Here is a 68,621-nt window from a genome sequence, read left to right as displayed (position 1 = left end):
CGCGTATAAGATGAACTTTTAACCCAGGAAAATCTTCTCAAAAATCTTCTCTTATACGCCGGAAAATACGGTAACCCACCCATCATTTGGCAATAACTCACTTTAATTCTAAATTGTAAATACCGTATTTTCCGGCGTATAAGACCCCCGACTTTTGAGAAGATTTTCCTGGGTTAAAAGGTCGTCTTATATGCCGGAAAGTGTGGTATCTCTCTTGCCAGTGCCCAGCATAGTACTTCATAATTATGAGGCCTTAAAAGTCTGTCTTGAATGAAGGAATTTCATTGATTTCTTAATTGGATGATGATTCCTGCAGTATGTGTTCTGTTCTGAGGGGAAAGTTTGGGAAGCTTGAGAGCTCTGAGAAGGCTTCCTGTAAGAGGTGGAATAATGTTACTGTTAATAATTATGACCATTTGTTGAACACCTACTATGTGCCAATCCCTCTGCCACATGCACGCATCAGAAATGTCACTTCTTGCCTGCCATCCTTACACCTGCTCTGGGGTAATCTGTTCTACTTACAGCTTCTGCCGAATGGTCAAGTGAGGCCTAACTATGGGTACAGCCAATTGCACCTGATCCAAGGCCAGCCCCACAACCGGTGAGTTTTATGACCCACTTGAAAAGATGAGGTGGACCAATCAGATTGTTCTTTTGGGATTGTGAAATAAGAGCTCCAGAGGGAAGTTGCCAGTTAGTTGTGGAGAGTTGAGCCAACAGGTCCAGTAGACCAGGGTGCTGATGAGAAGTGGGCATTATGGACCAGGTGAAGTGCAAGCTGACATTCTGAGTTGAGTGAGGAGCATGGGGGAAATGTGCAGAGAGAAGCAGACATTGTAGTGTAGATGAGCCATATTAATGGCAAAGCTCTAGAGCAGAGGTCCATGCCTCATCCAGAATTTTCTTGCAGCTCCAGGCTTAATGAGCTCTTACATACTTGACTTCCTGTCCTTGCATTTCTGACTTTGTTGTTGTTTTTTAAATATATTTTTATTGATTTCAGAGAGGAAGCGAGAAGGACAGAGAGATAGAAACACCAATGATGAGAGAGAATCATTGATTGGCTGCCTCCTGCACGCCCCCCACTGGGGATCAAACCCGAAACCTGGGCATGTGCCCTTGGCCAGAATCGAACCTTGGACCCTTCAGTTCACAGGCCAACGCTCTATCCACTGAGCCAAGCCAGCTAGGGCACATTTCTGACTTTTGATCTAGCTCTATTAGGTTTCTGTTCCTTGAACCCAAAAGAGCCCTGATCCAAACAACCCATTACATAGGTTTGTTCTTTGGCTCTCTGAGGTGAATATACTTTTCCTCATTTTACAAATGAAGAAACTGAGGCCTAGTGAGATTAACTTGACTAAGGTTACACAACCAGTAGGTGATGGACCTAGTCTATCGATTCTCTTACTGTCTTTTAAGACATTCATATGTTATTTTTAAAAAATTACCATAAACTTGTTATAAAAAAGATAAAAGAAAAATAATCAATTACAGACATGATGTATTTGACCCTCAGTCAGCTCCTCTGACTCTGCTCTAAATGTACTAAGCTCCAGCCTGGCCAGTGTGGCTCAGTGGATAGAGCATCAGCCTGCAGACTGAAGAGTCCCGGGTTCAAGTCCGGTCAGGGGCACATGCCCAGGTTGCAGGCTCTATCTCCAGGGTGGGGTGTACAGGAGGCAGTCGATCAATGCAACCTTCCAAGATTGGACCAGGCAGAAACAGAGAACCTAAACAGATAGATTACTAGCAACAAAATTGAAGCAGTAATAAAACAAAAGCTCCCAACAAACAAAAGTGCAGAATCAGATGGCTTCAGAGTTGAATTCGACCATTTAAAGAAGAATTAATACCTATTCTTCTCAAAATATTCTAAAATATTAAAACGGCAGGAATGCTTCCAAACTCATTCTATAAGGCCAGCATTACCTTGATACCAAAATCAGATATAGACACTACAAAAAAAGAAAATTACAACTCAATATGATTGATGAACATAGATGCAAAAATTCTCAACAAAATATGAGCAAACTGAATTCAACAATACATTAAGAAGAGTATATACCATGATCAAGTAGGATTTACCTCAGAGATGCAAGGATGTTTTAGTATCCACAAATCAATAAATGTGATACACCACATAAACAAAACCAGGGACAAATTTCATGTGATTATTTAAATAGATGCAGAAAAAGCATTTGGCAAAATTCAAAGTTCATTTGTAATAAAAACTCTCAACAAAGTGGGTACAGAGAAAACTTACTTCAACATAATATGTGAAACCCACACTTAACATTGTACTCAGTGGTGAAAACCTGAAAGCTTTTCCTCTAAAATCAGGAGCAAGAAAAAGTTGCCCACTCCCATCACTCTTATTCAATACATTCCGACAAGAAAAAGCAATAAGAAGCATTCAAATTGGAAAGCAAGCTGTAAAACTGCCACTCTATGTAGATGACATATACTATATATAGAAAACCCTAAAAACTGCACCAAAAATTATAAGAATAAGTGAATTCAGCAAAGTAGCAGAATACAAAATTAATATACAGAAATCTGTCACATTTTTATCCACTTATAACAAGGAGAAATTCAGACTACATTTATAATCACATCAAAAAGAATAAAGTACCTAGGAATACACTTACCAAAGGAGGTGAAAGGCCTTTGCTCTGAAAACGATAGGTCACTAAAGAAAGAATTTGAAGAGGACATAAATAAATGGATGGATATATTGTGCTCCTGGATAGGAAAGATAAATATCATTTAAATATACTACCCAAAGCAATCTACAGTCAATACAATCCCTAAAAAATACCAATGGCATTCTTCTCAGAACTAGAAAATACAATCCTAAAATTTATATGGAACCACAAAGTCCATGACTAGCCAAAGCAATCTTGAGAAAGAAGAAAGTTGGAACTATCATGCTCCTGGATTTAAAGCTACATTACAAAGCTATAATAATCAAATCAGTATGGTACTGGAAGGAAAAATAGACACATAAATCAATGGAACAGAATGGAGAACCCAGAAATACATGCAAAAAATGAAACTGGATCACGGTCTTACACCATTTACAATAATAAACTAAATGGATTTAAAGACGTATGACCTGAAACCACGAAACTCCTAGAAGAAAATAAAGGAAGTAAACTCTTTGACATCAATCTTAGTATTATCTTTCTAGATATGTCCCCTCAAGCAAAGGCAACAAAAACAAAAACAAATGGGACTACATCAAACTAGAATTCTTCTGCATGGTGAAGGAAACCATCAACAAGATGAAAATAACCCCACAACTTACTGAATGGGAGAATATATTTGCCAATGATATATCTGATAAGGGGTTGGTAACCAAAATATATAAGGGACTCATGTATTCCAATAACCATAAAATAAACAATCTGGTAAAAAAATGGGCAGAGGACATGAAGAGCCATTTCTCCAAAGAAGATATACAGATGGCAAATAGACATATGAAAAGATGCTTAACAGCACTAATTATCAGTGAAATGCAAGTCAAAACCACAATGAGATGCCACCTCGTACCAGTCAGAATAGCCATTATCAAAAAGTCAAGAACTAACAAGTGTTGGTGAGGATGTGGAGAAAAGGGAACCCTTGTATTGTTGGTGGGAATGCATATTGCTATAGCCACTATGAAAAACAGTATGTAGATTCCTTCAAAAAACTCAACTAGAACTACCATTTGACCCAGCAATTCCACTTCTGGGTGTTTATCCAAAGAAAACAAAAACACTAATTCAAAAGATATATGCACTCCCATGTTCATTGCAGCGTTATTTACAATATAGATGAATAGATAATGAAGATGTAGTGTATATACAATGGAATATTACTCTGTAATAAAAAGAACAAAATGTTGCCATTTGCAATAACATGGATGATCTAGAGGGTATTATGCTAAGTGAAATAAGTCAGGCAGAGAAAGACAAATACCACATGATTTCATTTATATGTGGAATCTAAAAACAAAAGAAACAAAAAGACAGACTCATAGAAACTTATGGTTGCCAGAAGAGAGTGAGGTGAGAGAGATGGGTGAAAAAAGTGAAGGGAAATATAGTTCATCTTGTGATAACTTTTCAAAGTGACAGATGATTACTAGACTTAGTATGGTGATCATAACATATATATGGAAGATAAAATGTTAAATCACTTTTTGTATACCTGAAATGAATGTGATATTGTATATCAACTTAAATAAAAAATGTCTAATACCATGATTTTTAATGAATTTACAGAATTGTGGTTTCATTACCTCAATCCATTTTTAGAACAGTTACATTATTCTCCCTCAAATCCTTTATGCCCATGAACTCCTAATCCCAATTCCCATCCTGAACTCCAAGCCACCATTAACCTAGTTTCTGCCTCTAATATATTTGCCTTTTCTAAACATTTCATATAAATAAAATCATATTATATGGAGTCTTTTGCCTTTGGGCTCTCTCAGCATAATGTTTTTGAGTTTACTCCATAAAGTTGCATATTTCAGTAGTCCTTTCCTTTTAATGTGGAATAATGCTCCATTTTAGGGCCCTATGACATTTTATTTATTCAGTCACTGGATGATGTATACTTGAATTTTTTCCATAGCGTGTCTATTGTGATGTTGCTATAAACATTTATGCCCAAAATTTGAGTGAACATATGTTTCTATTTTCCATGCTTTGCTACTAAGAGTGGAGTTGCTGCATAATATAATAAAATTGTTTAACTTGTTAGGAAATAGCCAAGCCATTTTCCAGTGGCTGCATTATTTTACATTTCCACCAGCAATGAATGAAAGTTTCTTCAAATTCTATTAAACTTTTGTTATTGTCTGTTTTTTAAAAAATATATTTCTTTATTGATTTCAGAGAGGAAGGAAGAGGGAGAGAGAGAAACATCAATGATGAGAGAGAATTCATTGGTCAGCTGCCTCCTGCACACCCCCCACTGGGGATCAAGCCCACAACTCGGGTATGTGCCCTTGGCTGGAATCGAACCCGGGACCCTTCAGTCCGCAGGCCGACACTCTATCCACTGAGCCAAACCAGCTAGGGCTATTGTCTGTTTTTAAAAAATATATATTTTTATTGATTTCAGAGAGGAAGGGAAAGAGAGAGAGATAGAAACATCAATGATGAGAGAGAATCATTGATCGGCTGCCTCCTGCTCACCCACTACTGGGAATCAAGCCTGCAACTGGGCATGTGCCCTGACTGGGAATTGAACCATAATAGGTCGATGCTCAACCACTGAGCGACCACAGCCAGGCTCTATTTTTTAGTATTATAGCAATTCTAGCAGCTGTGCAGTAGCATCTCATTGTGGTTTAATTTGCATTACCCTTATGACTAATTATGTTGAGAATTTTCACATGTGCTTATTAGCCATTCTTGGCTTGTCTTTGGTGTAATGTCTACACAAATTGTTTGTTTGTTTATCTAGTGGGGTTGTTTGTCTTCATATTGTTGAATTGTAAGCATTATTTATATATTGCAGATGTAAGTCCTTTATATGAAATATGATTTGCGAGTATTTTATCCTAGTCAATGGCTTGTCTTTTTATTTCCTTAATTGTATCTTCTGAAGTGCAATCATTTTAAATTTTAAAGAAATCCAATTTAACAATTTTTTGAATCATGCTTTTGTTGTCATATTTAAGAGCACTTTGCTTAACTCAAGTCCATAAAGGTTTTTCCCTATGTTTTCTTCTAAAATTTTATAGTTTTATCTCTTACATTTAGGTCTGTGATCCATTTTAGTTCATTTTTGTATAGGTATGAGGCCAGAGTCTGTTTATGTATATACAATTCTTTTTAAAAAATACCCTCACTTGAGGATATATTTATTGATTTTGTGTGTGTGTGAGAGAAATATCAATGTGAGAGAGACACATTGATTGGTTGCCTCCTACACACATCCCCTCAGTGTGCTGGACGATGCTCTAACCACCTGCCAGGGCATTCATAGTATTCTTTAATAATCCTTTATATTGCTGTGGTATCAGTTTTAACTTCTCTTTCATTTCTGATTTTATATATTTTGGGCACTTTCTCTTTTTTTCTTGATGATTCTGGCTAAAGGTTTGTCAAATTTTCTTATTTTTTTTTAAAGAACCAGCTCTTTGTTTCATTGATTTTTTTCTTTTGTTTTCATTTCTATTTTGTTTATTTCTGCTCTGATCTTTACTATTTCCTTCCTTCTACTTACTTTGGCTTTTTTTTCCTAGTTCTTTTAGGCATAATGTTAGGTTGTTTATTTTGGATTTTCTTGTTTGTTGAGGTAGGCTTGTATAGCTACGAACTTCCTCTTAGAAATGCTTTCTCTGCATCCCATAAATTTTGGGGAGTTGTGTTTTCATTTTCATTTGTCTCAAGGTATTTTGGGATTTCCTGTTTGATTTACTCTTTGATGCTTTGGTTCTTTAGTGGCATGTTGTTTAGTCTTCAAGGGCATTTGTTTTTTCCCAGTTTTCTTCTTGTAATTGATTTCTCGTTTCATAGCATTGTGGTTGTAAAAGATGCATGACGTGATTTCAGTTTTTTAAAAAATTTTATTGAGATTTGAAAAGAATGTGTATTCCGCAGTTTTTGGAAGACATGTTCTATAAATATCTATTCAGTCAATTTGGTCTAATGTGAGGGTAAAGGGCATTGTTTCCTTGATTTTCTGTCCAGATGGTTTGTCCATTGATTTAAATGGGTTCAAGTCCCCTACTATTATTGTAGATTGTCAACTTCTCCCTTTATGGCTGTTAATTTTTGTTTTATATATTTAAGTGTTTCCATTTGGGTATACTGTATAGATGTTTGCCTTTATTATATCCTCTTCTTTCATTGACCCGTTTATCATTATGCAATGACCTCCTTTGTCTCTCCTTTTTTTAAAAAAAGTATTTTTATTGATTTCAGAGAGGAAGGGAGAGAAGAGATAGGAACATCAGTGATGAGAGAGAATCATTGATCAACTGCCTCCTGCATGCCCCCTACTGGGGATTGAACCCACAACCCAGACATGTACCCTGACTAGGAATTGAACCATAACCTCCTGGTTCATAGGTTGATGCTCAACCACTGTGGAAGGCAGAGGTACCGAGGCGTGCGCGTGGAAAGGGCAGGCAACTGAGTGTGCGGCTTGCTTTCTCAAGTGGGAGGGAGATAAAAGCTCCCAACTGCACTGAACTCCAGTTCCGGGAGAGACTCTGGGGACCCAGACTCATTCGGGGAGAAACTGGACTGTCTGGCAGTGGGCAGAACTCGTGGGTGGCTTTCTTTCAAAGGTGCTTGCAGTGATTACCATGGGACACTGAGACACAGGGGCCTATTAGGGCAGGGCTGATGGGAAACCAATGCTGTCTGCTCTGCCCTGAGACTCCGCCCCATCCAAGCTGAGCACAGAGGCTTTTACAAATCTTGTCTCATAAGGGTGTCTCCAGCACAGCAGTTCTCCCAGCGTAGACACAGCTGATCCTCACAGCCAATTGGCCTGGAGGTCAGTTCCTCCCAGTGATACCAACAACAATCAAAGCTTAACTACAACAAGACTGTGCATATAGCCCACAAAGGGGTGCACCAAGAGTGTCCACCTCAGGTAACTGGGGAGGCTGAGCCACTGGGCCCTATAGGATACCTAGCACACAAAGCTACTCTATTAACTCAGGGAAGCAGCCAAAATGCAGAGACAAAGAAACAGATTACAAATGAAAGAAATGGAGGAAAGCAAACTATTGGATATAGAGTTCAAAACCATGGTTATAAGGTTTTTCAAGAATTTTCTAGAAAAGGCCGATAAATTTAGCGAGACCCTCGAGGATATGAAAAAGGACCAACTAGAAATTAAGCATACACTGACTGAAATAAAAAAATATTATACAGAGATCTAACAGCAGACTAGAGGATCGCAAGAATCAAGTCAAAGATTTGAAATACAAAGAAGCAAAAAACACTCAACTGGAAAAGCAAAAAGAAAAAAGAATCCCAAAATATGAAGATAGTGTAAGGAGCCTCTGGGACAACTTCAAGCGTACCAACATCAGAATTATGGGGGTGCCAGAAGAAGAGAGAGAGCAAGATACTGAAAACTTATTTGAAGAAATAATGACTGAAAACTTCCCCCACCTGGTGAAAGAAATAGACTTACAAGTCCAGGAAGCGCAGAGAACCCCAAACAAAAGGAATCCAAAGAGGACCACACCAAGACACATCATAATTAAAATGCCAAGAGCAAAATACAAAGAGAGAATCTTACAAGCAGCAAGAGAAAAACAGTTACTTACAAGGGAGCACCCATACGATTGTCAGCCGATTTCTCAACAGAAACTATGCAGGCCAGAAGGGAGTTGCAAGAAATATTCAAAGTGATGAACAGCAAGAACCTACAACCAAGATTACTCTACCCAGCAAAGCTATCATTCAGAATTGAAGGTCAGATAAAGAGCTTCACAGATAAGAAGTTCATCACCACCAAACCAGTATTATATGAAATGCTGAAAGGTATTCTTTAAGAAGAGGAAGAAGAAAAAAAAGGTAAAGATAAAAATTATGAACAACAAATACATATCTATCAACAAGTGAATCTAAAAATCAAGTGAATTAAAAATCTGAGGAACAGAATAAACTGGTGAATATAATAGAATTGGGGCATAGAAAGGGAGTGGACTGACAATTCTCAGGGGGAAAGGTGTGTGGAGGGTGCAGGAAGAGACTGGACTAAAATCATACACCTATGGATGGGGACAGTGGGGGGCGGTAAGGGCAGAGGGTGGGGTGGGAACCGGGTGGAGGGGAGCTATAGGGGAAAAAAGAGGAACAATTGTAATAATCTGAACAATAAAGATTTATTAAATTAAAAAATATATATTTTGTTGATTTTTACAGAGAGGAAGGGAGAGGTATAGAAAGGTAGAAACATCAATGAGAGAGAAACATTGATCAGCTGCCTCCTGTATGCCTCCTACTGGGGATTGAGCCTGCAACCAAGGGACATGCCCTTGACCAGAATCGAACCCAGGACCCTTCAGTTTGTGGGGCCGACACTCTATCCACTGAGCCAAACCGGTCAGGGATCCTTCCTGATTCTTTTTTTATTTTATTGATTTTTACAGAGAGAAAGGGAGAGAGACAGAGAGCTAGAAACATCAATGAGAGAGAAACATCGATCAGCTGCCCCCTGCATGCCCCCCACCGGGGATGTGCCCGCAACCAAGGCACGTGCCCCCGACCGGAATTGAACCCGGGACCCCTCAGTCTGCAGGCTGACGCTCTGTCTGTCTGTCTCCAGTTTGGGGGGCAGTGGTTTACTCTGTAACCTAACTTTTCTAATGGATCCAAGAAGAGGTACTGATTTGTTAAAATGTTTTGCATTTTACTTGTTGTTAGGATTAAGTGAGGACTTCTAAGCTACTCACATAATAGACTGGTTCTTATTTTTTATTATTATTCCTGTATTTCTGAACATATTATTATTATTTTTTAAATATATTTTTATTGATTTCAGAGAGGAAGGGAGAGGGAGAGAGAGATAGAAACATCAATGATGAGCCCTAACCGGTTTGGCTCAGTGGATAGAGCGTCGGCCTGCAGGCTCAAGGGTCCCAGGTTCGATTCCGGTCAAGGGCATGTACGTTGGTTGTGGGCACATCCTCAGTAGGGGTTGTGCAGGAGGCAGCTGATTGATGTTTCTCTCTCATCGATGTTTCTAACTCTCTATCTCTCTCTGTAAAAAATCAATAAAATATATTAAAAAAAAAAAAAGAAACATCAATGATGAGAGAGGATCATTGTTTGGCTGCCTCCTGCACGCCCCCCACTGGGGATCGAGCCCACAACCTGGGCATATGCCCTGACTGGGAATTGAACAGGTGACCTCTTGGTTCCTGGGTTGACGCTCAACCGCTGAGCTACACCAGGCTGGGCCAAACATATTATTATATTGATACATGTTTTTGTTGACAGAATAATATTAATCTAATCCTCCTGATCAATCTAATCTTTCTGATCAAAATAATATTAACCAAATCCTTCTACCAGCAAAACATAATGTACAAAATATCCTCAAAATCCTGGACTATGTAGAATATTTTACAACTATTCATTGCATACATGTTTCTAACAATTTCTCCTGACTTTAATATGATATTTTCCTTCCTGAGCAGTACTACCCACAAAAACCCTTTGTTACCGTACTTATCTAAGTGGCTTGATATTCTCCAAATCGGTGATTAGAAGGAGAAGACTATGTGGCCTTCAGGTATGTACCCCAGAAAGGGGTGCTCAAATTTTATTAACATAGTGAGTGAGGAGAGTAAATTGATATTTAGGAGAATCTGGGGGACAGGGCTAGAATAAGCCTACTGCAAGTGGGAAATTAGATTTCTTAGACATTCTATGCTTTATCTTAAAAGTTCATTTGAGTTTTGCCCTGGCCGATGTGACTCAGTTGGTTGAGTGTCGCCGCATGCACTGAGAGGTCACTGGTTTGATTCCCCGTCAGGGCACATGCCTGGGTTGCAGACTTGATCCCCCGTAGGGGGCATACCGTAGGCAGCCGATCACTTTTTTTTTTCCCCTCTCTCTCCCTTCTTCCCTCTCTAAAATCAACAAAAAACATATTAAAAAATTCATTTGCGTTTTGTATTCTCCATAATATATCTGTTATTTTCATGTAAAATAATACTTCTAATGACTCCCAATGCACAGTGTTCTGGTGTGTCCTTAGCATGTGTTCCATGAGGAAGAAACACTTTATATCAGTTATGATATGGCTGCATTTTATAGACTCAAAATAACAGTGGTTTAAAAAAGACAGGAATAGACTTCTCTTTTATGTAAAAGTTCCAAGCTGATATGTCAGATTGGCTTTGTGAATTCTGTCCACAGCCTAGGCTTCTTCCATCTTGTTACTCCACAATCACTAAGTGGTTGATTACATCCATATGATCCATAGGATTAGCGATCAATGCAGAGGCTGTTGCAGTGATTCACCTGATGGTAGCTCAAATTAGCCTAGTGAAGGCAAAGATTGAGAAACCTGGATAGATTCAGGAAATGTGTAAAAGAAAGATAGACATAAATTACTGATAAGTTGGTTATAGGGAATGGTGATGTGAGAGAGGGAAAGTTACCAAGTATGTGTCCTACCTGGTGGGATAGATGATGATGATGACTGTCATAGAGATAGGGAAACTTGGAAGAGAAATGAAGTTGAGTTTTGTTTGGGTATGTTGAGGCAATACTGAGTAGTTATTAAGAATACTAGAGGCCCAGTGCATGATTGAACCATGCACGTGTAGGGTCCCCTACACGCTTTCCCTTTCGATCACGGGGGAGCTGGTGCACCCACACTTTTGCTTTTGATCGCTGGTGCACCAGGCCTTTCAGAAGCCTCCAGCGCGGCAGAGGCTTCTGAAAGGCCTGGTGCCTGAGCGGACAGGCACCCAGCTCCCCCGATTTTGATGGTCCATGGTGGGACGTGAGCTCGCTGCCCCAGAGGCCCCTTCTGTCCGCAGCACAGCCATGGCGCAGACGCTGAGCTCAAGCCGCCGCTGGCAATGCGAGCTCAGCGTCCCGCCGGCCCAATTGGCCCCCCGGCCACCCCGAGTCCCGCCCCCCCGCGCCTCCTGGCCAATCGTGGGCATAGCGAAGGTATGGTCAATTTGCATATTTGTCTATTATTAGGTAGGATGGGTGCTGAAGTCATATAGAGTGGGATTGAACTGCTAACTCCATATCTAGAAGTCAGTTCTTAACCCTCTCTGTGCCTCAATTTCCTCATATATAAAATGCAGATAATTATGCTACTCATATGGTTGTTATGAAGATTAAGTATCTTAGTATATTTAAAGTGCTTAGAATAGTGCCAGGGGCAGAGGAAATGTTCAATAACTGGAAGCTTAGTGGAGTTATAAATATAGGTCTGGAGTTTAGAGGAGGCATCAGAGCTAGAGATACAGCTTTTAAGTGTGCAGAAAAGATTTAACATAGCAGGCTTGGCAGCTCTCCTTTGAAGAGCCTGATTGTAAGGTTGGCTGTTGACTGTAACTTGGATCTCAGGAGGGTTTTTACCATTCCCAGAACTGACATGAGTGGCTTACTGTGCGGAAAATGTCCATAATAAACCATGTGATTTATTCTGAACACTTTCTTTCATTCCTGGAGTCTGGAATTTTGGTACATGCTAGGCAGAAGGTACCTACATAGAGGGTATCTACATGACTAGTCCCAGTAAAAAATCCTGGGTGCTGAGTCTATGATGAACCACTCTGGTAAAGATTTCACATGGCTTGTCACACCAGTTGCTAGAGGAATTAAGCATGTCCTGTGTGACACCAGTAGAAGAGGAATCTTGGAGGTTCCCTCCAGACTTTGTCCCGTCCGCCTTTCTATTTGCTTATTTTGTTTGTATCCCTTTACTGTAACAAATTTTAGCCAAAAGTATGGCTATATGCTGAGTCTTATGAGTCCTCCTAATGTTACTGAATTTGGAGATGGTCTTAAGGACTCTTGACACCGTGACACATATGGAAATAGGTAGTGATTGAAGTCATCAGTAGTAATAAAATTCCTAAGAAAAGAAAGAGGCTAGGAGGAAGCCTAGAACTGAGTCTTGAGGAACCACATTTAATGGTCAAGTTAAGGAAGATTACCCCACAAACATATGAAGAAAAAAGGAGCAGGGTCAGAGAAAAACCTGAAGATATTTTTCCTGCAAACAAAGGAATAGAAGTTGTAAGTAAGAGGAGTGGCTAATAGTGTTACATGATGCTGAAATGTCAAGTAAGATGAAGACCGAGAAGGGTTTGTTTGGATTGGGTAGCAGTATGAGTGAGAAATGAATGTTCACTAATTATTTTGGTGCCTTCAGGGTGGCTTGGGGGCTTAGCAAAGCTTATTCAGAGATTACTTTTTAAAGATTAATACTTCAATTATTAAAGTGTCAAGTCCTAGTTCTCCCTTAAGCTTTTAAAATCAGTCAACAAATATTATTATATTATGCATAAGTCTAGCAATGTTGGCAACATTTGTGCAGCCTTTGGTTAATATTTGGTCCCACTTCCAAATTTAGACCCCTTAGATACACTTTAAAAATGAGCAAACTGAGAGTCAGAGAGGTTAAATTACTTGCTCAAGGTCACAAGATCCTAGGTATGTCTAATTCCTCAGTCCCATGCTCTTTTCATTAAACCAAGTTCTCTCATAATGATGTTGTGTATTTTATTTCATTAATAATGAGAGAGAATCATCAATTGGCTGCCTCCTGCACACCCCCCACTGGGGATCGAGCCTGCAACCTGGGCATGTGCCTGACCAGGAATTGAACCGTGACCTGGTTCATAGGTTGATGCTCAATCACTGAACCATGCTGGTTGGGCTGCCCCTGTATTCTTAAAATCTGTGAAATACTGTCCAGACTGTTACCAGGAGTCAACTTCTAGGGAAAGATTACTAGACGTTTTTTTTTGTATTTTCCTCCCCACAAGGGACCCTGGAAGATGAAATTGCCCAGCTGAGAAAGGCACAGAGATCTGAGGCAGGCCTTTCACTTCCTCTTTCTAGGGTAACAGCAGTTTCTGGGAAGCTGCTGTTACCTATCTTAGGAATAGGTCCCACTTAAAGGGCAGAGACAGGAAGGTAACCCTTCATGCTGTTAAAGATTCCAGCTTTCCTGAATCTGTCACTTTCTAAGCTGCCTTCCCTACAGATTAATAAATGGTCAGAAAGCAGTGTCCCAGTCCCAATGGTTTCACACAGATCTTCTTAGCTCTGACCCAGTGCCCAGACCTAGCACTTTACAGGGATTCCCTGCATTGATGGATGCGTGGATTGTTCGCCCGTGAACCATGTTGGAAGGGAGTGGCTGTGTCATTGGGAACGATGCCTGTCTCTTAGCATCTACAAAACAAGTGAAGTGTTGCCATGATGAATGGGAAGAGGACTTCAAACCTGAGTGTATATTCCAAGCTCTACCACTTACTAGATGAGTTACCAAACCACCATCAGCCGTGTCTGCATTGATATAAAGGGATTTGATCTATGTCTTGGGGTCTTTGTGGAGTGACACAGTGCACCACATAGAGGTTCAATCAAGTTGTGATGATTCAGATGGTCTGTGCATGTGTCTCCCCCTCAACATTGTGAGCTGCTTAAGGGCAGGAACCCTGCCTGCATCATCTGTGTTCCCCCATGTATCCTGAACACCACCCAGAACACAGGCGATGTCAGTAAATGCTTGCAAGCAAAGCTGAACCAGGTGCCTCTCTTCATCTGAAAACGGAGGGAATTCAAGCTGGTGGTTCTTTGCAACTCTGACATTCTGTATTTCTATGGAAACCGATCATGTGGCTATGTTGATAGCAACCTCCTTTACACAGAAAGTTAAATTTGCTGCATTGTGATAATTGCTATGCTGTTTTAAATGTCTTTGAGCTGCATGTGAATAGGGCTGGGCCAGATGTGGTTCCTCACTTTCCACCAGGTTGGATGACACAGGCACAGAATTGTTTCACACACAAGGGATTTTGTACCATAGTAATGTGATTACCCATATAAATAGCACTCAATCGTTTATGAAAACACAGCTAGCATAAAATGCTTATAATCTTGGAAAATATTATGTAATATTTACTAAATCCTGTCACAAAGAGTTCTTTACCTTGGAGTTTGAGAAGCATTGGCTTACAAGGGTTCAGCCCTACAGGTAGTAATAAAGGTCTTTGTGAGGCAACTTTAGTAGAGTAAACTCTGTGGAGAGAGAAATCCACACATTTGTAGTTAGTGTGGGTGAAAACGGATTGAGATTAATTTCTTGGCTTTGGTTACTATTGGGGCTTACACCATATCATCGACCTACAGAGATCTTTGAAAAAAATTTCCATTCCAGACAGTAGATGTTTTTGGTAATGCCTCGCCCAGGACAGGACCCTCTTTCCATCACTCAATCCATGAGCTGGCTCTCATCAATACAAATCTGACCCTGAAGTGCTCTTCACATGCATCAGGACAGTCCTTTCTCATATCAGGAGCCTCCTGCTTCTGCTCTGCCCATTTCTATACCTATTCGAGCCACACTCAGAGACTCATTCATGCCTGTCAAACACCAAGACCCTTACTCTACTCAGTACATGTGAGGACAACCTCCAACTTGATGTTGCTTGGCACGTCCTGGGCCACACCACCTGCTGTTCTCCCACTTATTTAAGCAGAAACCCTTACCCAGAACCCAGGGTCTTCCTCATTACTTTCAAGCTTCTGGTCAGCCATGCTCTGGTCCAGATCTGTTTCTCCCCCACAGGCAGAATAGGAATAACTATAGTTACCTTGACCTGCATTAGAATCCTTTCCATTCTAGGAAGCCATTCCAGAATGCTCTATGTCCACATCAGGGTCCTTCCCAAAATACAGGTGGGAGTCCTTCTAGTCTATTCTTGTAGTTTTATATTCAGTACTAGAGGCTCAGTGTACGAAATTTGTGCATGGGAGGGGGAGGGTCCCCTCAGCCAAGCCTGCACCCTCTCTAATCTGGGACCCCTCGGGGGATGTCCGACTGCTGGTTTAGGCCCAATTCTGGGGATCGGGCCTAAACCAGCAGTTGGACTTCCCTCTCACAATCCTGGACTGCTGTCTCCTAACCGCTCACCTGCCTGCCTGCCTGATTGCCCCTAATTGCCCCCCCTGCCAGCCTGATCACCCTAACTGCCTCTGCCTGCCAGCCTGATCGCCCCCAACTGCCCTCCTCCACCGGCCTGGTTGCCCCTAACTGTCCCTCCCCCCCACTGGCCTGGTCGCCCCTAACTGCCCCCTTCTGCCAGCCTGGTTGCCTCTAACTGCCCCCGCCCCCGTGCCGGCCTGGTTGCCCCCAACTGCCCCCCTTGCTTGCCTGGTTGCCCCACGCAGCCCCAGTTGTCTGTTCGGTTGTTTCGGTTGTGATGGTCGCTTAGGCTTATATGTATATATATATATAGATTGTCTATACTAATGATCTTCTCAATGATACTTCTCTCACTAGCTTTTCCTAACACAGGACTCTTATATTCTCTGTAAGCAAGCCTCAAGTCAGGCAGAGGAGTCCATGACTTTATCCATAGGCCTCTACTCAGTTCCACCTCCAGTAGGGACATTCTCCTGTATAGACCTGTGACCTGCTGAGTCCCACCCACATCGGAGACCTTCTTTTCCCAATAGGCTGATCTAAGAAGTCCTACCCAAACTTGGGTCTCTCTGTCCTGCCCACTCTTAGTGTTCTCTATAGGCTTTCCTCTGCTCAATCCCTTCCACAATGAAATTCTTCCCTTTTCTATATGCTCCATCCTCAGTCCCTTCTCATTAGAGGAATCCCACTTTACAAATCTATCTGCAGCTTTAGTCAACAATAGACTTGAGTTCTAATCTTGTCAGTATGTGTAGATCTATCTCATTCTGTTTAATTCTTGCACAGTACATGACCCTGTGCTGTGGAAACATTCCCGTTCATGGTATCACCCTTTTTGGTCTTCCTTCAGCCAAACCTGCACAAGAAATTTTCTGGACAATTTGTGGATTTGTCTGTATCTGTAGAGGTAGGATTTTTAGTAAGTGTTACCATTTGCAGGGGAACTCACTTAGAAATGCAACATGGCTTCATCAGGAAAGGCGTCTGGGAAATGTTGGACTCTCTGTTTAACCTTCCTGTGACTGATTGACTCTCTGTAGCCTCAGGCTTGGCTGACTACCCAGACAGCCGGAATACCGCCTCAAGATAAACGTCATACCCCTAGGAAGAACGTTAATGAATGTATAGAGTATGATAACTGCCTGAATCTGTTAACTTAGGAATGCATTGTTCTTTCTGGTGGTCTACGTGACTACCCACCATATGGTTTTACTATTACCCCTATAAAAAAGAGACCCTGTCCTGGGAGGGGTGTGGGTAATTCCTGGCTAGCCACCACTGGCAGTGCAGCTGCTTTGCCTGTGTATGTAAGTTTCTCCTATTAAAGCTCTTATGAATTTGAATAAGGCTACGTGTCAGTTCTTCAGAGTCAGTCCTGAATTTAACCTTCTGAGGCTTTTCCCCAACATCATTCAAATGATTTATGAGCCAATAACTGTCGTGGAAAAATAGCTGTGACTTCTGAAAGCCAGTCGGAGAAAGATAAATATCACATGATCTCACTCATACGTGGGTTATAATGATCAACATAATTTGATGAACAAGAAAAGATCCAGAGACAAATGGCAGGGGAGGGGGCGTTTAGAGAGAAACCAAAGGACTTGTATGCATGCATATTAGCATAACCAATGGACACAGACACTGGGGCGGTGGGGGCTTGCCTGGGGTGGGAATGGCGGGGGGGGGGGGCGTCAATTGGGGAAAAAGGAGACATATGTAAAACTTTAGACAATAAAAAAAAAATAAAGTCACATATCCTATATAAAAAGAAAAGAAGCTGAAAATGACACATTTGGGGCATCCTGTTACAGTCAGTACAGGATGAAGACTATAAAATCGTTAGGTGCAGAACATGTATTTAATGTCTAATGTCTGAAGCCCAGGACGCAGCAACTAGGCCTTCTTCCCAGCGAGGTCATCTGCCTATACCCTGGAGTCTTACAGCCGCCACAGGAATTTCCTGCTCATCTCCCAAGACCTACCCCAAGGACTCCTCCTCTACCAAGACAGGAGCATAGATGGCAATACCTCTCTCAGAGGGTGTTTGGAGAGGGAGAGGTCAGGGCCCTGAAGATTCAGGTGGGCAAGGGTGAAACAGAGGCATAGGAGTGTGCCACCTATGTGTCTGAGAAGGAGCAGCCAGAGAAGTAGAAGGGCAGAAATGAGTGGTGTTTCAGCAACTGGAGGGATACAGGGATTTGAGGAAGTAGCTGGCAAAGTGGTTCTGTGGCCATAGACAGACAGATGTCCAGGAGGTCTTGATATCCCCAAATTGTGAGGAGAATGTCCTATTGTGTACATTTCAGGGGAGGACTGGGGTTTAGCGTCCTCAGATTCGGGAAGAGTAAGAATCTGGCTGCGACTGGTGGTTGAGACCACAAGGGCAAATGAGATTACCCTGGGGAATTGTGCAGAGTAAGGAAAACAAAGAAGAAAAGGGGGCTCTGGCCTGGCCCTGAGGAACTTTAGCAACAGGGCTGTGCAGATGAGAGGGGCTGGGGAGACAGAGAGAGGAGGAGTGGGTAGAAGGGGAAAAAGGGATAGCTGGTTTGGCTCAGTGGTTAGAGTGTTGGCCTGAGGATTGAAGGGTTCCATGTTCAATTCCAATCAAGGGCACGTGTACCTTGGTTGCAGGCCCGTCCAGGTTGGGGCGTGTGTGGGAGGCACCAGGGCGTGTGCAGGAGGCAACCAATCCATGTGTTTCTCTCACATCAATGTTTCTCTCTTTGTGTCTCCCCCACTTCTTTCTACTCTCTCTAAAAATCAATGGAAAAAATCCTCGGGTGAGGATTAACAAAACAAAACAAAAAAAGAGGGGGAAGAAGGAAGGGAGGGGAGAGGGAGAGTTAGGGAAAAGAGGTAGGAGGAGAGGGTCATTCAGGAAGACAGGATTCTGGAGATGAGAGCCAGGAGCCCTTCCTACTGGTCCTAGAGTAGACTGAGCAAGGGACCAGGGTGAGCCTGCTTGCAGTGGGGGTGAGGGTCGAAGGGGAGATGAGATGAGCAGGCCAATCCCCAGAGTGTACATTCCACTTGTGAGAAGCTTGGCTGTGCTGTGGGTTGAGGTTGGAGGAGGGGAAAATGTTGGTGTGGTATGCATAGTCCAGGGAGAAGTATTTTCTTTTTAATGACACGCTAAGACTCGTGCAGGTTTGAAACCTGTGGGGAAGGAGCCAGGAGAGCAGAGCCAGAGTTACAGAAGGACAGAGAGAAATGGAAAGAGTGACAAGAGATACAGTGATAAAAAGATTTAGTCAGAAACTAAGATGGATGATAGAGAATTAGAGAAAAACAGAGAAAGGGGCCCTGTCTGCATTGTTTGGGCTCGCCCCCCCCCCCCCCCAGGAGGCTCGAGAGACTTTGGGGAGGGGAGGAGGGTGTCAAAGAACCAGTGAAGAGATGTGCCCTGGGGCTCAGGCTGCATGGAGGAGTGGCAGTAGCTTGGTTATACTATTATTTTTAATTTTTCTTCTGGTTACCTTTGTAACAACGAATTCTATAGCTCTACTTCTTAATTTTTCAAGTAAGTAATTTATGCTGTGGTTTTCACCAGTCGATTCTGCTTCCTCATTTACTTTTTGGCTCTGTTGTCTAACTTCTTGAGTTAAAGCCTAATTTGATTGTTTGTTCTATTACCTGTACTTAATATCTCCACCTCTTTTATGCAATTTATTTTTTCTTCTACCTCCCACCTACTGGCAGTCATTCTTTTCTTGTTACATTTTTAAAAATGGATTTTTTTAGAGAGAGAGGAAGGGAGAGGGAGAGAGAGCGAGCTAGAAACTCAACGATGAGAGGGAATCATGGATCGGCTGCCTCCTGCACGACTCCCATGGGGGATCAAGCCCACAACCAGGCATGTGCCCTGACAATGACCTCATGGTTCATAGGTCAACACTCAACCACTGAGCCATGCTGGCCAGGCTGTTGTTACATTTTAAATGTTGATAACATGTCTCTTCTGTTCCAAAAGCATAACTAAGTCTACCAGGCTTTGCATATGGGTTGATTCTAAAACTGAAAATCAGTACACACTATTTACATTATTGTGACTAAGTGAATCAACAGAGAGAACATTTCCAGGACATATGGAAGCCTATAGGATGTCCTGTGTACATGAGAGAGAGGTGATCCATTTAAGCAGTTGAATAAGGAAAGGGCCTCCTTACTGGGTGGCTGCAGTCCTGCAGTTGGGACTTGACAAGTAGAGCATGTCCTGGATTTTAGCCCCCACTTGCCCTTTTGACTCGGCAACTTTGTGCTGTGCACCAATTTCTTCCTTTTTTATTTTATTTTATTTTATTTTTTAAAATATATTTTATTGATTTTTTTTACAGAGAGGAAGGGAGAGGGATAGAGAGTTAGAAACATGGATGAGAGAGAAACATCGATGAGCTGCCTCCTGCACACCCCCACCTGGGGATGTGCCTGTAACCAAGGTACATGCCCTTGACTGGAATCGAACTGGGGACCCTTTAGTCTGCAGGCCGATGCTCTATCCACTGAGCCAAACCGGTTAGGGCTCTTCCTTTTTTAATTTAAATTCTTTGTTGTTGAAAGTGTTACATATGTCTCCTTTTCCCCTCATTGACCTCTCCCAGCCAGCTCCTGCCCCCAGCACAGGTCCTCACCCCCTTACTGTCTGTGTCCATTGGTTATGCTTATATGCATGCATACAAGTCCTTTGGTTGACATCTTATCTCTCCCTCGCCCCCCCACCCCATGCTGTGCACCAATTTCACAGCCCTATGTGGCTGCCCTGAACATTTCCCCTTTGGGTCAGCTGGGGTTCAGACACAGGTTGAATATGAAACTGTGTTCTCTGTATCTAATCCAGGTCTGGGGCCCGAGACTGAGTATCTCAAGGCAAAGGGCTTGAATAAAGGTAATACCTGGGATTGCCAAAATAGAGAACAGAAGTGGACTGAAAACCACTACCCAGCCTTGGTCTCCTGATATCTTGTCATTTCTATTTTTCCGTGGTGAAAAAAATAAAATCTTATCTCACCCAAGGCAGCCCCATTGATAAGGACTGACCTTTAAAACACTGTAAAAGTAGTGCCTACTCCATTGTGATTTTATGAGGATTAAATGAGATTTGCTATATTAAGCACTATTGACTGGCAATGAATGCTCAATAAATGTCAGCAAATTAACTTAGGATGAGTTAGTCACCCAGAGTAAAAGGTTTAGTGGGGAATAAAAAGACAGAGATGGGGCTGCTGGGCATAATGTTGGGCACCCAATAAGCCTTTAATAAGTAGTTACTGATGCCCAACTGATTAGGACATGAGTTTGAGAGGCAATGTGGAGTGGCCCTAGAAGCTTTGATGCTGGAGACAGGGAACTAGAATTATTGGCTGTGCCTCTTGTACAAATAAGGCTTCCTTCTCTCTGGACCACAGGTTCTTTTTTAAAAATATATTTTATTGATTTTTTACAGAGAGGAAGGGAGATAGATAGAGAGTTAGAAACATCTATGAGAGAGAAACACCGATCAGCCGCCTCCCACACACCTCCCACTGGGGATGTGCCGCAATCCAGGTACATGCCCTTGACCGGAACCGAACCTGGGACCCTTCAGTCCGCAGGCCGATGCTCCATCCACTGAGCCAAACCAACTAGGAGGTTCTTTTTTTAAAAAAAAATTTTTTTTTATTGATTTCAGAGAGGAAGGGAGAGGGAGAGAGAGATGGAAACATCAATGATGAGAGATGCCTCCTGCATGTTCCCTGCTGGGGATTGAGCCTGCAACCCAGGCATGTGCTCTGACTGGGAATCGAACCATGACCTCCTGGTTCATGGGTCAACACTCTACCACTGAGCCACACTGGCTGGGCTAGGCCACAGGTTCTTTATCTATCATAGACAATCACAGTCCTTCTGGCCATCTGCAGCTCCCTGAACAGTGGCAAAGCAACTATTCGAGAGAATGATTTGGAAAGTCAAATGCATTTTCTTTAACAGTGTATTGATCATCTGGGAATTACACTGAGGCTATTAGGCCAACAGCCATTAAATGGGTAAAGTTACTCCTGGTGTCACACAAAGGCCTTATAAGGGGCTTATAGAAGCACATAGTTTTAAGAGAATTAATTTTCAGATCCTCAACTTCAATATTTCCTCTTTTCTAACACTGATCGGCCTGAGTACCAGTTCTTCATTCCCTCTCCTTTAACAATCCTCTTTCTCTCTCTCTACAAAGAAAGGCGGTCTCACACCAATCCAAACTCTTACCCTAGTGCCCTATCCCTGGAGTGACAAAAAGCTTCTGGGTATCCAATAAAGGGGACATTCCAAATAGTTGTTTTAGTGTTGAGAAACTGAGTTACTATACTACTAGGAAATACATCTTTTTGTGAACCAGATGTTTTCCAATCCTAATGGATTTGGCAGTTGGTAAATCATTCTAAATGATTTTGATGGTGGAGCAGTACGTAATTTTTAGCATGTAATTATAAGGAGTTCAAAGAATTGAGTGACATTGTTATAACACAGCCTCTTCCATTTACGTCTACTTACTTACTTATCAGTGCTTCAATCTGTATAAATGAAAAACAGGACTAGAAGTGTTGCTTAATGCTGTTTCATTCTAGCAGTAAATTATATTGATCTGTGGATACATGAACTAATTTTTAAAAAGCTCCATTTATCTCATTAAGGGATGCATTTCCCAATTATTTTTACCTTTTATGCTACTTTTAAATTGTAATTTATGTTATTTTTATCAATTATATACTAACAATTATCATCATTATAACAACTCAGTCTTTTAAAAAATCTTTATTGTTGAAAGTATTTCATAGGTCCTTCTTTTTCCCCCCATTAACCTCTTCCAGCACACTCCTGTCCTCCCCTGCCCCAGGCCCTCAGCACCCCATTGTCTGTGTCCACGGGAATAACAACTCAGTCTTGAAGGAAAAATTTAATACTTTGAGACTTATAGTCCCAGAAGATAAAAAATGTTATAGTAGTTGTTGTCATTGTTGCTGCTGATATATATGGTAACAGGGTGATCAAGAAATAATGTCAGATCCAGAGGCAGAGAAGCATCGATCAGACTGCCAGACATCAGAAGGAAGCTAGGGAAAGGTGGGCGAAAGGAGGAGAGATCAACCAAAGGACTTGTATGCATGAATATAAGCCTAACCAATGGACACGAACACCAGGGGGGTGAGGGCATGAGTGGGGGTGGGTGGGTTGGGGGGATCAATGGAGGGATGAGGACACATATGTAATACCTTAATCAATAAAGAAATAAAAAAATGTCAAACATAAAAATATTTTAGGAAGATAAAATTCTGTGGGGGAAGTGGAATGTAAATCAGCTGAAGGAGAAATGCTATAAAATTTCTGATAGTCACATGGCTATGGTGTTTAGAGCCCATTGGATAGATTTAAAAGAATGATGCGACAGTTGAATTGAAATGTGTACAGTGAGCTGAAAATGACAGCCTTTGAAAGTTGTTAAATATAATGAAAACATTTCAGATGTCAACTGAAAAATATACAAGGCGGTACAGTTTTCCAAGATCCTTTTAAATGGTATGTAAGCAAAAAGATAAAAGGCTATCACGCTTGCCTGAGGCCCATGATTCTTTTGAAGGTTAGTGCCAGGCCCTCACTAAGATCTCTACAGAGGACTTGGGCTCTCTTAACTTTTGGAGACTTCACTGCATAACTTTTCAAACTAAAATGCCTCCACATCTCTCATTAAATATATGTTCCTTCTGTAACACATTTTGAAAGGATTGATATAGTTTTGCTTTTTGAAAACATTTGTCTATAAGTAACTCATTCAATTTGTAATTGGGTTAGATTGCCCAGCAATAAATTCTGCTGACTTGGGAACTTTTGTGATGTGAGAAAGTCTAATCTAAAAATTGTTTTCAAATGTAATGGATACTCCAAATTTTATGAATTCTGAATTAAACAGTTAATAAAATTGACCAAATACTGTATTTTGTAGACATTTGAGTTCACATGAACTATTTTCAATTTTGCACTTTTCTTTTTATTTTTTTTATATATATATATATATATATACTAGAGGCCCGGTGCACGAAATTCGTGCACGGAGAGGGGTTGTCCCTCAGCCCAGCCTGTACCCTCTCCAATCTGGGACCCCTCAAGGGATGTCCAACTGCCCGTTTAGGCCCGATCCCCAGGGATCGAGCCTAAACGGGCAGTCGGACATCCCTCTCACAATCCAGGACTGCTGGCTCCCAACTGCTTGCCTGCCTGCCTGCCTTCCTGATTGCCCCTAACCGCTTCTGCCTGCCTCTCACAATCCAGGACTGCTGGCTCCCAACTGCTTGCCTGCCTGCCTTCCTGATTGCCCCTAACCACTCTGCTGCCAGCCTGTTTGCCCCCAACTTCCCTCCTCTGCTGGCCTGGTCACCCCTAACTGCCCTTTCGTGCAGGGTTGATCACCTCCAACTGCCCTCCCTTGCAGGCTTGGTCCCTCTCAACTGCCCTCCCTTGCAGGCCAGGTGCCTCCCAACTGCCCTCTCCTGCTGGCCATCTTGTGGTGGCCATCTTGTGTCCACATGGGGGCAGGATCTTTGACCACATGGGGGCAGCTATATTGTGTGTTGCAGTGATGTTCAATCTGCATAGTTCTCTTTTATTAGATAGGATAGAGGCCTGGTACAGGGGTGGGGGCCAGCTGGTTTGCCCTGAAGAGTGTCCCCGATCAGGGTGGGGTACCCTTGGGGCGTGGGACGGCCTGAGCGAGGGGCCTGTGGTGGTTTGCAGGCTGGCCATGCCCCCTGGCAACGCAAGCGGAGGCCCTGGTATCTGGAATTTATTTTCCTTCTACGATTGAAACTTTGTAGCCTGGAGCAGAGCCAAGCCTGGGGCTCCCTCTGAGGCCCGAAGCCATTTGTGTTGGGGTTATAATTGAAACTTTGTTGCCTTAAGCGGGTGGGCCCGGCCAGGGTGTGCGGAAAGCTTTGCTTCCCCTGTTGCCGGCGGCAACCCTGGCCTGCTCTCTCAAGCTCCATTCTGCCGCCATTTGTTTGAATTTGTTTACCTTCTATAATTGAAACTTTGTAGCTTGAGTAGAGGCTTAGGCCTGGCAAGGGCAGGCGGAAAGCTTGGCCTCCTCTGTTACCTAGGAAACCTTGCTCACTGTGGCTGTAGCCATCTTGGTTTGGGTTAATTTGCATGCTCGCTCTGATTGGATGGTGGGCGTGGCTTGTGGGCGTGGCTTGTGGGTGTGTCGGAGGTATGGTCAATTTGCATATTTGTCTATTATTAGATTAGATATATATATATATATATATATATATATATTGATTTCAGAGAGGAAGGGAGAGATAGAAACATCAGTGATGAGAGAGAATCATTGATCGGCTGCCTCCTGCATGCCCCCTACTGGGAATCAAGCCTGCAACCTGGGCATGTGCCCTTGACGAATCGAACCTGGGACCCTTCAGTCTGCAGGCCAATGATCTATCCACTGAGCCAAACCAGCTAGGGCTGCACTTTTCTTTTTAAAAAAATATATTTTTATTGATTTCATAGAGGAAGGGAGAGGGAGAAAGAGAGATAGAAACGTCAACGATGAGAGAATCATTGATCAGCTGCCTCCTGCCCATCCCCTATTGGGGATTGAGTCCACAACCTGAGCCTGTGCCTTTGACTGGAATCGAACCCGGGACCTTTCAGTCCACAGGCCATTGTTCAATGTTCTATCCACTGAGCCAAACTGGCTAGGGTTGCACTTTTCTTTTTTATATATTGGAACCAATACACTTATTTTCAGGTCTCAAACGCTCACTGGTCCTGAGAATGGTATTTGTCATGCTCAGTTGTCTTGGGTAAGCAGTGGGTCCAACCAACCTCTGCAACTGTAGTGCCTAGCAGAGTGCCTGGCAAGGATTGGTTACTAAAGGTGAGTCAAGGAATGATGCTGATGCTCAAAGAGAGCACAAAAATGTTGGGAAAATAGAATAACAGTTATAGTGAGAAAAACACTGAATTGGGAATTTAGTGTTTCTCTGAATTTATTAGATTCTCTGTTTCATAAGTTCTACCTTAATTTGCATTCCCATATACGGTTGGTGTGAGAATGATAAAAAAGCCAGCTTGTAAATCAAACTAAGTGAAAAATTATAGAAAGTTTTGTCGTTCTTCAGACTCAATTGAATTCAACTTCATCCCTTGGGAGCTTGTCACGGGGTACTACTCTTGCTATGCAAATGTTGCTTACTGTTGCAAGCAACTGTCTGTGGAATAGTAAGTGAGAAGTCCTGACCATGAGATACATGTGAGCATTTTGTTTATCTGGAAAAAGAGAGTGAGTGTATCAACAATATTTGATTAACCAGGAGAATCTTATTATATTGAGACAGGTTAATGTTAAACAACTTTATGCTATCGAGGATAGTTTTAATTTCTCAAGCTAGTCTATTTGGCCCTTAGCTCTACTTTCCTGTAGAAATGGAATATATTCAGCTTTTTTTTTTTTTTTTTAGCTTTTCAAACCTCAAACCTTTCTTCATTATCTAGTGAGCAGATGTAAGAAGGGTGGAAACAAGCAAAAAGATCCAGTCCAAGAGGCACAATTTCAGTCTTGATTTAACAGCCCTAGATGATCCTTTCTTGATTATCCACATTGACATTGATTACATTCAAAAGAACTTTCTGTACTGGATTCCTCAATCAACTGGAATGGACAAGTGAACATAGGTATAGGAGCTAAATGCCACAAATAGAGAACAATAGAGATACACAAGTAAAGACTCAAAATGAAAAATCAGTTCTTTTTTTCTTTTTAAACTATGTTTTTATTCATTTTAGAGAGAGAGGAAGGGAGTAGGATAGCGAGATAGACACATCAATGAGAGAAAGGGCACACATGTAATACTTTCAACAATAAAGACAAAAAACAAAGAAAGAAAGAAACATCGATGACAGAGAAACCTTAATTGGCTGCCTCCTGCACGCCCCCTACTGGGGATCCAGCCTGTAACCTAGGCATATGCCCTGACCTGGAATCGAACCAGAGACTTCTTGATTCATGGGTTGATGCTCAACTACTGAGCTACATTGACTGGGCAGTTCTTTTAAAAAAATATTATTTTTAATTACAGGTTACATTCAATTGTAACTTGTATTAGTTCCAAGTGTACAGTATCCTGCTTAAACAATTATATACTTTCCAAAGTGACACCCCCTGATGTTTCCAGTACCCAACTGGCACCATACTTAGTTATTACAATATTATTGATGGTATTCCCTATGCTGAACTTATATCCCATGACTATTTTATAATTACCAATTCATACCTCTTTTTTTTAAAAAAAAATATATTTTATTGATTTTTTACAGAGAGGAAGGGAGAAGGATAGAGAGTTAGAAACATCGATGAGAGAGAAACATTGATCAGCTGCCTCCTGCACACCTCCCACCGGGGATGTGCCCGCAACCAAGGTACATGCCCTTGACCGGAATCGAACCTGGGACCCTTGAGTCCGCAGGCTGACGCTCTATCCACTGAGCCAAACTGGTTAGGGCCAATTCATACCTCTTAATCCCTTCATTTTTTTTCACCTGGTCTCCCAAACATCTTCCCCTCTGGCTACCATCAATCAGTCTGTTCTCTGTATCTATGAGTCTGTTTCTGTTTTGTTTGCTCATTTATTTTGTTTTGTTCTTTAGATTCCATGTATAAGTGCAAGCATATGGTACTTGTGTTTCCCTGACTGACTTTTTTCATTTAGCATAATACCCTAGAGTCTAAGTCACCCATGCTGTTGGAAATGGTAAGTTTTCAGTCATTTTTATGGCCCAGTAATATTTCATTGTATATATGTACCATCTCTTCTTTATCTACTCATCTATACCTAGAAGTGGAATTGCTGGGACGTCAAGCAATTTAATTTTTAATTTTTTGAGGATGCTCCACATTGTTTCCCACAGTGGCTGCACCAAATCTGCATTCCCATCAACAGTGCACAAGGGTTGCCTTTTCTCCACATCCTCGCCAACAGTTGTTGTTTGAGGATTTATTGATCGTAGCCATTCTGACAGCAGTGAGGCCATATCTCATTGTGGTTTTAATTTGCATTTCTCTTATATTAGTGATGTTGAGCACCTTTCATATGTCTGTTGGCCATTTGAATGTTCGCTTGGGAGAAGGGTCTCTTCAGGCCTTTTCCCCACTTTCTAATTGGGTTGTTTGTTTTTCTGGTGTTGAGTTGTCTGAGTTCTTTATAAATTTTGGGTATTAACCCCTTATCAAATGTATCATTGGTGAGTATTCTCCCAATCAGTAGGTCATCTTTTTGTTTTTTGATGGTTTCCTTTGCTGTACAAAAACTTTTTTAGTTTGATGTAGTCCCATTTATTTATATTGTCTTTTGTTTCCCTTGCCCAAGGAGATATATCAGAAAAAATATTGCTAGGAGAAATGTTTGAGATTTTACTGCCTATTTTTTCCCCTAGGAGTTTTATGGCTTTGAGCCTTACATTTAAGTCTTTCATGCATTTAGAGTTTATTCTTGTGCATGGTGTAAGAAGGTGGCCTAGTGTCATTATTTTGCCCATATCTGTCCAATTTTCCTAACAGCATTTAATAAATAAACTGCCTTTACCCCATTGTGTGTTCTAGCCTCCTTTGTTATAGATTAATTGACCACCTAGGCATGGGTTTATTTCTGGGCTGCATTCTGTTCTAGTGATCTATCTATGTGTCTGTGTTTATGCCCATACCATGCTGTTTTTTAAAATATATTTTTATTTATTTCAGGGAAGAAGGGAGAGGGAGAGAGTATAGAGACATCAATGAGGAGAGAGAATCATTGATTGGCTGCCTCCTGTACACCTCTCACTGGTGGTTCCTGACCTGGAATCACACCATGACCTCCTGGTTCATAGGTCTACACTCAATCACTGAGCCACACCAGTCATGCCATATCATGCTGTTTTGACTATTATAGCCTTGTCAGTATAGTTTAATATTAGGTAGTGTGATATTTCCAACTTTGGTCTTTCTCAAGATTTCTACAACTATTCAGGGTCTTTTGTGGTCCCATATAACTTTTTGGATTATTTGTTCTAGTTCTGTGAAAATGCCACTGGTAATTTGAATAGGAATTGCATTGAACCTATAGATTTCTTTGGGTAGTATGGGCATTTTAATGATGCTAATTCTTTCTATTCATGAGTATGGTATTTACATCTTTAAGTTCTTTATGTCTTATAATTTTTTGAGTACAAGTCTTTTATGTTCTTGGTTAAATTTATTCCTAGGTATTTTATTTTTTATGCAACTGTGAATGGGATTGTATTTTTTAGTTTCCCTTCCTGATAGTTCATTATTGGTGTATAAAAATACAACTGAATATTTATTTTGTATTCTGCTACTTTACTTAAATTATTATCTGTTCTAGTTGTTATTTAGTGGAATCTTTAGGGTTCTGTGTATGTAGTATCATGTCATGTGCAAATAATGACTGTTTTACTTCTTTTCCATTTTGAATGCCTTTTTATTTCCTTTTCTTGTCTAATCGCTATGACTAGGACTTCCAGTGCTATATGGAAAAAGAGTGGTGAAAGTCGACACCCTGTCTTGTTTCTGATGTTAAGGGAAACACGTAATTTGAGTATGATGTTAGCTTGAGTTTGTCATAAATGGCCTTTATTATGTTGAGGTATGTCCCCTCTATTCCCACTTTGCTTAGAGTTTTTATCATAAATAGGTGGGTTTTGTTAAATGTTTTTCTGAATCTATTGATATGATCATATTTTTAAATTTATTTTGTTTATGAGGTATATCATGTTCATTAATTTGTAGATATTACATCCTAGGAATAAATCCCACTTGATCATGGTGCATGATATTTTTAATGTATTACTGAATTCAGTTTGCTAATATTTTGTTGACAATTTTTGCATCTCTATGTTCATTGGGGATATTGTCCTATAATTTTATCCCTTTGAAGTATGGAGAGGGTAATCTTAAAAGTTATTTCTACCTTTGACTTTCTGTGGGGAATAATAATAACATCAGGTACCATGTATGTGTCAAGCCTTGAGCTGGGCACTATGAGTGTGTGTAATACACATGTAAATACATACACACATACAGACATACTTATTTTATATTTCAATCACATAGCCCTGCAAAATAGGATTAATTCTCTCCAATGTACAGAGCAGAGACTGAAACTTAGAGGGAGGAACTAACCGACTTGAGGTCATATAACATGGGAGAAGGAAATGGTATGGGTGATCACCCCTTAAGTGGGTAACTGTGGAGGAGATCGTTGCAAGACCTCAATCAGTCTGCACCGTCCAGCCATTTGTAGTAGGTATCTGTCTGTTTCTGACCTCAGAGTGGCTCTTGAGTTCTAGTCTGGGACCCCGGAGACACTGGTGATGTTCAACTACCCTCTAGACATCTCAAGGGTTTTCTCGCTCCAATGTGAATAGGTACTCAGACAGCCAGTGACCAGTAGGAACCAGATAAGAAAGCTGAGTTAAGGGTAGAGACTAAATGCAATGTTCTCTTCCTCGTCTTTTCCTCTCTGAAGTTTACTCATCTTTGAAGATACAGACCAAGCTTCACTTCCTCTGGAAGCCCTCTCATCCTTAACCTTTTGCACTCGGATGTCGAGTGTGACTCGACACGGTTAGCATCGGTAGCAGCTCGTATGTAGAATTGTATTGAATGTATCAATAATTTGAAATATAAAAAAATCCAAATAAATAAGTTTGTATGAAAAGAAACTCCAGTTTTTTATTCTACTGCTGCGCTTTGTAAAATCTGGGGTATTTAAAAAATTAAATCCCGAGTAGAATAAAGGCATCGAGAAAAAAGCAAGCGAGTGCAAAGGGTTAAACCTTGTTTTAGGGTTTTGGGTGCTGTTTTCCAAAGGGCTCTTGTGTTTGTGAAGCACTAAAACCAGCCTGGAAGGAGGACAGGGAAGAAATCTCTCTCCCACTCACTACGTTTTCCTTCTAGTGCTTCTAGCTTACCATTCTTGGGAAATACTTATTGAGCAATTGGCTGCAGAATAAGGGGCTCCATTGTAGAAGCCCTGGGTAGGGTGGCAGTAAGACAGGCATAGTGGGTATTTACCACTATTTTTGGTTACCACTTCCTTTCCTGTTCCCTGCCTTATGAGCAGAACCCACCTGCCACCATGGAAGCTGAAAAAGCCACCTACTCATTTGCCTAGCCTCCTTTGCAACTAGAGCTTGGACACATGACTAGACTCCACCAATTGGATTGGCTTATTCTAGACTTGTAACCAGGAGTTAAGCTTAAGGAAGCAGTAGCTGCATGGAATCTATTCTGGTGATGGGTTAGTACAGTGTCAGTAGCTACATCTCGTTTCCAGAGGCAGTGGACGGATGGGTCAGTTGGGTGGGAAGTGCAAACGGTGGTATCCAGTTTCTAGTGGTGTCATGAGCAGTGTCTCCTCTGGGAAAATTCCTGGCTATGTTGTCTCTGTATCTGGTTTTCCAGCTCTCTCAGACTCTGTAAGCTATTTAATACCTGTTTAACAAATTCCTTTCTACTCAGATCAGCCAGAGTTTATTTCTATTGCTTACAGCTAAGACACATTGGGAGTTTTAGTCCTGGCTCTGCCATTGACTTGGTTTGTCCTTCAAAGTAAATCATGCACACTCTCTTGGTTTCACTTTTATCCTCTGTTAATAGCAGCATTGCCAAGTTGTTGATTCTACCCAACTTACGTAAAGGATAGAGTGGATGGAGTGTTATGACAGCAGTCGTTTGCTACTATGAAGAAACAGCTACATGATGATCACCTTCAGAGCTCACCACTGTCTTGTCATTTTGTGTTATGGCTTCTAGGAAGCTCTAGCTTTTTGCTTGCATTGCAGTGGCTTTATCCTGCACAGGTCTTCTGGTACAATTACTACTGGGTCCTTATTCCTTTGACCTGGTTTATAGTGTTTATTATAGCCATACCGTTTATTCTAATGCAGTGATGTGATTGGTGATCTTTCCTGCAGCCATTTCACCCCTCATCCAATATAGAGCTGCCACATAGTCTTGTGGAGCTGACCCAACCCTTACATCCAAGAATGGGCCCAGATTTGGCTTAAGCCAGGTAGCACACACCCTATATCCCAGGACACTGATTGGTTCTAAAATGGGTATGGACCCAAGTTAGAGTGAAGCTCAGGACTTTTGTTTAGTGATTGTTGCTTCTGCAATCACCCTGTGATTAGGGGAGTCAAGCTTAGGGTAGAGTGACTCTGTGGAAGGCAGAGTGGACAGATAGAAAGAAGTTGGATGTTGCCTTGGTGACCTGGTTCAGCATTCATCTGAAACCTACCCTACTTATTTTTATTTTCTTAAATAAATATTTTTTATTGATTTCAGAAAGGAAGGGAAAGGAGTAGAGAGATAGAAACATCAACAATGAGAGAGAACCATTGATCGGCTGCACGCCCACACTGGAGATCGAGCCCGCAACCCAGGCATGTGCCCTGACTGGGAATCGAATCTTGACCTCCTGGTTCATAGGTTGACACTCAACCACTGAGCCATGCCAGCAGGGCTGAAACCTACCCTACTGAATTTTCTTCAGTTGTTGAGCCAACAACTTCCCTTTATTAAGGCAAGTTGAGTTGGATTTCCTACTGCTTGTAACCAAAATCATCCTAACAAAGAAATCTATGAAATCTCAAGACGTTTGGAGAAAGAGGTGAGATTAATTAATGAATAGATGTTTGGGAAGCCTATAGACACCTTAAACTAATGTAGGCTCCCCACCAAAGCCTACCTCTTTTCCTATGTTCCCTCATCTTTAGAAATAGATGCATCATTCACAGTTGTCCAAGGTAGAAATAAACATGGAAGTCATGCTAGACTCTTTTCTCTCTCACCTGCAATTAAATCAGTTGTCACGATTTCTCCCTTCTACATCTTTATTATCTCTGCAATCTGCCCTCTTTAAAAATATTTTATTGATCTCAGAGAGGAAGGGAGAGGGAGAGAGAGATAGAAACACCAATGATGAGAAAGAACCATTGATGAGCTGCCTCCTGCATGCTCCTCACTGGGGATCGAACCCACAACCTGAGCATGTGCCCTTGACTGGAATAGAACCATGACATCCTGGTTCATAGGTGGATGCTCAATCATTGTGTCATGCTGGCCAGGCCAATCTGCCCTCTTTAACCCATTATCACTGCCCTAGTTTAGTGTTTCTGTGTGCCTCAGAAACGATTTTCCAGTGTTTGTGAGTCCCAGTGTATGTAGGTTTAAGTGTTGGCTACAAGTGCCTGTGTTTTTCAGTCTGTACCAGTATGTCCCAGTTTCTGAGGACCCAAGTTTTTGTGTGTTCCATTATCTGTGGACAACATTTGCATGTGTCAGTATCTATGTGTCTCAGTGTCTGCATGTCCCCGTGGTTGTTTGTATCAATGTCTGTGCACCCTGTTTTACTCTGCCTGGGTGTTTCAGTGACTGTGTCTCCCAGTGTCTGTACCTCTAAGTGTCTATGTGTCTCAGGGGCTTTGTCCCAGTGTCTATACACCCAAGTGTCTGTGTGTCTCAATGCTATGTATCCAAGTGTATTTGAACCTCACTATAAGTCCCAATTTCTGTGTTTACCTCAACTGTGCACCAGTATCTGTGTGTTGAAAAGACTGTGAGTCACAGTGTCTGTATATTTCCCAGTATCTGTAATGTAGATCACCGGCTGCCAACCGGTGGTCTGCGGACCACTGGTGGTCCATGAGGCCCCAAAGGTTGGCGATCACTGATGTAGATCATAGCCTCTCTGTACTTTAATGCCTGGGTGTCTTATTATCTGTTTATGTCCTCTTGACTATATGTTCTTGTGTCTGTGTGTCTTGGTGTCTGTATACATCCCAATATCTGTGTTCCTCAGTTTCTATGTCTTAGCATTTGTATACCCCAGTAGCCATTTGCATGTTGCATGTGTCTCTTAGTTTCAGTGTTTCTGTATACCTCAGTATCTGTAGCCCAGTGTCTGTGTGCCTTAGTGTCTGTATCTATTGTCTGTTTCCCAGTGTCAGCATATTACCATATGTTTCTAAGCTTCGTTTTGGTGTGCTTCAGCCTCTGTATCCCAGCTTCCTGTGTCCCAGGGGTGTGTATCCCAGTGTGTGTGTGTCTGTCCCAGGTTCTATGTGTCCTTCTGTCTGTGTATCCCAGTGTCTGTGTGTACCTGTGTAGCAATATCTGGTCCCATTGTCTCTGTCTGCCAGCATCTCTGTATGTTCTGATATCTGTTCTAGTGTCCATGTGTGTTAAATGTTGGCATGTGTCAGTGTCTGCCTGTTTCCGAATGGCTGTGTGTATCTTAATATCTGCACCAGCAAGTTTTTGGTTGTGTTCCAATGTCTGCATATTTCAGTCTCCCAAGGTTTCTGTGTCCCAATGTCTGTATTCTGGTGTCTGTGGTTTCCATTGTTTATTGTGGTCCAGTATCTGCATGTCCTTGATCCCTCATAAGTCTGTGAGTTTGTGTCCCATTCTTTATGCATTCCTGTGTTGTACATCCTATTAGTCTATGTGTTTCAGTGTTTGTATATCCCCATCTCTGGGTGTCCCTGAGTCTCTGTTTGTATTACCCTGCTTCTATGTCCTTATCTCTGTGTGTCCCTTATCTCTGTGTTTTAGTGCCTTATGCATCTTGTCCTTTAATGTACTTGAGTGTTTGCACATCCTGAGCCTCTGCAATCTACTGTCTATGTCTCCCTGTCTCAGTGTGCCCATGGATCTTTGTGTCTCATTGTCTGGGCATGCATTGAGCCTCTGTGTTCAAGTGTTTGTGCATTCCTTTTTGTGCATCACTGAGTTTTTGTGTGTTCCCGATACTTTACATGTCCTTGAATCTTTGCATGTGATCTAATGTCTGTGCATCTCTGTGTCTGGGTATTCCTCTCTCTATACTTGCCCAAGTTTTTCCCTGAACCTTGGTGATCCAGTTTAAGTGTATCCCCTAGTCTCTGTATTCCTGTGTTTGCGTATCTTTCTCTGAGCATCTATATTTGTGTCTGTGCTCATGAACCTGCATATGCCTTCTTCCATGTGCCCTTTGTTGGTAAGTCCGTGAGTCTGTTTGTCTCTGGGACTTTGCTCTCCATGTCTGTGATTTGGTATTTATCCCATTTCTCCATTTAGTTTCCCCAGCTTTTGACAGTGTCTTTGTATTATTGTTTCTTTAGTTGCTGTGGCTGTGTCTCAAGTTGTTCTGTACTCAAGAACTCTTTCTCCTTTTGAGCCTTTGATATTTTCCTCTGGGTCACCATTACTGTGTTCTTGTTCCTAAGAGTCTGTTTGTCTGAGTGTCCCTCTGCATCTGTTTCTTTTTCTGTCTGGCTCTGTCCCTGGTTTTGTTTTGAACTGACTCACCACCTCTGTGTCCCCATTTCTCTGTGTCTGGTGCTGGGATCCACATCTTTTTATTTTCAAGCCACTATCTCTGTGTTCACAGTTCCCATCCCTTCATTTTCATTTGTGGCCTTGGTTGCCTGTTTGTGTGTCTTTATTTCTGGGTGTTCCCAGGTATATCTTGATTCTGTGTCTTTGAATCCCTGCTTTTCTGGATAGATTTCCTTGTCACTGCGTCTCTGACCATTTGCTTATGTTCTGTGTGTCTGATTCTATGTCTATCTTGATCCTACCAGATATATCCCTATGTTTCTGTTCTTATGTCTAGCTTGTGTCCATATGACTGTATTTGTGGGTGCACATGCCCATTTCCACTTCTTCTAGGGGCTCTGTCTCTGAATTCCTGTGTCCCTGTCACAGTGTCCCCATTATATCTGGAATCCACTTGCCTGTCCTTACTAGTATATCTGTTATCTTGCCTGACCCCCATCTCTTTGCTGGTTTTTGTCACTGTTCATGTGTCTGCATCCCCATGTCTTTGTCACTGGATCTCTGAATATATAAATCTGTGCTCCTGTCTCATTCTTAGTGTGTTCCTCTGCATGTGACTATGTCCTTGGGTCTTTGTCATCAAGTATGGGTCGGTGTAACGTCTGTTTCTATATACTTGTAGGTCTCTGGCCCTGTGTTCTCTTCTAATCCCCGACCCCATATACACAAGTCAGCATGTCAGTGTGTCTGTTTCTACTTCTTTGTCCTTGGTGTCTTGGACTATGGTCTTGACTGATGCCTCCTGTTTACCTTTGTCTTTATGTGTTGCTGTATGTCTTGACACTTCTACTCCTGTGTCCGGATTTCTGTGCATATGTATCTCTTAGTTTGTATGTTGTTATGTTTCAGTGTCTTCATAATAGTCATTGTGTGCCTATCCCTGGTGATCTTATTTTTGTCTCCCTGACTCTTTGTGACAGGGACAGTACCTCAAAATGGGGAGATATAGGCCCAGCAAGAGAACTATGGGTTTATGTCCCTGATGCTGTCACTCTGGCTCCCTGTCCCCTTCTTTGTATGCCTATGTTTTCCTATGTCTATTCTCTTAGTTTTGAGATCCTTATGCCTTGTGTTGCTGAATGTCTCTACCACACTGTTTCTCCATGTGTGTCTGTGTCCTTGTTGGTGTCCTTGTGTGTGCTCCTGTGCCTTTGGTTGTATGTATGTGTGCGTGTGTCTACTGCTGTGTCATTGGTTCCTTTTTGTTCATTCATTCATTCATTCAGTAAATATTTACTAAGCACCTATTATGTGCCAGGCACTGAGGATACATAGATGATTCAGAAAAGGTCCTTGCCCTCAAAGAGCTCACAGTCTAAGTCAGGGATCCAGACAAGTAAACTGATAATTACTACATAGTATGATATATGCTATGAGTGTGGATGGAATGGGGTGAGCTATAGGAACAAAGACAGGGACTGAATTTAATCCAGGAGAGGGGCTAGGGAAGGCCTTCTAGAGAAGATGACAGCTAAGACTTGAAGGATGTGTAAAATCCACCTACATGAAGACAAGGAACAGGGTCTCATGCAGAAGGAAAAACACATGCAAAGGCCCAGTGGTGGGAGAGAACATGGTTTGTTCAGGGAACCCCAAGAGCCTTAAATACACCACGGGAGCCAGAGAAGGTTGTGAGTAGGGCCAGCTGCTCTGTCAGTTTTTTGTTTTAAGAAAGTCATCTCTAAAGTTGGTGTGGAGTATGGATTGAATAGAGTGAACACTGGAGACAGGAAGAACTGTGAGGAGGCAGGAGTCCCTAAGTCTCTAGGTCCATAGATACACATGTCTCTGTGTGTTTGTATGTCTTTGTATGTGTGTCACTTAGTGCATGTGTATGTGTGCTTCCCTATGTGTGTCTTCATGCTCCTAGGTCTTTGTTTCTGGCTCACTCCTTGCCCTGGCCTCTGGGTATCCCAAACTCAGGTCTCCTGGTTCTGGGTTCAGGGGCCATCACAGGACATAGGCAAGGTAGGGGCGGCCCAGCAGCTGTTGTACATGAGAGCGGTTCACTAGCCAGCAGGAAGACCAGCGGGGCAGCAGCCTTGGAGAGTCCTTTAGCAGCTTCTTGCCTAGAACCACAGGCACATCTGGGCCTTGGTGCCTCCGCAGGAATGGCCCTGTAGACCCTGCCACCAGTTGGATGTCTGCGTGCTGGAACTGCCCTGAGGGAGAAAAATGCAGAGCCAGTCAGGGCACTGGCCTGAGTCCCCACTGAGAACTCTGAAAAGACCCTAAAGCAGGAAATCTAGAAGGAAAAGAGGGAGGGATGAGGGGAAGCAAAGGCCTGGAGGAGGGAAGAGGCTGGGTGTTGTGGGAGATGAGCAGCCAAATGGGACAGGAGTGTATTATGGAAGGAGTGTATCAAGGCAGCAGAAGGGGAGGAGTTAGGCATTGAGGCAGACAGGGCAGATTGGAGGGAAGGGCAGGAGAGGAGTGGGGAGGCCCAGAGGAAGTAAGAATATATGTCCAACCCAGCATCACTGCCCAAACTCTTCGGTGTGGGCCTCTGCTCAGGTTCTGCCAATGTCTTCTGACCTACAGTCTGACTTCCTGCAGTCCCCCTTCACAGAAACCCCAGAAGGATCTTTGTTACACCCATATCTGACTATATCTTTCTCCTGCTTATAACTTTTAATAGTTCCCCACTGTCTTCAGGATAAATCCAAACTCCTCGTCCGGGCATTCTGCTCTGACCACTCAGGCTCCATTTCTTTTAGCCTCCATTGCTTTCCTCTACCACTTTTGGTCAGCCTTTTGGACTGTGGGTCTCTCTCCTCCAGGGGATTTTTCTTTGGCTCTAAGGCTGGGCAAGGTGCCCCACCCTGGGTTCCTCCAGTGCCTTGGGCTGCTTTATATCTAGTACTGATAGATCCTGAGATCACCATCCAGGTCTGGGTCTGTATTCTCCCAAGGGTAGACCGTGGCTCTGTTTTCCTTTGTAGTTGGGGGGTGGGGAGGGCCGGATCCTCAGTGCTCACTGGCCTTTCACCTTAGCAGAGTCTCTCTTGGGACTGGTGCTCCCTGGCCCTTCTCAGCCTCAGCAAACACTTACCCAGCAGGCCACGGGCCAAGGTGCTAAGGCCTGAGCCATTGACCACATAGAAACCCAGATGGGGTAGTTGGAGGCTGCTGGGGTGCCTGTAGCGGTGCCGGAGGATTAGGAACTCGAGGTGGCGCCCAACGCGGAGGGTGAAGCGGGCTGCGGCAGCCACATGGAGCTCTAGTTGGGACCTCCTCAGCAGGGCAGGCTGGTCCCAGGACAGAAGCAAGGTACCCTCGCCTTGCACAGATATAGAATTGCGAGTGATGTTGATAGTGTAGGCCCGGGGTTTGTCTGTGGTGACTGTGATGATATGAAAGTAGGTGCGGATCTGGTCCCTGTGGCCTGGTCTTGGTGGTGCCCCAAGCAGCTGTCCATGCACATGCAGCCCTGGAGAGAGAAGAGTCCGTGCCTGGATCATGGTCTTTCACATAGTCATTTGTTTGGTCACCCACAGCACAGACAGGGCCCAGGGTGCTGATTTGTGGTTAGAGAGCTAGCTCCTAGGGAAAGTGCGTCTACCACAGCCCATCCAGCTGCTCCTTCCTGTGCAATGTATGGACATAATTGTAGCTTGCACATGTTCACCCCGGTGGGGCTGTTTACAAGCATGTGTTTGCTTCTGAGTGTGTAAATTTATATGTCTGATTATGTTTACATGGGTATCTCTGGACCTACCAGTACATCTGTACATATTTGGGGAAGGTGCTATGTTAGAGTGTCTATTTTTTTGTTGTTGTATGTTTATGTGTGTCTCTGGATATGTTAGTGCTATATGTCTTGGTGAATAGTTTATTGTATGTTTCTGGTTGTGTGTTGGTAGATACTGATGTGTCTCTGGGTGTGTCATGGTGAGTATTTGTGTGCATTGGTGTGTTTTGTATGTCTAGAGTAGCAGAGTATGTGTGTCTGTGAGTGTTGAATTCCTGGGGTATCAGTGCATGTATGTCTGAGTGTGCTGATGTTTGTGTCATTGTGTATATCTGAGCATGTATTGTATGTCATTGTGGATCTGGGTACATAGTTATATGTTACTGTGTGTGGGTATGGAGGATGTCAAAATATGTGTCTGGCTTTATATTTGTGTGACTTTACTGTGTGCCCTACTGTGTGTATATACATATATGTGAGTGTGTTGATGTTAGAGTATATTTATGTGTGTTTTCATGTGTTTGGGTGTTTACTTGTGCTGTGTGTTTGTGAGGATTAGTCCACAGATGTCTGGGGGTGTTGACATGAGTATATCTGACTACGGTGTTATATGGAGTGGAGTCCTTGGGGCTCTCACCTGCCTTTGGGTCATCTATGAGCTGTAGCAGGTCCCCTGGGCGCCCATCCAGTGTGAAGCATATTCTCTCTTCTGAGCGTGGGATGTGGACCACAAAGTGGGGGTCACCATCCACTGAAAGGCAGGAGACAAACTTCTGAGGTTATGGCCTTAGAAATAATGGGTCGGGGGAGAGAACAAGGGAGAGGAGGGGAATGTAGGAGGCCATGTCTATTTCCCAAGCGAAAGCCCAGCCCCATTTTCAGTGCACAAGCCGTCCTATACTCACACAGTACAGTGACAGTGGCTGGCTTACCTGAGGATGAGAAGGTGAAGATGTTTGGTAACATGCCTGCAAAGGAGAGGAGGACTGTGTTGGTAAGAGACTGATCTGTCACATTTCTAGGAACTCTGGAACACTCTGGCCTCTCAGCCATCTCCTCCCAGATACGGGTCAAATTCCTGAGCTCACATTTAAGTCTTTTCTGGAATCTAGCCCCTGTCTAGCTCTCCACTCTTCTCTTTATGCTCCAGCCCAACTGAACTATTGTTATGCGTGCCCTGCCTTCTCTTGCTAGCCACCCATTGCTTTTGTTTTTCTCTGCCTGGAATGTTTTCTTTTCCTTAGCTACCAAGGATCCATTTCTAGTTATCTTTCCTGGCCAACTCAACTGCTATTTTTCTCTTATGCTCTGCCTGGTAGGTAGAATCCTAACATGGCACCCAAGATTCCCCAGTTTACACATCCTGTGAAATCTCCAGGACTGTGATATAATGAGATATCACTCTCATAAATAGGTTATGTTATGTGGTTCAGTTGACCTTAAAATAGGAAGATTATCCAGATGGGCCTAACCTAATCACACGAGCCCTTTAAATATGGGTCAGAGAAGTCAGAGAGATTTGAAGTATGAGAAGGATACATGAAGTATGAGTATGACATGAGATTCTCCATGGCTGTCTTTAAAGATGGAGGGGGCCATGTGGCTAGGAATGCAGAAGAGCTCTAGGACATGAGAATGGTCCAGGTGACCTCTAGAAGCAGACAGGGATCTCAGTCCTACAAACATTTTGCCAACAACCTGAATGCACTTGGAAGATGAGAACTTAATCTGATAGACACCTTTATTTCAATTTTTGAGACCCTAAGCAGAGAATCCAACTAACTGGTGCCCAGACTTCTAACATACAAAATTGTGAGATAATTAAAGGGTGTTGCTTGAAGTTACGAAGTTTGTGGTAATTTGTTAAGCAGCAATGGAAAACTAATGCATTGCCTCTCCTCTGGACTCACACAATGCCTATGAGAATGCTAACTGAATGGAAATGAAAGCTTAGGGATCTTTGTCAGTGGAGTTCCTTGTTCACCTTTGGCTAGCCCTGCAGAGCTCCCCTGAGATTCCATGATGTCTCCAGCTCCTCCCAGGATCTCTTCAGAATTGCCTTCCCAATGTGGATTTCCTGCCAAGTGCAAAAGAAATGGAAGAAATCTTTCACACTCTCAAGGCAAAGATGCTCTGGACCTACCAAAGGGCACACTTGCTTTCTGACTAGGAGTGTCCTCATTGGCTTTCCAATTTGACTGACATATTGCCAAGACTAGGACCTTATGCTCTCCACAGCATTGTAGTCTTTCAAGCTCATTTATGCTCAAAATTCTTCCTCATAGCACTCATTCATTCATTCAGGCACTGTTTAGGCATCAGGGATATAGTGGTGAATGAGGTAGTCATGATTTTTGACCTGATGTTCATATTTTAATCAGGGAGGCAGACATGAATGAAATCATAATTATCAATGGTGATATCCTATATAACAAAGTGCTAATATGCTAATTAACCAAACAGCTGAATGACCGTCCAGAAGGTCCCAGACAAAGCTGGGGTTGCGAGGGCCGGCCAAGGCTGCGAGGGCCAAGCCCCTTGCATGAATTTTGTGCATCGGGCCTCTAATATACTATAACAAATAATAGAGTGATTGGGGGAGTTAACAGATACTTGACATAGTCTGGGATGGTGAGATGGGTGGAAAGGACATCTGAGTTGAGATCAAAGTCATGAGCTGGAGTGTGAGTAGCAACAGAAAAGATGAGGGTGGTAGGAAGGGGACAGGGCAAGGTAGGTCAGAGAGATTACCAAGCAGAGGGAACAGCTTGATAGAGGTCCCTGAGTGGAGGTGGAAGTGGGAGCAGGGGCCATTGGAGGACCAGAGAGGAGGCAAGTGGGGCTAGAGTTCAGAGAGTGAGTGGGAGAAGGTGAGGTCAGAGAGGTATGGGGTAGAGAGAAGGTCATGAAGGCCAGAAATAGGACTTTGGGCTTCATTCTAGGTGTGAAGGGAAAATCTTAGGGGGTTAACTAGGGAAGGGAAATGAAGTAATGTGTTAAAAGATCTGTGTGGCTGCTGTGGGAGAATGGCTAAGTGATTCTCTAAAGAGAGCAGGGAAGCCAGTGAGGAGGCTGGAACAGTTATCTAGGTGAGACACAATGGTATTCTGTCCTACAGTAGTGATAGTTGGGGTAGTGAAAAGTGGGTGCATTGGCAAATGTATTAGAGGTAACATTGTCAGTAACTGAAGATGGACGAGATGTTGGGAGGGGGTGGTGGTGAGGGAGAGGAGCATGTCAAAGATGTCATGCCCAAATTTGTGTCCCTGTGGCTTCCTGCCACCCCCAAGTGATTCTAATCCTGCCCTATAAGGTCACCCAGGAGATGTACCTCCTCTCAAGAAAGCAGAATAGTGGAGTGGTGAAGCACATTCAGTCTGGGGCCAGATTATGTACATTCAAATCTCTTACTATCAGTGTGACATGGAGCAAGTTACTTCACCTCTCTGGGCTTCAGTTTCCACAGGTGTAAAATGCAAATACTAAGAATTTATTGTGAGGATTAAATGAGGGACTAAAGTAGAGCAGTAGCTGCACCTACAAAGAGCTCAAAATGTTAAGTGTTATTATTTCACAGTTTTGGGGGAAAGTTAAAGATAATTGTCATCATCTTCCCTAATTTTTATACCCCTTTCATTAAACAGTGCTGTTCACAGAACACAAAAGAACCAATCAGACCTTCCTTGCCCAGTGATGCTCCCATTTATAATCCCACACCCCTCCCCTACTTGGAAAGCATGAGCAGTTGTTTTTTTCCAACAAAGCAAATGTCAAAGCCCCAGCTTGGCCAGGTTGTTTCTGTTTAGCCTCCCCAGTTTTAACATCCCTTCTCTCCCAGGGCCTCATTCTGTGCTTATGTACTGAGGCCCAGAGAAGCTAAGTAGCTGGTTCAAAGTTTCAAAACAAGCAAGCAGCTGTACTATCACTGGAATCTGCACAAGTCTTGCACACTCCTGATTCCTGGTGCTCTCCATTCAGACCTCCCTCTCATGCCTTGCCCTCTTGCCCATGACACTCACCATTTTCGTCAGGAGTGAGGAAGGTATAGAAAGCCGGTGGGTTCAAGGACTCCACAAACTTGGACTCCACCATTGACTCAGACAGTAGCTCTAGTTCCTCAGGGAGAATGAGCAGGCTGACTGCCTCAGGGAGGGTGCTAGAAGGCAGCAAGACTGGCAGGTTTGGGGGGCTGCCTTCGGGCATAGGCCTGGAGCTGTTGGGTAGACCCAATGTTGGAACTCCTGACACAGATGGTCCCAGAATTTCCCCTGTGCTTTGGGGTCCTGACAGCAGGTCATGCTGATGCCAGAGCCTTCCAGGGGGCAGCAGAGAGGGCAGTGTTGGATGAAAGGGAGTAGGGATGGGTTCTCCAAGGACAGGAGTGGTTGTGTTACTGCTGGGACTTGTGGGATTTGAGATTGTGCTTGGGACTGTGCTTAGGCTTCGAGGAGGTGGGGGCCTGGGTCTGACAGGCCTGGAGGGTAATGGGGTTTTGGGTTTATTGGGGATCGGTGTCCTAGGTTTAGAAAGTGATAAGCTTGGGGAAGTTTGATGAGGTGGGACACTAGGTTTAAGAGGTGATGGGACTTTAGGTGTCTTGGGTAAGAGGATTCCAGGTCTAGGGTGTGACAGGTCGCTTAGGGTCTTTGGAACAGGAACCCTTGGTCTGGTGTGTGGTGGATATTTGGGGATCTGAAGTGTGGAGACTCCAGGCCTGGGCCGTGGCAGATTTTTGGGAGACTGTGGTGTGAGTACCCTAGGCTGGGGGTGTGAGGTGGCATCCAGTTTAGGTTGTGATGGAGCACCAGGTTTGGAATGCAATGAAGTGACATTTTTCATAATGCCAACTTTGGACTGGAATGGGGTGCCAGGATTCAGAGGTGGGACTTGTGTCTCAGAAATGATGGGTAATAGGGTCCCAGGATTCTGGGGAGGTGGAATGCTGGGCTTCATAAGCACAGAGGCACCAGAATTTGAGGGCACAAGGGCAGCAGGTTTTGTCCGGAGAGTTGGCTGAGTCAAAGTGCCAGAATCGTGTTGTGCTGGAATTTTGGGCCTTGGGTGTGCTGGGGTGGATACGGTACTAGGGCTCTGACCCAGGGGCTCCAAATCCCTGGAACTGCCCATCTTCTTTGTAGAGGCAGTAGTTGAGGATAAGTAAAACTTTGAGTTTACAAGCCTTGACTTGGGAGAGATCTTGGGCACCAAGGTTGGCCGGGCTGTGCCTGCCCCTAGGCCATGCCTGCTGCTGGAAGAGGGCATGATGGTTCCTGGCCCAGCTGTGGTGGAAGTCTGTCTCCTGGCCTTCTCACTGGCCTCCTTGGGCTGCACCATGACCAATGAAGTCAGAGGTGTGACGAAGTTGTATTCAAGGGACAGGTTGAGGACTTTGGCAGCCAACAGGTGGCGAGTGGTGGTGTCACGGGCTCGGAAGCGTGCCTCCAGCAGTTCTCCAATGGTGACATAGGCCCAGAGGCGGCGGATGAAGTGGGCTACATTGGGAGCTGGTTCACCTGGGCAACCAAAGGCCTTCTGGCTGCTGTTGGTGGCCACCTCACTGTGGCGGGCCACGAGAAGCTGACCTTTGGGACCACGGGCTGCCAGGTGGATGCCCAGTTCCTGCTCACCTGGCTGCACCAGGCCTGCCACCACCAGCTCTGAGCCACCAAAGTAGTTGGGGAAAAGAGCCCAAGGGGAGGCCCCAACCAAGCCGCCCAGGTAGTCCAGACGCACATCTGCCAGCAGAGGCATGGAAATCTCCTCATAGAGGCCCTGCAGCTGTAGGGCGGCATCAGTGTCTTCGTATATGCGCCGGGCTGCTCCTCGATTCTCCAGAGACAGGCGACGTAGCAGTGGGAAGTCAGCATCATCCCCAAAGGCCAAGCTGAAAAGGGCCACCCTGTTGTCCAGTGCCTGACGGACATTGGAGAGGATCACACTGGGAGTCGTCACGCCAGCGGTGGGCTCCCCATCTGTCAGGAAGATGATGAGAGGGATCCTCCCCACACTGGAGCCCCTCCCAGGCTCCTGGTTGCTGTGGTTCAGCACTGAAGCAGCTGCCAGCAGAGCAGTGTTGATGTCCGTCCCTAATTGGGGAGCAGACTGTGAGACCATCTTTTCTAGTTACTTCTACCCCTATTGCAGACACACTAGACACCAATCTCCCAGTCATATCACCTGATCTTTGCTCAGACTCTTTGTACTGTTTATCCTTCCCAAGTCCCCACCTCCGCACAGGCTTCCTGAGAGCTGACAGTGGGGCCTGCATGTCCTTGGCTTTTCTCACTCCCTATCTCAGACTGTGCTTTGCCTGTTTCTAGGAGGGAATGTTTCATTCTCTAGTCAGATTGGCAGCTCCTCAAGGACAGTCCCCCACAATTCCAGGGCAAGAAAGGGCCGAATTGACAGGAATTGATGGTGGGTGGGGAGACTTCAGTAATTGTTTGAGAAACAATTGATCAAAAGCCAGAATCAGGGCAGCAACTTACTCAAAGACTTGGAAATAAATATCTAGATTATTGATTTAAAAAAAAAAAGTCTTAGCCCTAACCGGTTTGGCTCAGTGGATAGAGTGTCGGCCTGCGGACGGAAGGGTCCCAGGTTCGATTCCAGTCAAGGGTATGTACCTTGGTTGCGGGCACATCCCCAGTAGGGAGTGTGCAGGAGGCAGCTGATGGATGTTTCTCTCACATCGATGTTTCTAACTTTCTATCCCTCTCCCTTCCTCTCTGTAAAAAATCAATAAAATATGTTAAATAAAAGTCTTAGCAAATTCCTCTATGTGCTTTAAAGAACAGGAAACTTAGATCTAAAGGGGGAATATGCCCTAAAACACATGGAGAATCAACTGTGCTATTTCCACTAGGAAAAGAAACCCATAGGCACATATTTGTGTAAAATGTAATCATGATATTCCGGGCACTGTGAGAGGTGAGGTGGATGGGGGAATGAAGGGAGCATTTTAAGAATTTTCCACATCACCACAGCCTGCCCATTTGGGTGGGTAGGTCTGATACTTACAACCATCAGCTTCCATGTGACCCAGGTAGTCCTTGGCACTGTGTACATTCTGGATGGTGGCCTGGATGGAGCCTCCAGTTTTCCAGACACTAACCGTGTCAGAAAAGGAGATGATGTTGAAGTAGTCGTTGGCCCGCAGGTCACCAAGAATCACATTCATGGCCTTTTTAGTCTGTGGGATATGGACAAAGTGAAGGAAATGGACCAATACTTGAGGTCTTGCTCAAGTTTGAAAGGCTCTTTGTGTATAGGGTACTAAGATCTAGGACTCTCTGATCCCAACATCCTGTGGGTATAGGATGCTCAGGTCAAAATGCTCTATAGGCTCTATGGCCCAAAGCCCAGAACGACACTGTCCAATGGCAGCTTCTAGCCACGTGGAGTCTTAAAATGTAAATGTAAGTTTGTTAAAACCAAAAAAAAATTTATAATTCTGTTTTTTCACTTGAAGCAGCCATATTTCAAGTGGCCAGTGGTTACTGTACTGGAAACTTCAGAACTTTAAAACATTTCCATCATCGAAAAGGTTCTATTGGACAGTGGTGGTCTGGAAGGTTCAAGCTCTATGCTTCCAGAGACTTAGGATTCATGTGTTCTATAGTTCCTGGACCCCATGACCCAGAATTCAATGATTCCAGGGCCCTAAAGTTTAAGAGCTTTATGATTCTAGGTCTTTATATCTGTCTTTCAATGACCTTGCATACTTGGTTCTGTTTCATCTAATCTGTTCTTCTACCTCACCCTCTGTTTCTTCCAGTCTGGTCTTTTCACCAGCCCCCAGATAACCCAAATTCTATTTTGTCTCTCACAACTATTGCTCTTGTTGTGTCCTTTAGATAGCAGACCTTCCCACTTCCCCTTTCCTTATTCATATTTTCACTGTTCCTTCAGTTGCTCCTTCTCTGGGCAGCCCTTCTTTGAATGCTTACTCTGACCCATGCCATTCACACCCAGACATTTTTCTTCCCAGACTGTTTACTGACTGTCTTATGTGGAATAGTTTCATCCTCCATCCAGATATTGAGCCCTCTGAGGACAAGGCTTAGAATACATCTTCCGCCTGGCTCCCTTCTCATGACACTACTTAGCACAGAGCTAGGCACATAGGAACTGGGAACTGTGTTTCTAACTGGCTCTGAAGTCTATAATGGGTTCAGTAAATAGGACATGTGGGTTCTAGTATTAGGTACCATTTATAGGATACTTCTATGTTCAAGGAACTGTGAAAAATGGTTTAGGTGCATTAGCTCATTTAATCCTCACAGTAACACAATGAAGAAGGTATTAATATTATCCTCATTTTACAGGTGATGACACTGAGGCTCAGTGAACAGGGTAAATAGGTTCAAGTCTATAGGCAGTTCAGTAAATAGGGTATGTGGGGTCTTATGATGCTGGACAGTGTCAGTGAGCCACAGTTCCCAATCAGCGACACAATCATGAGGGTAAGCAACAGATACTCTACAGTATTTTTTTTTTGATATTGTGTGTTGTGCTTTCACATCCCATCATGTCACAAAAGGTCAGTCTATGTCATCTGTTTCTGGTGAGAAGAAGATGAGGAAGGCAATTACTCTTGAGATGAAACTCAAGATAATTGCCCAATTGTAGGCTCATTTAAGGCAGGCTATGATGTTTGGTAGGTTAGTTGTATTAAATGCATTTTGACATGATATTTTCAACTTATGATGGGTACATAACCCCATCATGGGTTGGGGAGCATCTGTACCTTGTAAGAGAGTAGTCCCAATTATTCCTGTCCCTTATAACACTGCTGTCATTAATTTCACTTATCAGTAAGCTATATTCACTGAATACATTATTGCTATTATTATTTTGAACAACCTGTTTTCTGTTAGATAAATTAAAAATAAAATATTTGATGTTACCTTCATTTATTCCTTCTCTAAATCTCTTTCTTTTTTTATGTAGATCCAAGTGTCTGAGATATACTATTTTTCTTCTCTCTGAAGAATTTCTTTAAACGTTTACCTGTTTGAGGCAGGTCTACTAGCAACAATTCCCTCAACTTTTGCCTGGTTGATAAAGTATTTCTTTCACTTTGGATGGACAATGATGCTGTACACAGAATTCTACCGTGTTTTTCCCCCCTCTTAACACTTTAAACATTTTACTCCACTTTTTTGTTTTTTGCTTGCGTAGTTTCTCAAGAGAAATCTGATGTAATTCTTATCCTTGTTCCTCCATAAGTAAAGTGTTATTTCCTATGAGCTTTTTAAAGGATTTTCTTTTTGTCTTTGATTTTCTGAAGTTTGAATAGGATGTGCCTATCTGTGGATTATTTGGTATTTCCTGTTTAGTGTTCTTTGACCTTCCTGGACCTATGATTTGATGGTTGGCATTTATTTTGGAAAATTTATATCTATTCATTCCTTCAACTATTTCTTCTGTTACTGTCTCTCTTTCTTCTCCTTCTGTTATTCTCATTACAACATATGTCACACTTTTGTAATTGTATGCAGTTATTGGATATTCTGTAGTTTTTTTTTTCTCTGCTTTTCAGGTTGGGAAGTTTCTATTGACATATCTTCAAGCTCATCGATTCCATGTTCAGGCTCCTAATGAGCCACCAAAGACATCCTTCATTCCTGTTACTGTATTTTCTATTTCTAGCATTTCCTTTTAATTTTCTTAGGGTATCTATATTTGTTTACATTGCCCATTTGTTCTTGCATGTTGTCCACTTTCTCCATTAGAGCCCTTAGCGTATTCATTAGTTATTTAAAATTCTCACTCTGACCATTCCAACACACCAGTCTGCTTCTGATGTTGATTGATCTCTTCAGACTGTGTTTTTTTCTTTTAGCATGCCTTTTAAGTTTTTGTTGAAAGCCAGAGATTATGTATCAAGTAAAAGGTACTGAGGTAAATAGGACTTTAATGTCAGGTTTTATGTTTACTTGGCTAGAAGTGCAATTGCAGGTGTCAGAGGCTAACATTTCTTTTAGGGTTCCTGTTTTTATCTCCTCTGTTTGTCTTGTGTATCCCTAGAGATCCTTTCATAAATTGTGTGTAGGCTTCCAGTTCTTTCAGCTGAAACCTCCTGTTGCTCTGCAAAAGACATGTTGATATAGTGGCAATGTATTGGGGGAGGGGAAACATTGCATAGTTCTATCATTATGACTCACTCTTTTAGGGCAACTGTGCCCCTGGAATATGACTGTCACAAGTTCTCCTCAGCTTAGGAGAAATAGGAAGGCTAGAAAGGTTTGGAATTAGATATATCCTTTCCTCTATAATGAAGGCTAAAGGGAGACAATTTTCAATATTTACCCCAAGTTTGGCGACACTTTGGTAGCCTTAGGTCCCATGGGCTTTGTGGTTCAGAACGTCAAGGTATAAAGGCTATACTGTCCCAGAACACTGAACCTTATAACTCTACACACCCAGAGTACCATGGTTATAAATACTGCTTCCAGAGCATTAAGGATTCAGGCTCTAAAGTCAATCTTTTTGGCTAACGGCTCTGTTTCAAGGGTGCTTTGGGAGAAGGGCTACAAGATTGAAGTCTAGATGGAACAGGACTCTACGGTTTCTATGCACTACAATGCTGTATTTTTCTGGCGTTGAAGTAAAAAAAATAACTTAATTTAAAAGCCTGTGGCCTTGGAAATGTTCAGAGTCTAAAATGACTAAGGTTTTATTTATTGTTTGACTCAGGTGTTTGATACCAGAGCCCTCTAGCTCAGAGACTCTACCATTCCGGGACCTTCTGAGCCCAGGAGTTTTGTGGTGCAGGGTCTCAATGGCTCAGGCCCCACAGTCCAATGTTTCAACGTTCCTCATATTCTGCGGCTCCAGGTCTCCCTGGCTCCTGATATGTAAGGTACCGGGAGCCTAAAGTGGGGCCAGGCCTGTAAGATCACACAGCGATGGGATGAGAGGCCCTGGCCGCAGGGACCAATGTTGCGGCACTCTCTGCTTGCTAAGACTTGCCAAGAAGAGGTCTGAGGGGTCACCAGGCTGCTTGCTACCTGCTTCATCTTGGTACCAAACATGGAGCCGCTCACATCAATAACGAACACCACATCTTTCTCAACAGGTGGAAGGCCTCTGGGGGCAAAGTAGTGAACGAAGTGGCCATCGTAAATCTGGACAAAAGAAAGGAAAGCAAAGAACAGCGAAAGCTGGTTTAAATCAGGTCCGCTCTAAGTCTCCTCCGTAACGGCCCCTTTGCTGCCCAGGCCTTATCCCTGTTCCTAGTGAAAGAGGCGTGTGTGCGATTGTTTCTTCAATGTCCATCTCTTCCAGCAGAACTGTGTCTCTTCTGTTCGGACTGTCCGTCTAGGAGCTGCCCCAGAGCCCTGGAGACTGGCTTGGGGCCCAGGGCTCCAAGGAGCAGGATCTCTGTAAAATGTGAGTTCCTGTTCATGAGAGCTGGGCTTGCACAGTCTCGAGGGCCCCTAGGGACATTTTGCCTGGGCTCCAGGAACTGTAACTATTGTTTTAACCTCCCTCTATAGAGTGAGCCTGGGGCCCAGCTCCATGGCTGCCAGGGGCTGGGAGTGTGCAGGGCCTCCCTCTCCTCCTTCAGCCTCTTTTCTGCTGTTGCTGGGCAGAGCAGGGAGGGGAGGAGGGAGCAGAGGCTGAGCGAGCTGCTTGTTCAGAGGGGATTGGTTAGACCAGGTGCAGATGCCTGAGGCTGTGGGGGCTGTGATTGGCTGCCCCCCCTCCCCCTACTCCAAATCTCCCTCTGCAGAGCCTGGAGGCTGGGACAGCTGAGGGAAGGAGAGGGGGGAGCTGGGAGGGCCCCCAGGACCAGTGTCAGCTCAGCCTAGAGAAGTATGGGCTTGCTGAGGGTCTGAGCTGCCCAGCAGCCTGAAGCTGGCTCTGTCCTGGGACAAACAGCTTCCTCTCCTCACTGCCATGCAGACACCCTCTGATCACAAGGCTGGGGACACCATGTCCTCTTCTCTCAGGGGATCTCAGAAGACAGGGGAGGACATCGTGGCCTTCCCCCCACCCCAGCCTTTGAGTTAATGCCCAAGTACATGTGAAGGCCCTGTGTGCAGTTTTTCCCGGCCCCTACAGCAGCTCCCAAAGGCCTGGGTCCACCACCCTGCAACGGCCCAAGCCAAGGACAGAGGCCAGCAGTCCTCCTCTGTTCCTCCCCTACCTGGCTAAGCGAGAGCTTCTGGACAAAGCACACACCCACCTCTCCATGGTTCCAGGCTCACAGGTGGCCCCACACCTCACATGCTATAAGCCAGAGGCACGACACAGGTCACCAACCTCTCACGCTCACCTCAGCTGGCATGCCCCTCCACTCTCAGAACATGTCTGGCCATGTTCCTTGCACTGCCACCCCACCCTTGCTCAGGGTCCACATCCCCATATGCCCCTTCTCTCTACTCAAAGACAAAAGAATCCAGCCCCGGACCCCATGGACTCCCAGCCTCTCGCACCTGCTCCACCAGTCAGGCCCCTACACTCCAATTTCAGAATAAAAATGTTTATGTGTTTTCCATGCACTAAGACAAACCCCATTGATCCCAATCCCATGCAACTGCAAGCCAGCGTCTCCCCCCTGTAGCATGCCATGGAAATGATTTGGACACTCATAAGGGTCTTCTCATCTCCATCTCACTCCTCCACTGACCACAGACTGGGTCTCACCTCCACCACACAATGACCTTTTCTCACCAAAGGCAACAATGGCCAGCTGGTTTCCAAACTCAGGGAGTATATTTCAATTGTCACCCAACTGCACCTCCCTGATGAGTTCACAATGGATCATTTTCTCCGATTTCTTCAAAAACCTTTACCCGGGGATCTGGATGGTGAACGCTCCTTATTTTCCTACCATCTCTGGTATGTGTGCTTCAGTCTCTTTCTTGGGCTGCATTTTCTCCCCCCTGTCTCTTCATCAGTGCTTCCCAATATGTTTGCACCATGGCATGCCAGAAAATTATTATGTTTGTGTAGCACAATGGAGGGAAGTGGTGGGAATTTACAGCTCTGAGCAGATTGTTGGCAGCTGGTGGGGCCGGACACCCTGAGGGTTGAGATCAATAGCTCCTTGCATGGGAATCTCGGCCTTAGCAACTGCCATCCTGGAGCGGCCTTGTGGCTCTGCCCATTGTCCCTGGGTCATCTGGCTAGCCCTTTGGTTTCAACTGCCCAGGCTCCACTGATGACTTCACATGTCTTGCTCCTGTCCAATGTTTTCCACTCTTCCCCCTCTACAGCTGCACACCCACTCACTATGGGACCTGTTCCCTTCGACGTCTGAAGAGGCCTCCAATGGATTCTGCACAAACAATAAGTTCATTCTCTGCCTCCATCCTACCCCTGAGCACCTTTGTCATTGAAGGCAGCGTCATCCACATGGCCACTCAGATACAACCCTGAGGGACACTCCTCAATCCTGCTGTGCCCTCCTTCCTGCACTCAACCAGCCACAAGCTCCTCCTGGTTTCTTCTGCTGGATATCTGAAGTCCACCCCTCTTCTCCCTCCCAAACGCACACAGCCCAAACTCAGGTGTTTCTGTCCTGTTTCCCTGCTTCTATTGTGGCCCCTTCCAACCGTATGTCCATGCAGCTCCTGCTTGATCTGGCCTTTCTAACCAAAACCTCATAATGCCATTCCCTCTCTTGGCTGCCTGGTCACCTCAAGACAAACGGCATGCCCCTTTCCTGCCCCTGCAGGCTTTGAACCTTCAGTCTCAGCTTTTGCCATTTCTTGTGTCTGAAATCTATGCTCTGGGAACTCCAATCCACTTGAAGTTCCCTATGCACCCATGGATAGTTCCAGCCCCCCTTCTTTGTTTCATGCAAAGTCCCCCTTCCAACTTGGTGCACTTCTTTGCATTCTTAAAGACCAAAGTTTAAAAACGTCCCAAGTTCGTCTGTACGTCCTCCAGAGAGCCACCTTGTCTCCTCTCGATGGCTTCCATCACAACTTGTGTTGTCATTGAGAGAGCGCTTCTCATCTTGTGTCAGTATTGGCTCTCTGTGTTTCACCCAGAGACAGTGAACAGGATCTGTATGTGATTCACCTCAGGTTTCCAACATCAGCCAACAGTGGGCATGAGACCTATCACCTTCCCAGGGAGTCCTGACTGAATGACTGAAGGGTGAGGTGCTGGCCTTTGAAATTGGCCCTAGTTGAGTGGGAAAGGGAGGTGAATTGAGCGTTCTTGGTGAGGGGATGCAGGTGTCAGGACACACAGTGGATGGGAGTGTGGGTCATCTCATGGAATGCCCAATCCCACCTATTGTACCTCCATTTCTACTCCAGGAAATGGTGAAAAGGGTATAGAATGAAGCAGCAGATAAATACCTTTACCCACACACCATGGAACAGCAGGTCAAGGCCCCTGCTGCCACCTACTGGCAGGGTACCCTCAGCTCCTATTCTGAGAGGGCAAATGACTGTTATTCCCCCTACACAGCAGGCTGGCTGTGCCAGGCCCTTGTGCCCCTGCACACACTGTCTCTCCTGTCTCTGCATGGACTTCCCATCACGCTACCTGCCCAGGTGGAGACGGGCTCTATTCGTTTTTGCCATGCTAATTTAAGGCCAACCCCACTAGGAAGGCTTTCTTAAAACCCTTCTGAGTGGTGTCCACACATCGCCCATTCCAGGTTTATACACACTAGGACGTGTTATGAATGTTTAGGCTCCATGTATCTGTCCCTATAAAGACTAGGACATTCCGGAGGGAGAGTAGGTTCTGTGTCCAAGGCTCTTCTGAGTTCTCAGAGTCAGTGGGGACAGCACTGGGCTAGAGTAGCTCTGCTTGGTGGAGTTGTGCCCACCTATGAATTACTGAACAAATGAGTGCATGAGGGGAGGTGTAACCAAAGGACTCTATTAGCCCGGGGAAGAGAGAGGAATTGTGAGTGGGGTGTGGTCATCCGGGAGGTGGTGTTTCTGCAAGGTCTTCAGGGACAAGGAGGACACTGTCCAGTCGGGAAAGGAGGGAGAAGATATCCCCAGGGCAGCAGAGAGAAGGAGAAATGCTCAGACACAGATGAAGGCAGGTCCAGGTGCTTTGGGGGGAGAGGTATGTGGTGTGGTGGGGAGGCAGCTGGAGGGTCAGTGTGCACTGAAGGCAGTGAGTAGTGTGGCGGGAAAGGCAGGGGACACCAGACATCTGAGGCTGCTGTGCCATCGTTCTCACAAAGCCGGGGTCTTGGACCAGTGCTCTACCCATCCAGTAGTGCAGAGGACCTCTGATTATTCTTAGGATTGTAAGAGCTCAGGATTTAGGAGATCCCTGCTTAGGAAGATGGCTCTGAGGGGGCAAAAGGCATTTTTAAAACTTGGAGATAGCAAGAAAGTCCAAGAGAACATGGGAGCATCAGAGCTGCAGAACGTGTGAGAGCCCCTGAGTGTGAGAGACCTATGACTGGCCAATAGCTCACTTCCTAAAAGGACTGGTTCTGGGGCAGGAATGGGCTAGAGGGGGTAGATGGGGGGGAAGGGGGACATATGTTATACTTTCAACAATAAATATTTCTTAAAATAAATAAATTAAATTAAATAAATGGACTGGTTAAGAGTGGGCTATGGATTGATTTAATTAGAAACGATGCATTTGGAGCTTGATTCAATTTCTAGAGTTCCAGGTCCCCAGTGCTCTGGGGGAGCACATGTGCCTCCCCACGTGTGAAGTCACGTGCCACACACCTTCCTGATCTGGTTTGCTAGTCCTCACTAATCCCTTGGGAGAAGGAAATGAGCCACTTATGGAAATCAAGTTATCTCCAGGGCTGTGACTCCAGAGCTCAAGCTCTCTCCATCCCCCTGGCCCCTCACCTGCACGTCGCCAATGATGTCCTCCATGATAACATCATACTGGACCACAAAGTCGGCCATGATGCCTGAGCTGGAGAAGGCAGCCTGGTCCTTCAGTGTGGGGCAGAAGGTGACTCGCACACAGGTCTCTCCCTTCTCAATTCTTGTGGCTGGGGGCGGGCCAGCCTCACCTGTATGGGTGGGGAGGGATGGCATGGAGGGCTCACTAGCAGGAAGCCCAGCAAGGGGACAGCAAAAGGAACAATAGCCGGGGAGGGTGAGAAGGAACCCCTGCACCACCTGCTGCTCCTCCTGCCTACAATGCCATTCCACCTGCCCAAATGCCACACTCCTTCCTCTGCAAATCCTAGAACCAGCACTGCCTGCTCTGCCTCTGCCAGCAAGCCTACCCAGCCCGGCAGACCCAGCCCTCCCCTCAGCCCCCAGGCTCTGGGTGGCTGACCCCCATGCACACCTTGGCCCTGGCTCGCTTGCCATCCATCCTGAGGCCTAGTGTCCTGTCCCCAGGTAGACCAGCAGCCTGGCTGGTTGTGTATTGTGGAGAGAGACAGACGCACAGACAGGGCCCGGGTTTCCCCCTGTGCCCCTTACTGCTGTGGGAAATTGCAGTCCATCAGGGTTCTCCTCTGGGATAGAATTTCATGTGTTTTCTCCCCCCTCTGCCCCCTGCCTCTCAGGATCACGTGTGTGAATAGGCCGTTCACGCCTCATGGAAACAGAGGACTCTCTGGTCCCGGATGTTTGCTGAGCTGGCCATAAGATCATCTCCTCTGGAATTGCAGTCCAAGACAAATGTCCTTTTAGACATGTCTCTGTGCCTCTTCTTTCCAGAAAATGAAAACCTGGGAATTCTGCCACCTGCTCCCCCTTTTCTGCTACAGCTGTCAGGAAGTTGAGGGGCAAACTGAGGCCCCATAGTCTCTGAGGCCCCTGCTTACATACATTCCCCCTGGCTTCCTTCCTTTCAGAGGTCTTTGTTCTGTCTTTATCCCCACAGGACTGGCTCTACCCTCTGTTTTAACCTTTAAGGAGCAGGGGGAGGGAGCTGCCATTTTTAGCCTGGGGTGTAAGAGGGCAGGCTCCAAGGGCTCAGAGGCTGCCTGTGGGGCCCTGGAAACTCATTCCCACTCTCTCAGCCTCAGTCTCCCCAGGATTATAGCTCCTATTTCACAGACAGTGCTTGTGGGGATTAAAAGAGACTATGTAAAGCATTTGAAGCCATCCTTGCACCTTAGCAATTGCTCGAATCATTCTAAGGATTGCTGTTTTCATCAAACCTTCCTTCCTCTGCAGCAGGGCTTTGCAGGGAGAAGTCTTATATTCTCACCGTGGTCCTGGGCCACAGGTGGCATCTCCTCATTGTGCAGATGGAAGAGTGAAGCAGAGCACTTGAGGGATTTGCCTGTGCCCCCACCTTAGGGGAAGGTCAAAGCTGGGATTGGAGCCCATGTCTGTGTGTCCGTCTCTCCTTCCGTGTACCACTCTGTCACTCTGGGTTCTCAGAGTCAAACTAGGCAGGAGCTCCAAGCTGAAGAGCTTGGTGAGGGTGGCCACAGGCCCGGTAATTTCTCTGTGCCCGTCCACTCATCTCTCAGAGGAGGTGGGTGGGCCGGGTCAGTGGTTCTCCGACCTGGGCAGACTCCACGTTCACCTGCCACCTGGTCAGAAACAGGTTCTTGGGCCCCTCCCCAACCTACTGAATCGGACTCCAGAGGCGGGGTCCCGGAATCTGTATCCCTAACATGGGGGTTCTGGTGTCGCCAGTCTGGCCTTCACACACCCCTAGATGAAACTTACAGCAAGGCTGGCAGCCAGGACATCTCTGGCCCACAGCGCCTGAGACCACATCCTCAAGGACAGCCTGCAGTGTGCTCTCCGCCCACTGCCCTTCCCTTCTCAGCCCTGATTCCACAGCAAAGCAAGATCTGGCTTCCACAACCCTCTGCATTGTTAACACATGATTTCATTGAGCCCACCCAGCAAACCCTCCCCTAATCTTTATTTTTTCATGAGGAAAATCAGAACTCTGGGAAGTGGTTGGACTTGCTCTTTCACATAGCTTGCAAAGATCAGGCCAAGTTTTTAACCCTCAAAACTTTAACTACTGACATGTTTTCTTCTCTTTTTTTTCAATGTGAGCGCAGAGCAGAAGAGGTACTAGAAGGAAGCCCAGGGAGAAGGGGAATGTTCCCATTCAGGGAAGGCCAGTCTCATGGCTGACCCGTAGTTCTGCCCACATACTTGTGTGGGTGTTGGTGCGCAGGCGGCTGGTCCTCAGAGGTGGTACGTGAACATAGCCAATGCCCGTCCTTTCTGACACTGTGACCTCTATACTTAGCCTTGTCACCAATTGGCCAGGCCTCAGGCTCACCACCAGCTGGTATTGGCCCTGGTGCCGCTGCAGCAGTTCCTCATAGGCCAGGGAAAAAGTCACCTCTGTGCCTGCTGCCAGGCTGGTGGAGATGCGGAACTTTTCTGATTCCCGGTCCCTGGGCATGAAAGGGAGGAGGGTGGGAAGGGGATGGGATGTCACGAGGGGGAGGGGAGCTATTAGATGACCTAGTTCTGCCCATCCCCTCCCCGGCCCCAGCAGACCTGACAAGGCTTCTAGTTTTACTAAGTCTCTTGCCCACAGTTAGTCATCCACTCATTAATCCGTCTCTCTCCTTCATTCACCCTACTCAATATTCTTCCTTAGAAATTCTATCAGAGGAATTCTATTATAAGGAAACTCTGCCAGTGAAAATCTGAATCTAGGATAGAACAATAAGGGGCTAATGATTTGTTTTACCAAAAGAGTTTTCAATCTACACAGGATGCCTCTTCCCCTTCCCACAGCCCCTCACACCCACCCCTCTCCCATGCTTTAGACTCAGCTTGTGTCAGTTTGCAGTGGTCAAACGTAATATTTACGTGCTTGATGAAATTCTTTTGGAAGCTGGGAGGAAACATTGAAGGAACACAATACGTTTCTGCCAGCAGAATGGAACTCAGTTAGGAAACAGGATTTGCTTTAGAAAAATCTCACTTGAACACAACCTTACCGGAAGGTGCCAATTCTTAAACAAGCCACATCCTGCTGGCAGGAGGAAAGTGGAAATGGAGAAGTAAACTCCCATTTATTGAGCACCTACTCTTTTACAGGCCAAATGAACTCACGCCATCTTCATGCAATCCCATGAAGTAGAGATCATTGGCCCCACTTTACCAAAGTAGAGACTGAGACCCAGAGAGAACATGTGTAAGCCCCGGATCATACAGCTAAGATGTACTTGCCATGCTTCAGATTGGATGGAGCCTTACCTGATGCCTACATGAGCAGCTGTCTTTCCCTGCTGATGGGCTTCCTCATAGATTTTCTTTGCCTGGTGCTTTTCTTTGATTTCTGCAATGTAGACTTTATTGTTGATGGTCCTGATGGAGCAGGAAAGAGGAAGGCCAGAAAGAGACAGAGAAATAAAAATAGATGGTCAGAGACAGAGAGAGAAAGAGACACATGAAGAAGAAGAAGAAGAAGAAGAAGAAGAAGAAGAAGAAGAAGAAGAAGAAGAAGAAGAAAAAGAACAAGAACAAGAAGAACAAGAAGAACAAGAAGAATGATGATGGAGGATGGGGAGAGAGAAAAAGGGCAGAAGAGTACCATAAAGCCAGAGTGAGAGCAGGAACAAGAGAAAAGAGGAGAAGTGAGGGAGATAAAAGCAGGTGAAACAGTTATCATTATCTCTACTTGTCATATGGGGAAATAGAAACAGTTGGTATATGAGGGACCTGATGTTAGGACTTTTGTTTCCCAAAAGTTGTTTCCCAACCTGATGTTTCCCAAAGTGTTGAATGAATTCCATGTTTTGGCACGTAAAATAATTTTAGGTGGGACATAACCAAACATTTTCATTATAGTTGCTATGTTTTTACTGTAATGTGTATTGAACATATAAGTAGCATGTTTAACCCATGAGCTCATAGATATTGTTGCTTAGAATAAAAATTATATCTATTTAAAGAAACTATATTAAGTAAATAATATGGTAGGTGGTACAGGCGGTAAAAATTGTGAAAGTAGAATGCAAATTGCTGCAAAGGCATCTGGCTCAGAGACTGATGGGATACTAATGGAATTGTTTACCCCTGTTTTTCCCATTGCTCTAAGAAGGTAATAAAGTGTAAAGGACTTCAAAGAAGGGAGAGAGCATTTTTGCTCAAGTCTTCAAGAAAGGGTCCTGATGCCGAAACCGGTTTGGCTCAGTGGATAGAGCGTCTGTCTGCGGACTGAAGGGTCCCAGGTTCGATTCCGGTCAAGGGCATGTACATTGGTTGTGGGCACATCCCCAGTGGGGGGTGTGCAGGAGGCAGCTGGTCGATGTTTCTCATCGATGTTTCTAGCTCTCTATCCCTCTCCCTTCCTCTCTGTAAAAAAATCAATAAAATATATATTAAAAAAAAAAAAAAAAAGAAAGGGTCCTGAGGATGTGGCCTTGGTGTTGGGCCTGAAAGACAGGGAGGATTTGGATAAATAATCCTCATTGGCCTTGCCTTCTGAGTCTCCATTGCTGCCTCCTTCTCTTCTCTTTTCCCTTCTTCTCCTTCCCCTCCCGTCCCCTCCCCTCCTCTCCCTTTCCCTTTCCTTCCACTCTTCTTTCTACAGTCACTTTCTAGGTGAGATCACCTAGTCCCGTGGCTTTAAATATCATTTATAGAGAGATTACTCCTAAATCTATGTATCTCAAGTGCGTACCTGTCCCCTGAACTTCAGACCTCTATATCTAATTGCTTACTTGGTATCTCCACTAGAATGTCCAATAGGCACCTTAAGCTTAACATATTCAAAACGGAGTTGCTGGTATCTCCTCCACCTCCCCAGTCTGCTCCTGCCCTGGTTTTCCTTATCTCAGGAAGTAGTTGTTCAGCTGAAAATCTTAGAGTCATGCTTGCCTCCCTTCTTCCTCTCACACTCCACATCTAATCCATCAGGGAATTTGGACTCTATCTTTAGATACATTCACAATCTACTTCCCACCACTCCTATAATTGCTACCCTTGTCCAAACTACCAACATCTTTTGCTCAGATAAATGCGATAGCTTCCTAACTGGCCCCCCTCTTTCAAACATTGCCTCCTTATTATCTATTCTTTTCACACCAGTAAGATATATCTTGTTAAATCCCAAGTCAGTGTCCCCCCCCCCCCGCTTTTTTTTTTTTGCTCAGAATTCTCTGTGGCCCCATCTCAACTCAGAGTAAAAGCCAAAGTCCTTACCAGGGCTCCCAGTGCCCTATACAGTCTGGCTCACTGTCACTTCTTTAACCCCATCTCCTCCTATACTTCCCCCATTCATTGTACACCAGCCACACTGGCCTCTTTGCTGTTTCTTTCTTTTTTTTTTAATATATATTTTATTGATTTTTTACAGAGAGGAAGAGAGAGGGACAGAGAGCCAGAAACATTGATGAGAGAGAAACATCGATCAGCTGCCTCCTGCACATCCCCCACTGGGGATGTGCCCATCTTTGCTGTTTCTTGAATTTGTTCAGTGCACTCGTGTCTCAGAGCCTTTGCAATTACTGTTCCTTTTGTTTGCAACACTTTTCCTCCAGATCTTTGCAAGTCTTATATCCTCACTTCTTTCAGGTCTTTGCTCAAATGTCATTTTCTCAGAGACATCTTTAGCCACTCTAAAGTAACACCTTCCCTCTCACATTCTATTTCCCTTGATCTACTTTCTACTTCTTTGTAGCACTTCTCATCCACAAAGTGACCTATAGTCCCTTGTTTATATTTTCCTTCTCTCTTTTCTCCACTGGACTGTGGGCTTCTTCTTCTTTTTTTTAAATATATTTTATTGATTTTTTACAGAGAGGAAGGGAGAGGGATAGAGAGCTAGAAACATCGATGAGAGAGAAACATCGACCAGCTGCCTCCTGCACACCCCCCACCAGGGATGTGCCCGCAACCAAGGTACATGCCCTTGACCGGAATCGAACCTGGGACCCTTCAGTCCGCAGGCCGATGCTCTATCCACTGAGCCAAACCGGCTTCGGCGGACTGTGGGCTTCTTGAGGGCAGGGCTTTCATCTGTCTTATTTGCTGCTGTATCCCAGTGCCTAGAATATGGCCTGGCACACAGCAGGTACTCAACAATTATTTGTGGAATGGGCATTCCAGAGAAACAGCAGGAAAACACAGAGGGTGTTTCAGGGAATAGCAAGTAGTTAAGTCAGATTTGGCTGGAGCAGAGGGGCAAGGAAAGGAGGTGTGGAGAGAAGTTTGGAGTGGTTGGGTGGGCCTAGAGAATAAAGGGCTTTGAACACCAGACTCAATAAACTCATATGGCAGTGAAAACTTTTGCTGTGGAGAATGAGAGTCATGGATAAATCTTAAAAAGTGAAGGGTTGGGTCAGAGCTAGCCTTTGAGGAGTGATAGATAGCTCAGTGTCCTAGAGAACATTACTGCGACTCTGTAAGAGGCAGGAACAGCAGTCTCTATTTTATAACTGGAGAAACTGAGGCACAGGTATTGGGGTGGTGATGGGTGGGGATCAAGTTATATGACCAAAGCAGCAGCTTCTGGGGATACTTGAGGAGGATATGCAGACTGCAGAAGAGACCACTCAGGCGGGAAGTGTTTCTAGGCAGCTGAAACAGACTAGTGGTTGGGCTAGTGTGGGGGTGGGTCGAACTGGCACTGCCCCAAAGTCTCCTGGGGGGTGTGGGGGTGTAGGGTGGAGCTGGTCTGGCAGCAACACACTGGGGTCTCTGTGTGTGTCTGTTGCCTCCAGCCAGCATACTTTCCACAGAGTCTGCCCAAGAACATTTCCTCCAGCCTGCTTTGCTTAGTTTAAATTTTTTTTTCTCTTGGTGTTTTTTTTTTTTTTTTTTCTATTGAAGCAAAAGTCCAAATTCTGTCTGAGTGCTTGGCCCTTGAATCATTTGGCCAACAAGCTTTCTGGTTAGCCCCCATACTTCTTGCTTGTTTGCCTTTAGTCCCCCCGGGTTCCTTCACATGCAGTGATCCTGGTCCCTTCTCTTACCCATAGGAAAATCCTGCTTCCAGGAAGCCCTCCTTGACTACCCCATACCTCTCCCCTGAAGTCTATACCAGGAGCACACCTCTCACCTCCTCCAACCGACCTGTCCTCTCTTCAGGGTAGTGCCATCTACCCATTAAGACCAGGAGGTTCCTGCCCTAGCCGGTTTGGCTCAGTGGATAGAGCATCGGCCTGCGGACTGAAGGGTCTCGGGTTCGATTCCCGGTCAAGGGCATGTACCTTGGTTGCGGGCACATCCCCAGTAGGGGGTGTGCAGGAGGCAGCTGATCGATGCTTCTCTCTCATCAATGTTTCTAACTCTCTATCCCTCTCCCTTCCTCTCTGTAAAAAATCAATAAAATATATATATTAAAAAAAAAAAAAAAAGACCAGGAGGTTCCTGATGACAAAGCCCAGGCTCCAGGCCTGCTGTTGAGGCTCATAGGCTATTTACTGCACAATCCCCCTCCCCCGCTGCCGGGAGGGAGTCTGAGCAAGGGCTGAAACTCTGCCTGTGCCAGCCTCACCCATCTGCCAAATCTGAGTCCCTCTCCCCAAAGCCAAGCACCCTTTTCTAACTCACACTAAGGTGCTATATGGGTTAATGACCCTCCCATCCCAAGCTTCCCCTTATCTGCTCCTCCTCCCATGCTCACCATCTCAAGGAAGGCACTGTCATCTACTGGGTCAGACAAGCTGAAACCAGTTTACTTACCACCCATATACATCAGGCTGCTTCTTCCCTGTTATGGTCTCTCAAATTCCACAGCCGGGGCACATCTCCAGCCCTCAGCATCCCTCATGCTGCTCCAGGTCCCTGACTGAGCTCCCTGCTGCCGGGCTGGTCCCACCAGTCCACCCCCCGCCCCATTTCATTATCATCACTCCTTGCTTAAAACTTCACCAGGTCTCCTCATTATGGGCCACAGTTATGTCTACAATGAGGTGCTCCCGTTACATGAGGTGCTGGGACAAATGATGAGGGTGTGGGAAAGGAATAACACTCTGCTGATAAGATTTCTCTTTCTCATCCTTTATGTTTTCACATATGCCTTATAATGTATCTAATATATTTGCTCAGTAGTCTATGTATGTAATTTGTGAATTAACAGATATACATATTTGGGGAGTACATGGTCCCGTTTTTCCTAATGGGTGTCCAAACACAAGACAGTTTGAGGCCATCGAGTGATGGTAGGTACTTGGTCTGGCATGGGAAGCCCTCCGCCACCTAGTCTTTCTTACCTCTCCAGTCTCACTTCGGACCTCTTCTCTTCCCCAGCTTGTGCCCTACACTCCAGTGACACTGAGGCCCCTGCAGTTCCCCTAACGTGGGAACATTTATTTGCTCCCGGATTCCTTTCATCCACATTCCCCAGCGCTACCCTAACCCTGCTTGCCTGGTGAACATCTCATATTTCAAGCCTCAGTTTAGGGGTCATCTTTGTGAGGCCTTCTCTGAGTGTCTAGGGATGGGGAACTGACCACTGTCTCCTGATAACCCTCACCATTCCTACCACCCTATACTCACTTCTCTTTGTTTCCAGCAACTTTATTAATATGATCTCTTTCCTTTTCCATGTCCCCAGTTAGACCATGGCCTCTTTGGGAGCAGGGACCATGTGCAATTCATTTTCCTCTTTCCGTAGTACCCAGGGCAGTGTGAGTTAGTCGCTATCGGTGTTTGTTAAAAAATAAGTAAGCTAATATTATCAAGGACTTATCATGTGCCGAGCACTGCTTTTGGCATGTATTTTCACATATATGAACTCATTTAATCCTTGCAGGTAGGTTCTCATTTTATCTCCATTTTACCAATGTGTAAAATGAGACTCTGGGAAGTAACTTGTCCTGAGTCCCATAGCTGGCAGAGCCAGGATTCAAACTCAAGAAGTCTGACCTCAGAGTGCATGCTCTTCATCACTGTGCTCTGCTAAAAAACAAAGAATGAATGAATGTACGCACGAATGAATGAAGCGGTGAGCTTGGAAGCAGACTTACATAGTAAAATTGGAGATAAAGGCCAGGCGAGGCAGATCCAGGTCAAAGATGGCTTCATGGGCCTCAGCATGTGGATTGAACAGGACAGAGGTGACCAAAGTGTGGGCATAGCGGGAAACCACAGTAGACCGCATGGAATAACTCGTCATCAACAGCTGGGAGAGAAGGCAGGAAGGTGGATTACATAGATTCTATCCTTGGGCTCGTAGACTAGTATTTTGGAACCCAGGACTCCTGGATAAGCCCGAGAAAACTGAGGTCTAGAGGGGAAAAACAATCTCTGTCCTCCATTTTGTGCACCAGTGAGCTTTACCAAGTCTCAGAACCAAAGACTCACAGAAGATCACAAATCAAGGGACCTTTGAATAAGTGTGTCTTCAACTTTAATGTACACATAAATCTCCCGGAGGTCTTGTGAATATGTAGATTCTCACTCAGCAATTTTTTTGGTGTAGGATTCTAACGTCCTAACAAGCTTCCAGGAGATGCTAATGTTGTTGCTGGTCCACGGATTTTACTTTGAGTAGCAAAGCTTTATAATATAACAGAGCAGCCCTGGCTGGGAGGCTCAGTTGTTGGAGCATCGTTCTGTACACCAAAAGGTTGCGGGATCAATTCCCAGTCAGGGCACATACCTAGGTTGCAAGTTTGATCCCTGGTCAAGGAGCATTTGGGAGGCAACCGATTGATAGCTCTCCCCGCCCCCCCCCCCCCCCCCCCGCCGCTCTGAAAACCAATAAAAACACATCCTCAGGTGAGGATTTAATATACATATGTACATATATATACACACAGAGCAGCTGTCATTCATTGAGCCATACTCTGTGCAAGGCAATGTGATTATATATTTATCAATATATAATCTATCTATCTATCAATCTATCTAATCTTCCTCTTTAAGAGCTCAGGTGTAACGAATCACACTTGATAAGTGCAATCACACAACTAAAGCATAATGAGCATTTGGCATCCACAGTCTTATTTAATCCCCACATTGGCTCTATGAGCTAGCCACTATTATTGTCCACATTTTATGGATGTGTTAACTGGGCCCAGAGGCTGAGGTCACACAGCAAGTAAGATATTGATCTTCTTCCTCATCTTTCCTGAAGCCGTGGTCTCTCCATCTGCCCACACATAACGTACACCTACTTTATTATCAGTATGCAGCAGTGGGAAATGAGGGCATTTGGGATCACATGGACCTAGGTTCAAATTCTGGTTCTGCCACTTCCTGTGTCCTAACCTCTGAGCCTGTGTTTTCTTGTCTATGTGATGGGGTTAGTCAAGCCTATGTCCCTGGGAAGCTGTCAGGACTAAATGAAATCATAACTCTAAGGTTCCTAATGCAGCATCTGACACATGTTCAACAAATACTATTTTCTCTGGTCCTAGATGATCAATGATGGGTCCATGGAAACAGATTGAATAACCTTCTCCTATCCCCACCCCCCAAGGAGCTAATTTTCTCACAAATCCCAGAGCTTGGTTCCCTTATCCCAAAACTGACCTTTGTGCTTGATGAGGGGGGGCCAGGAGGTCCCTGGTGTGTCAGTTCAAGGAGAATAGTCAGAAAAAGGCTGACACAGATGAGGCACCTCCACCCAGACATGTTGCCACCTCTGGCCTGGGTCTGTTGTTCACGTCCAGAAGGTCTGAGCCCAATGTCCAAACTCTTGCTCTTTTAAACCTCCAGGTATCCCTTCTCTTGAGAGGGAGGGACTATCCTGAAGGGTGGAGAAGTCTCTGAATGTAGCATTGAGGCCCACACAAGTCAGGATTGTCCAAGAGCTGGGGCTGGCATCTTGCCTGGAGAGGGGCCAGTCCATGCCTCCCTTTTTCCCCTCATCCAGCTGTAAGATGAATGGAAACTAAACATGCTAGAGTGCTGGGTCTGTCTGTTTGCTATGTTGGCTCAGGGTGGGGTTTTTCTTTCCTATAAACATCCACAGGAGCCCAGTAACTGAGGCCAGAGAAAGGTCACTTAACATTGATCACCTTAAAAAGGTAGCAGATATAAGAGAGGGGTTGGTGGGGTAAGGTCACAATCCTGGTCCTTGCTGGCTCTGACTTTAACTTTGAGACACGAGGGACTTACTTAGGGTCCCATAAAAATTAGGGGTCCCACGGGCATGAGACTTACAGTCTCCAGAATAGTCAGTGGCCAAGACAAGCTAGGGCAAGGCTGCGAATATAACAGAGTGGTTCCAAATAGAAGCACTGGATTCAGACCATCTGGATTTGAATCTCAGTTCTGCCACTTACTGACTGTAATATTGAAGTTAATTAACTGCTCTGTAGCCTCAGTTTCCTCACCTATAAGATGAGGATAATAATAGCACCTACTTCATAAAGTTGTTATGAAAATTGAGGCTTTATTTTTGGAATGCTTGGTACATGGTAAGTATTCAGTAAATATCAGCTGCTAGGACTAGAGTGGGATAAGGCCCGATTGATATAAAAAGTATATGATGTGCCTGACCGGTGTGGGTCAGTGGATTGAGCGTGGTCCCATGGACCAAGAGGTCCCAGTTTGATTCCCGGTCAGAGCACATGCCCAGGTTGCAAGCTCGATCCCCAGTAGGGGGCATGCTGGAGGCAGCCGATAGATGTTTGTTTCTATCTCTTCCTCTCCCTTTCTCTCTATCTAAAAATCAATAAAAACATATTTCTTAGAAAAGTATGGGATGCCCCCTGTCCTTGCAGAGACTTAGGTGGGAGGGAGGTTGGGTGATGCCAGGTTGCTATTCATCAGTCTGTCTTTGGGAACCAAGAGATACCCTAGACTGTGTCTGTTCGTACTGTGGAGGGTGACGGTGGGGAACAGAGCTGAGAAAGTGGAAATTACTCAAAGTTTTGCACACAGGACATCAGCATCAGTCAGAACCTCCATCCCTCTACCTTTTCCACCCACATAGGGCACATGCAGCTACAGCATTTACTTTCAGCCACAATCTCTAACGATATTTTGCAAACCGTGTAGGGAACACTCCGACTTGTTCTATGGCATTTGATACCACAGAACAAAGCCTTCTCATTCTGGTATTTGGTCGACTCATTATCTGTCTGTTGCCACCTCCCTCACGTCTACACTAAATTTCCTATCAGAATTTTCTCATGGGGGAGAGCCCTAGCTAGAAAATAGCCTTGATTATACAATAGCAGAGAAACCCACATTGGCTACATTTCCCCTTAACTAGGAAGGGATAACCAAACATTCTCAGAAAAATTAAGGGGACCTGCAACATGATTCAAAGAAACAAATAGAGCGATCTTGGAATTTTGGGAACAAAAGAGACTTTCAGGATAAAAAAGATATTTTCAACAAAACCAAGAAGATATAACATGAGTGAAACAAGAACTAGAGGTCACAATACAGCTGCAATCAGAGAAAAGAAAGACTCCTTAGAAATGGAAAAGAAGTTGCTGAAATTAAAAACAAATTAACAGAAGGTCTGGGGGAATAATATTAAGGAAATTTCCCAGAATGTAGGACAAAAACCAAAGAAACACAATGAATGAAAGAAAATTTAAGAGATAGAGATTAATCCAGCAGGTTAACGTCTGAATAATAGGGACTCTAGACAGAGGGAAGAGAGAAAAATGAAGCATAATTTGTCAAAAGCACATTAGAAGTTAGTTTTCCAAAGCCGAAGAAGGATCTCCAGAGCAGGTGCCCAGAACAGCAAACCCAGGAAACAGAGGTTCCAACCCAAGCAATTACCATTGCAGCAGCCTCCTCACTGGTCCTCTTGCTTCCCTCTTTGTTGCGCACCGCCTCTCCCCCCCCCCCCCTTCCTCGCCCAACCAGTATATTTTTACAACAACAAGAGGGATTCTTTTAAAACTCAAGCCAGGTCCTCTCCCACCTCTGCTCCAAACCCTCCTATTTCCTATGCTATATTTTACATCCCCATGACAATGTAGTAGCTACCAATCTGTACTTCTCAATCCCTTTACCTTTTTCATCCAGGCCCCCAACACCCCTTGCCTCTGTCAACTATCAGTCTGTTCTCTGTACTTATGAGTCTATTTCTGTTTTGTTTGTTCTTTTATATTTTTCTTTAGATTCCACATATAAATGAAATAATAAACTATGTATGGTGCCAGGTGGGTACTGAAGATATCATGGGGCTAGGGAGATGACACTTTTTCAAGTATATGAATGTCTAAACACTATGCTATAGACCTGAAACTAATACAAAATCCTACTGAATATAAACTGTCATTGAAAAAAATCCCTCCTGTGGAATCCACTGTGGCTTACAGACCCTATAAGTCCCATTACCTATCTGTCCTCATTTGCTATTCTTGCCTTTCCTGCCTTCCTCCACTACTCTAGCAACCCTGACCTTTATGTTCTTCAAAAATGGCAGGCATGAGAAAAAACAAACATGCCAGGCTCACTCCCATTCCAGGGCCTTCACACTGACTGTTCTTTCTGTTTGGAATGTTCTTTCCCCAGATTCTCTCACCTTTTCCGAGTCTTTCTTTGACCAACCTATTTAAAATGGCAGTAACTTCCACCAGTTCTGGCATTCCCCATCCCTTTACACTGATTTATTTTACTTCATAGCATTTATCACATTTCAACGTGTTATATATATTTATGTATTTATCTGATTATTTTTCTCTCTCCCCTCACTAGAATATTAGTTCCATGGGAGTAAGGATGTCTGTATTCCTCACTGCTATATTCTCAGCTTCTAGAACAGTGCCTTGGCCCATTGTAGACACTCAATAAATATTTGTTAAATGAATGAATAAAATGCAGGCCAATGATTCAAGAAAAAAAAAAGACGTATAGAAACACACATACTCTCTCTGTCTCTCTCTGCAACTGTTTAAGAAAATAATAAGCCCCACCAGCATGGCTCAGTGGTTGAGCATCGATCTATGAACCAGGAGGACATGGTTTGATTCCTGGTCAGAGCACATACCTGGGTTGTGGGCTTGAACCCCAGTGTGGGGTGTGTAGGAGGCAGCTGATCAATGATTCTTTCTCATCATTGATGTTTCTCTCTCTCTCTCTC

General features: G+C 44.4%; 1 protein-coding gene across 1 annotated transcript; it reads right to left on the bottom strand.

Annotated features, from left to right (window-relative positions):
• Window positions 1-37,018: 37,018 nt before the first annotated feature.
• On the bottom strand, window positions 37,019-65,200 carry ITIH6 (inter-alpha-trypsin inhibitor heavy chain family member 6). The gene is made up of 13 exons (XM_008158296.3): window positions 65,099-65,200; window positions 63,589-63,743; window positions 57,869-57,979; window positions 56,807-57,054; window positions 54,566-54,735; window positions 49,775-49,891; window positions 45,780-45,951; window positions 42,779-44,845; window positions 40,744-40,836; window positions 39,692-39,727; window positions 39,397-39,510; window positions 38,121-38,498; window positions 37,019-37,230 (listed from the first exon to the last, which is right to left on the bottom strand). The coding sequence occupies exons 1-13, from the start codon at window positions 65,198-65,200 to the stop codon at window positions 37,019-37,021; spliced, it is 3,975 nt and encodes a 1,324-aa protein (XP_008156518.2).
• Between the last annotated feature and the right edge of the window lie 3,421 nt (window positions 65,201-68,621).

This window comes from Eptesicus fuscus, chromosome 1 (assembly GCF_027574615.1).
Source record: "Eptesicus fuscus isolate TK198812 chromosome 1, DD_ASM_mEF_20220401, whole genome shotgun sequence".
Lineage (NCBI taxonomy): Eukaryota > Metazoa > Chordata > Mammalia > Chiroptera > Vespertilionidae > Eptesicus > Eptesicus fuscus.
Note: the sequence above shows the minus strand (reverse complement) of the source record. Positions and strands in the feature narration are given on the sequence as shown.

Coding starts and splice junctions, on each gene's coding strand:
- ITIH6 (XM_008158296.3), bottom strand. CDS start 65,200: ATGTCTGGGTGGAGGTGCCTCATCTGTGTCAGCCTTTTTCTGACTATT. Junction 57,980..63,588: donor TTTATCTCCAATTTTACTAT/GTAAGTCTGCTT, acceptor CTGCTCCATCAG/GACCATCAACAATAAAGTCT. Junction 40,837..42,778: donor CCTCACTCCTGACGAAAATG/GTGAGTGTCATG, acceptor TGCACTTGGCAG/GAAATCCACATTGGGAAGGC.